Source organism: Cervus elaphus, chromosome 15 (genome assembly GCF_910594005.1).
Source record: "Cervus elaphus chromosome 15, mCerEla1.1, whole genome shotgun sequence".
Lineage (NCBI taxonomy): Eukaryota > Metazoa > Chordata > Mammalia > Artiodactyla > Cervidae > Cervus > Cervus elaphus.
This window is the reverse complement of record NC_057829.1, coordinates 25,509,604-25,581,323: the sequence shown is the minus strand read 5'-3', so window position 1 is coordinate 25,581,323 and position 71,720 is coordinate 25,509,604. Positions and strand designations below refer to the sequence as shown.

The following is a 71,720-nucleotide window of genomic DNA, read 5'->3' as shown; positions in this document are numbered from 1 at the left end:
AACCCTGCAAAATTACAGTACTATAGTCACCTAGAGAACATGTATTTTCTAAATATAAACACACACATCCATACCCACACACACACCTACCCACAAAACCCTGGCAGCAGAGACCCAGGTTGGACTCATTGAAAGATGCACATAGAATGCTCAGATAAGTAGGGAAAGAGTGGAGTCCTGAAAGCAAAGAAGTCTGAATACAAAAAGGAAGGGCTTTCAACACAGTCAAATGCCATAGGAGGTGAAAAATAGGGACTAGAAATGGGCATATGGCAAGGAAATACAGAGTGAACTCTTCTATTTTCTAAACGGTGTTCTTAAGTCAGCCACTAGCCTCAACATCTCCTAGAGTATTGAAATGCCCGACACCATGCAGAGTAACCAATTAGGAAGTGCTTTATCAATTTTGATTATTCTCTTTTCCTTCTCTAAGCTTCTTTGACTGCTTCAGCTGTGCAGATCACCCCATTCTTGAACCTCCCACTCTGCCTCCCTCCCCAGGTATCTCATTGACTGGAGAATCCTTTGAAGACTTGACTCAGACTTGCATTCCCTTGCTAACCTCCTCTCCTGCAGCATCCTGAAAGCAGGGGTGGCCCAAGGAGCAGGAGGGAGCGGGAAGCCGCCAAAGCCCACAGTGGTCCCTGCCGGGTCAGTGGTGAGTGGTGGGGCTTAATCTGAGCCGGCCCCCTAGTGAGCAGTGCTGCTTTCTCAGTTTGCTTTACTTTCCCCAAGCTTTGGAGTGGCTGTGAGAGTGAGGGATGGGAGTTGGTGTTGTCCCACCCTTGGGCCCAAGCTCCCCTGGGACCAAAGCTCCTCCTAAAAGCCTCCATTTGACAGAAGAAACAGGTGATGTCTGTGGTTTGAAAACAGGTGATGTCTCTGGCAGAGGGGTCTCTGTAATCCCAAGTACCGCCTCCCCACCCAGCCCAGGTCCCTGAGCCTCAGAAAGCTAATTTTCAGGCATCTGGGCCAGAGAGTTCAATTCCCTAGGGTAGTGAGAGTGGGGCCAGGAAGGAGCCACAAAGGGGCAAGCTGTGTGGCCTCGAGGCAGGCCAGCCTTTCAAGGCTGATTTGCTCTGGCTGGGCTGGAGGAAGCAAATGATAATTTCCTCCCAAAGGGGATCTGCGGCCCTTCCTGCCAAGTCCAAAGAGGAAAGCAGGAGAGTGGACTTTCTTGTTGCCTTGGGACCACCATCATCTTCCCCCTCCCCTAGGCCACTCACACTTTCAGGGACCCCAGTGGCCACCCCACAAAGCACAGAAAGCAGGTCTGTCCAGTAGTACAGTAGACTGCCACGTTGCCCCTAATCCCCACTAAGCAGTTGGGCAACCAAGGTTAAGGGCACCCAGACTGGTGTTGCCACGCCCGCCACTCTGGGGCCAGGGCTGGGAGGGCCTAGAGGAGAAGTGTTCCTTTTCAGTTCTCTTAATCCTCCTGGGTTAGAACTAGGAGAAATCAGTGTTTGTTGCAAACACTTGCTAACACCCCTCCCCTTTCCACTCCCACCCCACCCACTCCTCGATTATCTCAGCTTCCAGCCCCAAAGCCCTCAGTCACCCCAATACCTAGTTGAGGTTTAAAACATTGGTTATTGAATCATCTTTCATTTTAGAATTATCTTCTACTTTTCATATTTGCATTTAGGATAGAAACTTTTCTTTTTAAATCTAAACTTAAATAATACACTCTAAATAAATTTAAAGATAAAAGATTAATAGTTTAGCAGGATGTGGCGATGTGTGCATGAATTCCTGATGATTCAAGTCTGGGAAATCCCAGTCTGAGAGGGGTTCAGAGAGGCTGGGGCTTGCCTGGGGGGAGTTGCACCACCCTTGTGTCACCAAGGAAGGAGGTCCGTCGGCCCAAAGCTTCCAGGGACCTGGAGCTTCCCTGGCCTACCCTCTGGCCTAATGGAATGAATTAAAACCCCCAGTTCCACCTCTCCAGCCTTCAAGCCTATCTCCCATGCCCCCTAGGGCTTTGTTTCTCCTGGCTTGGGTGGGAGCCTACACAGACACAGACACACACACACACACACACACACCACACACACATGCACACACCCTCTCCCTTCCCTTCCCCTCCCTTTTTCTCTAAGCTGTGAGGCCCCTTGGGAGCTCCTTTGTAAGGTAATTGGATTTCTCCCCTTGTTAGTTTGCAATGAAAATGTCATCTATTCTGGGCCACCGCCAGGGAGGGGCACGCTCCCATTCAGCGAGCTGGCCCGGAGCTGTGAAGCTATTCAGGCCTCCCAGCCTCCAGCCGGGCAGCTGCGGTTCCCTGACAATGCACTCCTTCGCCTCTGCCCCACCTTCACGCCTAGCTCGGAAGTGGCCTTGACAGGGCCAGGGCTGGGGGGCTGGATTCTGAGGCTCCAAGATCACCACCACCCATCCCACAAGTAGGCACTGGCGGAATGTGATGTTAAGAGTACTCCCCATATTTTAAGGTGGCGGAGGGAAGTTCTAATAATACAAGTTCTAAGGCATTCAGTTCAGTCGCTCAGTCGTGTCCGACTCTTTGCGACCCCATGAACCGCAGCACGCCAGGCCTCCCTGTCCGTCATCAGCTCCCGGCGTTTACTCAAACTCAAGTCCATCGAGTCGGTGATGCCATCCAGCCATCTCATCTTCTGTCATCCCCTTCTCCTCCTGCCTCCAATCCCTCCCAGTATCAGGGTTTTCTCCAATGAGCCAACTCTTTGCATGAGGTGGCCAAGGTATTTAGGGCCCTTATAAAGCAGACCCTGGGTTGGGAAGACCCCCTGGAGGAGGAAATGGCAACCCATTCCAGTATTCTTGCCTGGAGAATCACATGGACAGAGGACCCTGACAGGCTATGGTCCACAGGGTCACAAAGAGTTGGACATGACTGAGCGACTAAGCAAGCAAGCAGGCAAAGCAGACTGAGAGAGACTGCGAAGGGCAGATGCTGACACACCAGGATGGAGACTTTGGCCTTCCCGAGATCACTGTAAGTGGTGGAGTCAATCAAACCGGAAGCCATGGTGGAGACTTGGAGCTACCCAACATCAGCTGGAACCACAGACAAGCACAAACTGCTTATCCTCAGAGTTCTCTAGCTAGAAAGATGAGATGGGGGAAATGGATCACAATGTACTCAGATATCTGGGTGAGTACTTCGGGGGGACCATGTGGGCAAAGTGAAAAAAGTACTGGATGCTGTTACTCACTCCCTTCACTGGGAATCTCTCCCTCTTCCTTTTTCTTCTGCTTCCTCAGGCTAGTTGGCCTCAAGTGTCTCACCGTGGCTCATTTTTCTTTCCCTCCCACTGGCACACTCCTCCTGGCGGGTTCATCTGTTGCTGAGGCCTTAACTCTCAGGGTGACCATTCCCTTCAGAAGTGGAGCCCCTTTCCTGCCAGCTGCCCGTGGAGCCTCTTTAGTGGCATCATCTGCGTCACCATAAAGATGATGACGATTGACACGGCTGAGTGCTTCCTGTGGGCCCTCTGCGTGGGCACTTGCCTCCATGGAATCTCCCACTCCTGTGACTGAGGTAGTGTCACTTCTCCCTGGGGCAGAGACGAGTTACAGGACCTGCCCAAGGTCACCAGAGCTGGTAAGTGGGGGAGTCGGGATTCACACCCAGCCAGTCTGTCTGCACAGCCTGGGGCCAAAACCACTCTCCAACTCCGAAACAGGCCTTCTGCTCCTCTCTTAGCCCTCTGCCTATCAGAAGGGCCACTGCTCACCCCCTCAGGAAAGCCGGGGTCATGGGAGTCATTCTCACTCCCCCCACCACCTCCTCCTCTTGCCCACATCCAGCCATCACCAACCCTGTCAAGCCCCTTGTCAGACTCTTTCCAGTCATTCTTGTTACGGACTGAATGTTCATGAGATGGTGAAGGACAGGGAAGCCTGGTGTACTATAGTCCATGGGGTCGAAAAGAGTCAGACACGACTTAGCAACGGAACAATAGCAACAAGAAAGTCCAGTAATTTTCTTATAGTATATTTTGGTACAGTTCATTCCGGGTTGATACCCTCAGATACATAGTGTGCTCTTTTCTTCACACATAGCTTCTAATCTTTATCTCAAGAATGTTTTCTTAAGTAATAATTTTAAGTATTCTGTACTCTTATTTTGGTTTTCTTCTTCAGGGATATGTTGGATCTTCTTTTTCCATTTTGATATCTGTCATTTTTGTTTCTCTTAATACTCTGTCTGTTGTGTTTATTCACTATGTTCCTTCTGTTTTATTCTTAATTTATGAAGTGATGTTTTTCCTTTTATTTCTAATTCTTTCCTGGAGTTCTGCCATCACATTTCAGATTTTTCTAATACTAATTTTAAGTTAACCTTTCATGTTTTATATCAATTTCTTAATGCATTTTTTTAAACCACTTTGAGATAAGAGGCTACAGTTGTATACTTTTTGGTGTAGGTTTTTCTTTCTGCTATGCTTTTGTTGAGGTAGCAGCAGTATTCAGATCCTTGTTCTCTTTTCTTTTTTCTTATAATATATTCGAGCAAGATTTGACCTCAATATTTTTATTGTTTATTTTTATGTAAACTTAGTTTTCCTGAACCTTATGAAGAAGGAATGGTTCAGAATGTTTTTTTATTACTACATAAATCTCTATTTTGTTGTTTTTATATAGTGTTAAAAATATAGTGTGTTGATTACTGAGATTTCCCAGTTCTGTCTCCCTTGCCCCATTTTTACTTGGATCAAGTCTTTACTTCATCTATATTATTCCTGTCCTGAACAATTTTTATTCCACTCCAAGCCTTTAGTGATAGTCTTTGCATTCCTGTGTTAGAGTTGTTATTAGGGATCACTATATATCAATAGTAGGAATTTATCAGTAGTATTTTTGGCTGTTATTGACCAAATTGTGTGATCTTTGTCTTTTAAATTATTCTTCACTTAATGTTGATAAATTTCCTAATTTTAAATTTTGTATACTCATAATTCTTGCATCTATATTCTTAAGTGCAATTGGTCTCTAGTTATTTGGTTCATATTCATCAAGTTTTGTTATTAAGATCATGCTTGCCTATAAAGTGGATTGGAGGCGTTTTCAATCTTTTAAAATAACCTGGAATAAATCTGAGTAACAATGGTTCAGTGTTTAAAAATTTAGTTAGAACTCAACATTTCTTCCACCTGGCCTACACTAAGCCACATTTCTCAGACTCTCTTACTGTTAGGGTACCAAGAGACTAAATTTGTGCTAATGGAATGGGGCAAAAGCAGACCCCTTCCAGTTCTGGGGCAGAAAAATCTCCAGGTTTCTATACTCCTTGCACTATCTTCTTTTGCAATGATCCCAGTAGCTATCCATTAAAGATGGTGGGGATGATGGATAGAAGAAACAGGGATTCCTGAATTACCATTGGGAAACAGCCAAACAACCAGGAACACCTGGTGTCTATGTGAGTAAAAGACAAACTTCTGTTGTGTTAAGCCCTAAGATTAAAGGAGGGAAGGTGAGCTAGTAATGCCTTATTAATACTAAAATCAACGTTAAGTCATCTAGACCTGATGCACTTGTAAGTCGTAGTTTTTTTTAACAGTTTTATTGAGATCTAATTCATTAGCATGTGAGTCATCCATTTAAAGTACATGATTCAGTGGGTTTTAGTATATTTACAGATGTGCAACCATGATCACAGTAACTTTAAAACATTTTGACACCTCAGAAAGAAACCCCGTACTCTTCAGCTATCACCCCTAACTCAAGTACCACTTATTCTTGGCAACCCCTTAACTACTTTCTGTCTCTGTAGATTTTCCTATTCTAGACATTCCATATTAATCAAACCACATAATTGTATGATCTTCTGGGGCTGGCTTCTTTCATCTAACATAATGTTTTAAAAGTTTATCCATGTTGCAGCATGTATCAGAATTTATTACTTTTTATGGCTAAACAGCATTCTGTTATATGGATATAATATGTTTTATCTATTCATCTATCAATGGACATTTGGGTTATTTCTACCTGTTGGCTATTATGAACAATGCTGCCATAAAAATTTTCATATATAAGTTATTGTGTTTCATTTCTCTTGGGTATATACCTAGGAGTAGAATTACAGGGTCATATGGTAACTCTGGGTTTCCCAGGTGGCACTAGTGGTAAAGAATCCACCTGTCAAGGCAGGAGACGTAAGAGACATGGGTTCAGTCCCTGGTTGGGAAGATCCCTGGAGAAGGAAATGGCAATCCACTCCAGTATTCTTACCTGGGAAATCCCATGGACAGAGGAGCCTCGTGGGCTACAGTCCTTGGGGTCACAAAGAGTCGGATACAACTGAAGCGACTTAGTACACAGACACACAGCAGTGAATCAGGGTTCCAATTTCTCCATATCCTCACCAACACTTGTTTTTAATATTATCTGACTTCTTGATTCTAGCCATCCTAGTGGGTATGAAGGTGGCCTCTCATTGCAGTTTGATTCGTACTTCCCTGATGACTAATGACATCGAGCATCTTTTCATATGCTTACTGGTTATTTACATACCTTCCTTGGAGAAATGTCTGTTCAGAATCTGCCGTTTTTAAATTGTGTTATTTGTCTTTTATTACTGAGTTGTACTAAGTCACAGACTTTCTGTAGTTCTTATTGTTTAGTTGCTAAGTTGTATCTGACTCTGCGGCCCCAAGGACTGCAGCATGCCAGGCTCCCCATCCTTCACTATCTCCGGGAGTTTGTTCAGATCCAGGTCCATTGAGTCAGTGATGTTATCTAACCATCTCATCCTCTGCCATCCCCTTCTTCTTTTGTCTTAAATCTTTTCCAGCATCAGAGTCTTTTCCAATGAATCAACTCTGCATCAGGTGGCCAAAGTATTGGAATTTCAGTTTCCAATGAATAACCAGGACAATTTCCTTTAAGAATGACTAGTTTGATATCCTTGCAATCCAAGGGACTCTCAAGAGTCTTATCCAGCACAATTCGAAAGCATCAATTCTTCGATGCTCAGCCTTCTTTATGGTCCAACTCTCACAACTGTACATGCGTACTGCAAAAACCATAGTTTTGGCTACACAGACCTCTGTCAGCAAAGTGATGTCTCTGCTTTTTAATACACTGTCTAGGTTTGTCATAGCTTTCCTTCCAAGCAGTGTCTTTTAATTTCATAGACTTTTAATCACACTTTAATCTTGCATATTGTTATGGATCTAGCCAAGTTTTCTTTTCTTTTTGAATGAGTATTGGTAATTTATACTCTTCTGAAAAATCATTAATTTCTCTTGTTCTTTAGATGTATTGCTATTCAGTTCAGTTCAGTCGCTCAGTCGTGTCTGACTCTTTGCATCCCCATGAGTTGCAGCATGCCAGGCTTCCCTGTTCGTCACCAACTCTCAGAGCTTACTCAAACTCATGTCCATTGAGCTGGTGATGCCATCCAACCATCTTATCCTCTGTCATCCCTTTCTCCTCCTGCCTTCAATCTTTCCCAGCATCAGAGTCTTTTCCAATGAGTCGATTCTTCACGTCAGGTGGCCAAAGTATTGGAGTTTCAGCTTCAGCATCAGTCCTCCCAATGAATATTCAGGACTGATTTCCCTTAGGATAAACTGGTGGGCTCTCCTTGCAGTCCAAGGGACTCTCAAGAGTCTTCTCCAACACCACAGTTCAAAAGCATCAATTCTTCAGTGCTCAGCTTTCTTTATGGTCCAACTCTCACATCTATACATGACTACTGGAAAAACCATAGCTTTGACTAGATGGACCTTTATTGGTAAAGTAATGTCTCTGCTTTTTAATATGCTGTCTAGGTTGGTCATAACTTTTCTTCTAAGGAGTAAGCATCTTTTAATTTCATAGTTGCAGTCACCATCTGCAGTGATTTTGGAGCCCCCAAAAATAAAGTTTGTCACTGTTTCCATTGTTTCCCCATATATTTGCCATGAAGTGATGGGACCAGATGCCATGACCTTAGTTTTCTGAATGTTCAGTTTTAAGCCAACTTTTTCACTCTCCTCTTTCACTTTCATCAAGAGGCTCTTTAGTTATTCTTCACTTTCTGCCATAAGGGTGGTGTCATCTGCATACCTGAGATTATTGATATTTCTCCTGCAATCTTGATTCCAGCTTGTGCTTCATCCAGTCCAGCATTTTTCATGATGTACTCTGCATATAAGTTAAATAAGCAGGATGACAATATACAGCCTTGACATACTCCTTTTCCTATTTGAAATCAGTCTGTTGTTCCATGTCCAGTTCTAACTGTTGCTTCCTGACCTGCATACAGATTTCTCAAGAGGCAGGTCAGGTGGCCTGGTATTTCCATCTCTTGAAGAATTTTCCACAGTTGGTTGTGATCCACACAGTCAAAGGCTTTGGCATAGTCAATAAAGCAGAAGTAGATGTTTTTCTGGAACTCTCTCACTATGGTTGCATATCATATTCATTTATAATTCTTTTCATCTCTTTCATATTTGTGGTTGTATCATATCTCTTGTTCTTAATATTGTACATTTCAACTTCTTCTCGTCTATTCTCCCAATCTTAGTCAGGCTTGTCAGAGGTCAACTCTTTTATAAAAGTTAAAATTGGTTTTTGTTAATATTTTTATAATTTTTTCTATGTATTTATTTTAACTTTTTACTTTTTAAAAATTCCCTATGCTGTCCTTTCTATCTTATTTCCTTTATTGTTCCCTATCTTAATTCAACGGTAAGTGAACCAAGAACTTCCTGGATTTAGAAAAGGCAGAGGTCTTGTTTTTGTATCCATTCAGCCAATCTTTGTCTTTTGGTTGGGGCATTCAACCCATTTACATTTAAGGTAATTACCACCTCAAAACAAGAGACACATACAGACTAAAAGTGAAGGGCTGGAAAAAAATATTTCACGCAAACGGAGACCAAAAGAAAGTAGAAAAGACAGAGGAACCAGAGATCAAATTGCCAACAAAATATGTTTGCTCTTGTGAAGAGTTTTAAATGTATCTGGTAAGTTTTATATAATTTGTTCCCCTTGTATTAATAATTTTAAATTTCAGTTTGATTTACTCTTTGAGGAGTTAGTTTTAAAGTATTTATTATTTTTTTAATTAGTTACACTTTTTTTAAAGTAATCTTTTCACCATTCAGCTATCATTCCAATAAATTAAGGTAAGTGAATATGGCCTAAAGAAACCTCTACTTTTTGAAACTTACTAAGGTTGTTTTTTGATAAAGTGAACAATAAACTTTTGTGAGTGTTTAATAAAGTTTTATATAAGACAAAATAATGTGAGATGCATATATATGTACATATAAGATGCATTTACACATATAAGATACATCTATATATGATCTTATTATTATAATTATTCAAATCCTCCACTCCCTTGCCTTTTTCTGTTTACTGAATTGTCAGATTCTAAAAGCTTTCTGTTTAGATCACCAACATGATTGTGAGGGGTTTTTTTTTTTAGTTCTTTATTTTTTAAGTTTTGTTTGTTATTTTAGAAGTTTTTGCTGCTGTAAAATCTGGCAAAAGTTTATGACTATTTTATGTTCTTCATAAGGAAGAAGTTTTTCTTTTAGAAATGGGTATTGGACTTGATCTATTGACACAATAGAACTAAATCTCCTAGTACTAAATCATCAAATAAGTCACCCTGATTTTGTTAATTTGTGGATAACTTTTATTTTCTGCTTATATTCTTAGAGATTTTTTTTTATGTCTTGTACTTAAAACATCCACCAGGCTGTGGATTTCCTTCTTAAATTTTTGCCTAGTACAGAGTAAATTCTGAGTTTGCCCATCAGCCTTGTGCCTTTTCTTTTGAAAATTTAAAAAGTACTGAAAAGTGACCCCACGTAGCCTATACAACCTTGAAAAAGAACAATGTTGAAGGACTCACACTTCTTGACTTCAAAGCTTACTACAAAGCTACCATAATCAAAACAGTGTAGTACTAGCAGAAGGACAGATGTACAACCCAAGCAAATAAAGTAGAGAACCTGGTAAAACCCTGTCACATATGGTCAATAGATTTTCCATAAGGCTGCAAGACTATTCAGTAAGGAAAGGACAATCTTTCAACTGTATACTTTGGGAAAATTGGATATCTACATGCAAAAGAATATCCTCCACACCATACACAAAAATGAACTCAAAATAGTTTAAACACCTAGATATAAAACATGACATCACAAAACTCCTAGAAGAGAACACAGGCAAAACATTCTCAGATATAATTCTTAGCAATATTTTCTTAGATCAGTCTCCCAAGGCAAAAGAAATAAAAGCAAAAATAAACAAGTGGGACCTGAAGTGAAGTTGCTCAGTTGTGTCCAACTCTCTGTGACCCCATTGACTGTAGCCCACCAGGCTCCTTGGTCCATGGGATTTTCCAGGCAAGAATACTGGAGTGGGCTGCCATTTCATTCTCCAGGGGATCTTCCCGACCCAGGGATCGAACCCAGGTCTCCTGCATTGCAGACAGACGCTTTACCGTCTGGGCCACACAGGAAGGACCTAATCAAACTTAAAAGCTTTTGCACAGCTTAGTAAGCCAGCAACAAAAAGAAAAGACAACCTAGAGAATGGCAGAAAGTATTTGCAAACAATGCAACCAACAAGGGGTTAATATCCAAAATATATGTACAATTCATACAACTCCATGTCAACAAAACACAAACAATTCAATCAAAAATGGGCAGAAGATATAAACAGACATTTCTTCAAAGATATACAGATAGCCAACAAGCACATGAAAAGATGCTCAACGTTGACATTGAAGAAAGTGTTAATCACTCTGTCGTGTCCGGCTCTTTGTGACCCCATGGACTGTAGCCCACCAGGCTGCTCTGTCCATGGAATTCTCCAGGCAAGAATACTGGAGTGGGTTGCCATACCCTTCTCCAAGGGATCTTCTGGACCCAGGGATCAAACCCAGGTCTCCTGCATTGCAGGCAGATTCTTTATGCTCTGAGCCACCAGGGAAGTCCAGATCAAGTATACTTCAACTGAAAAAAAAAAAAAACGACCAACCAGAAAAATACAGACAGCTACTGAGAATAACATAAATTTTCATCTATGGATATGCCAAATGGACAAATACTCACATTTGAACATTTTTCTTTCGAACTTTAAAGAAAATAAATAAGATGCACCGAAAAGGTTGAATTCTATTTGGTCCCCCTCAATTTCCTTTGCCCCTTACAGAGTCATGATTTTGACCTATCTCCATCCATTTCTCATTTTTATACTTTTACTTCTTATGTAGATATCCATAAGCAATCTATCACTTTTAAATCGATACAATGACATTGTATTCTATGTGTCATTATGCAGTTAACTTTTCCATTCAACACTGCATTCTTCAGCTCTAATGCATAGAGCTTTGGTTCCTTCATTTAAAGTGCTGTAAAAGAGTCCACTGCAAGGATATACCATCCACTAGGAATTCACTCCCTTTTGGTGAATACTTGAGTGGTTTCCCACTTTTTACTATTACAAACAGCACTTCATGGACATCCTTGTCACCATTCCTAGGGCACCTATGTGAGCGTCTAGGGCTCACCCATGTACCATGGGTGACCCACAGGCGGCTGATATTCTGGTCCCTGAAACCAGGGTCTAGGAGCCTTCTCTCTTTATCCAGAGAACTCATAAGTATTATCACATTCTCTATAAGCACTGGAGAAAGTGAAAGAAGTGCCAGAACTGCGCATTTTTACCTTTATTGTGTCTTTTTCTTTTTTCAATCAAGAGTTTACTTCTTTTATAGATTTTTTGCCTGTTTCCCGTAGTGTGTGCATGCGTGTGTGGTGCGGGGATGGGGGGAAGGCAGAGAATGTCTGTCCCTCAGTGAAGCTTCCGTGGTCCTCATCCTGCATGTTTTCACAGTGCTCTGTCCCTCAGTGAAGCTTCCGTGGTCCTCATCCTGCATATTTTCACAGTGCTCTGTCCTCACCCTTTACCTCTGCCTCCCGGGAACGCCTCTCCATCTGACCCTTTCTACCTCTCATTTGCTTTTTGCACTTTCAGGTCTACTATTTATTGCATCCAGTGCAAATTGTAACTCAGCTCCAGTATTTTTTGTTTACCAGGGTCTCTTCCCATGAATTGCCCTTATTAAATAGAAGCTGTATTCTCTTGTACATTATATAGAGCCCAAGTCCAAATATTCTAATTTTGCCAGTAAAATCCATGGCTGAGGAAGGTTATACTCTTGAGTCACATATTCACTTAACATATTATTGAGCAGAATCTGTGTGGGTCTTATGAGGTGCTAGAGCTACAGTTATTATAAGATGTAAGCCCTGCCTTCTCGTCCTCCTTTCTTTTTGGCTGTATATTTTTTCATAGGCCCACATTTTTCTCCTGGTGACTTCTCCTCTAATGAAGAGTTCTTTCTATGGTCCTTTGTTGAATGCATGGATTGTCCCAGTTCCCACTTAGGACCCCCAGACCCAGGCAGAATCTTCCTCACAGATCTAAGGTGGAAGATGTGGGGTTATGTGGTAACCAGCCAAGCTCTGGCCAATATTCTCCATGGGCTGTTTCCCCTTCTGGGTGTGAGACCCAGTTCTAGTTCTCCAGGCAGCATGGTGCAGGAGCCTGTGGGTGGCTCTTCTTCATGGAGCTGGTTTCTGAGACCCACCCTGGTTGCCAGCAGTGTCCAAATCATTTTGAAGGAATCTCCACTGCTAAAGGCTCCCCAGCATTGCCCATCAGCATCAGAAGGACAGCTAAGGCTAAATCATAAAAACCCCACCCAGGAGGCCCAGCCCCACCAGCTCTTGGCTAATGGTGTCTCAGTCTGGGTCCTTGCTAGAAGCTGCTACAAGATCTGCCTCAAGCCCAGGCTTAGTTTCTTAAATTTATGCAGACATATTTCTATTTGCATGGAGGTCTTCACTGGATATTGGAAGGGAGAAGGGAAGCCATAGCATGTCCACTTTGATAGATAGAGGAAAGGATACAGGAGAAGGAAGAGGGAGGAGGTAGCAAGCCATGACCAGTGACAGGTGACATGAAAGGTCATGCTTACCTCTGGCATAGCCATCCCCTGAGCCACCACACCTGAAAACCTTTAGATGCTCCTCCAGAGAGGAGAGAGAAGCCCTGAGAGGGACAAAGATGTGACCAGCCTGACAACCTGTACAACAGTGCAATGCGCCAAGCCTGGCCCTCTGGGGTTCACATGTGGCGGGGGGGTGGGGGGGTGTCCGCTGACTTCTAGAAGCCCCGCCGAGCACAGGTGCCCCATGCTCCAGGTCACTTATGATCCCTCGACCAACACCCACTCTCTGAGAAGCCACCGCGCATCAGGCACCTGATCTGAGCACTGGGCAGACAGCAGTGCACGATGCAGGCAAGACCCTGCCTGTCGGTGGGAGAGACTGCTGACAGCAAAAAAATCAGGGAAACAGATGGAACATGCGGTGGCCACAGTTAAGCCTGCTGCTTGTGAGTATGCCTGCTCAGGGCCAGGGGCAAGGGCTTGGGGTGGGGCTAGCTGCGGAGCCCTTGCAGAGCAGCAACTTGGCATGCGAGGCCTCCCCTTCACCTGGGCAGGAGCAATTATCATCCTTGCACAGGCAGAAACTGCCCTCCAGAGTCCTGCTGCCTCACGGCCCCTCTCTGGAGTATACGTGCCCGCCAGCCTCCCAAGGCCTCACCTGAGGCCCTTCTGCAGCCGCCTAAAGGCCGAGGCCTCCCTCTGGTGGTCACACGATGCTGGGGGCCGAGGCTGTGCAGGTGGAGCAGGGTCGCAGGACTTCACCTGGGGTCCCGGTTAAGCTGGGCGAGGAGGCGGCACTGGACCAACAGGTGATCCCAAGAGGATGCGGGCAGAGCGCTTCAAATCCTGCTTCTTCCCTCTATTACCACTAACTGACCTCAGCCCGTTTTCCTCACCTGCAAAATGAGAATAAAGAGCCTGCCTCCCTGCTGCAACGACTAAAGAGGATGAAGACTGGAGTGTACTCAGCACAGTGCACACCCCACCCATACGCACACACACATAGTGACCAAAGGACCGTCAATAATACAAACCTCTTGTTAGTATCCAGCCCCCGTTTCTCAGTTAACTATTATTTATTGAGAGTCCCTTGGACAGCAAGGAGATCAAACCAGTCAGTCGTAAAGCAAATCAACTCTGAATATTCATTGGAAGACTGATGCTGATGCTGAAGCTGCAATACTTTGGCCACCTGATGCACAGAGCCAACTCTGGAAAAGACCCTGATGCTGGGAAAGATTGAGGGCTGGAGGAGAAGGGGGCGACAGAGGATGAGATGGTTGCATGGCATCACCGACTCCATGGACATGAGTTTGAGCAAGCTCCAGGAGACAGTGAGGGACTGGGAAGCCTGCAGTGATGCAGTCCATGGGGTCGCAGAGTCGGACACGACTGAGCAACTGAACAACAACAACTATACGCAGATACCAGTATTTTAGACTCGCTCACCTTTAGGCCGCTTCTGGAGGTAGGGACTGAAAGGCACACTCCAGCAACGCCACAGCGCCGGCGCGGCTGTCCGGGGTGTGGAGCCAGAGCAGGGGTTTGCGTGCTGGGCTCCCAGGGGCGGGCCTGCAGCGCCACCTAGTGGCAATATGCGGCCTGCCAGGAGACGTGCTTTCTGCCTTCCTGGGCGCTCAGGATTGCAAATTAGTCTCTCTCCGAGGGCTCAGACTGTGGGAAACCAGGACCTGGGCACCAGAGCCATCAACCCCTTATTACTGCGCAGGTCCCAGGCTCCAGCGGGTGGTAGGCAGGGCAGGGGGCATGGAAGGAGCCAGGTTCTGGGGGTGCTGGTGAAGGCACTTTGTATACAATTTACTAGCCTGGCCTCAGTTTTCTCCGTCTGCAGAATAGGTAACCATAAAAATAAGTCTTTCCAGACACATGGCATCTGGTCCCATCACTTCATGGCAAATAGATGGGGAAACAATGGAAACAGTGACAGACTTTATTTTCTTGGGCTCCAAAATCACTGCAGATGGTAACAGCAGCCATGAAATTAAAAAGACACTTTGCTCCGTGGAAGAAAAGCTATGACCAACATAGACGGCATGTTAAAAAGCAGAGACACTACTTTGGCAACAAAGGTCCATCTAGTCAAAGCTATGATTTTTCCAGTAGTCATGTATGGATGTGAGAGTTGGGACTATAAAGAAAGCTGAGCGCCAAAAAACTGATGCTTTGAATTGTGGTGTTGGAGAAGACTCTTGAGAGTACCTTGGACTGCAAGGAGACCCAACCAGTCCATCCTAAATGAAATTAGTCCTGAATATTCATTGGAAGGACTGATGCTGAAGCTGAAACTCCAACACTTTGGTCGCCTGATGTGAAGAACTGACTCATTGGAAAAGCCCCTGATGCTGGGAAAGATTGAAGGCAAGAGGAGAGGGGTATGACAGAGGATGAGATGCTTGGATGGCATCACTGACTCTACGGACTTTAGTTTGAGTAAGCTTTGGGAGTTGGTGATGGACAGGGAAGCCTGGCGTGCTGCAGTCATGGGGTCGCAAAGAGTCAGACACGACTGAGTGATTGAACTGAACTGACCACACAGAATTGAAGTGAGACACTAAGAAAATGGGGAGAGGGAATATGGAAGGGTTGAGAGCTGGATCTTTCCGGTGAGTCCAGGGACCTGCTGATGGCAGCAAGGGTCAGGGATGAGGCCAGAATGGTAGGTAGGGTTTCCGATGCCAGGCTCACACGTGTTTTCAAATCCTGGCAGTGCCACTCACTAGATGGGGAACCCTAGACATGTTCCTCAACCCTTCTGACCCCAATCCCCCTTTCCATAGCGTGGTTATTATACACCTTTATTACAGGTGAAGAGATGAGCACAGACTGGTGAATAACAAACATGAAAAAGAGGCAGTTGTTACTTAACTGACACTGCGTAGAGGGAAGTCACCCAAAGAAGGAGTCATTTTCTCAAAGATGGGGGGTGGGGGAAGGAAGGATAAATTAGGAGGTTGGGATTAACATACACACACTATTATATATAAAACATTTAATCAACAAGGACCTATTGTATAGCACAGGAAACTCTACCCAATAATTTTTGTAATAAACTGTAAAGGGAAAGGATCTGAAAAACAATATATTTATATTGTACTATATTATCAGATATATATGTGTAACTGTGCTGTATGCCTGAAACTAACACAATATTGTAAACCAACTGTGCTTCAGTTTATACACATACAGACAGAAAAGGAAATGCAAAATAAGCCCACGATGATTTACCATCTCACATCCATGAGAATGACCAAAATTTAAAAGACTGGCCATACCAAATACTGGCAAGGAGGTAGAGGAACTGTGACTCTACACTGTGGTGGGGATATAAAATCAAGCAATCACTTTGGACAATATTTTGGCAGTTTCCTATAAACCTACACATACACTTACCATATGATCTAGCTATTCCCCTTTGAGATATTTACCCAAGGGAAATGAAAATATATATGTATATGAAGACAGGTACATGAATGGTTATAGCAGCTTTTATTTGTATTAACAACAGACAAAAACTGGAAACAATACCAATGTCCATCAGTAGATGAATGGATAAGCTATGGCATATCCACACAAAGAAATACTACTCAGCAATATAAAGGAATGGACTACCGATTTATGCCACAAAATGGATAAAACTCAAAATAATTATGCTGAGCAAAAATAAAAGCAGACAAAAAGAAGAGTCTGTGCTGTATGAATCCATTATATAAAGTTTTTGAAAATATAAAATAGTTTATAAAGACAGAAAGTTGATGCAAAGTCGCCTGGAGATGGGACAGGAGGTGGTAAGGAGGGCTATAAGGAAAGTATCACCAAGGGCAAGAGGAGATTTTTCAGCATGACAGGTTTGTTCATTATCTTGATTGTGGTGATGGTTTCATTAGTGATATATTTGTCACTTGAAACATGTGTGGTTTATTTTAGGTTGAATATACCTCAATACACTGTTAAAAATAAGTTTGGAGAATATTGTATTTGCAATTTTTATACAAACCAAATCTTCCTTAATGCATTTTATTGTTTTTTCTTATAAATATATTACAACAACAAAGTCAAAAATCAAAGCCTACAAATCTCCCCCAGCTTCACGGATATTGCAGGCTGCATTAAGATCGTCATTTTGTCTGTGTGCCATGGTGAAGGAAAAGGACTCATTCTGAAGGTCATTTTTCAATTCTTGTGTGATGAGAGGTCAGGATGATGTTACTGCTTTGGAAGCATGAAGGATGCAAATCAGGGGCACCCCAACCACAGGACTGAAAAAGTCCTCTCTGCGGCTTCTGTCTGCTTTCTGGAGACGTGAGTGGCTGAGGTTTGGAAGAAAAAGAAGAGCTAAGTGTCCACAGCAGCTCAGCCACCTGTGGGCACCAATCTGTGATCCCTGATCCACAGAAGCAACAGTGGGAGCTGGGGGTGTTGGTGAGCAGTGGTGAAAAGAGGGAGGATGAGGTAACCAGAAGTTTACAAGTACCAGGGTAACGTGACTTTGGATAAGCAGACTCTGTGCTGTCCCAACCTCCCCAGTGCCTCTGCCATCTTGCTGTCCCCGAGGCAGCTGCCACCCCCTCTGAGCACAAAGAGAATCCTCGGAGAACAGCCACGAGGCCTCCAACCACAGAGTTTGGCCTGGTCTTGTGTGCACTGGTCAAAATGGGGACCAGGCAGAGACTGCAGCAGTGTCTGCGATCACCACCCCCTGGAGACAGCTGTAGTAGCAACTGTCACTGGTTTCTCATGCCTGGTACCACGTGTCCACACGAGGCAATGCAGGCAGTGGAACAGGGCAGCTGAGTGCAAGGGAGATTCCACCCAGGCTTACGTCACAGCTTTGACACTTACCAGCGTGTGCCTTGGGCAAGTTACTTAACCACAACATGCCTCAGTTTCTCCATCAATAAAATGGAGATAACAAGAATTACCACATATAGCTGTAAGGGTGAAAGGAGTTGGTATCTGTGTTTAGACAAGTTTCTGAGACAGAGTGTGCTCACTGATGTGCTTGTTATTATTCTATCCTTTTAAAAAAACAGCCCTCTTCTGCCCTTTCCCACGTCAGACAATGCAGGCTTGTACATATGGCCACTATGTAAGTGCTGGGTGTGATGGGCAGTTCCCTTAACACTCTTAAACTGATTTCTTCAGGTTTGGGGCTCATGCTGTTTATTTCTATTGCTCTGGCTACTAAGAACCTCAGAGGAAATCTAGAACCCAGGTCTTGGGGCAGGAAGGCTTGGGCGGACGGATCCATGAAGGTCCTGCCGTCTCCAGCAGGGGGCGACCAGCACCCACCACCCTTTGCTAATGATGTGCAATGTCCAGCCCCACCCCAGGCCCTGGGAACAATGGGCTGTTTACAGCAGGAGAATCATTTTAGTTCCATAGCCCAGTGGCCACAGGCGGATTTGTGGGCACTGCTCCCTCCTGGACTCCTGACTTTCCTAGTTCCAATCTGTTCCACTTCCTGGAAGTGGAGACTCATGCCACGGTGGCCTGGCCTCAGTTTCCCAGTCTGTAAAACTGGTTGTCATCACTGCCTCTTTCCCTGAGGTCCCACAGTGAATTCTTAGCAGGAATGACAGGCAGGAGAGGCTCCATGCCCTGCCCACAAGCACAGCTGGGAAAAGCCATTTTCTGAAGCAGCAACACCAAAGGATGGGGGAAGTGTTTCCAAGCAGGGAGCAGGGGGCCTGGGTGATCCTCCCTCCTCCCAGCCTCAGTGTCTCCTACTGTCCCAAATCTTGGCCCCAGGATGGCCCCCCTTCAATCTTTGCACCAATGAGGGACTTCCAAGCCCAACCTGAGGTTTTCTTCACCCACCCTTGACCCAAACAGCACAAATGAAAAACCAGAAGAAAAAAAAAAAATCACATCTTTATTGTCTGATTAATGAACTGGCTTGGAGAGGGGAGACTGTAAGGGGGTGGGGAACATCCAGCTTTGATTAGTCGGAAAGTCCTATTAACTGTGTACAAAATGAATGTTACAAAAATCATGTAAAAAAACAGGTCAGCAAAGCAGCAGCCCTGGGGAGGGCTCAAGGCACCTGGGAGGCTGAGAAACAGGCCCACCTAGGCCTCAGGGGTGAGGCTGAAGGACAGGGGCCCGGGGACTGCACCCCTCCCCTCCTTCACCACGGGCACGTGTTTCTCCTCGCTCCCCGGTTACAAGTCAGTACAAAACTGCCTTCAAGGGCCCAAACCCCAAGGCCAAGGCACTACCAGAAATGAAGTGGGCCTGAAGCCCAGCACTGAGCTCCCCCTTCCCAGAGGCCAGAGCCTGGAGAAGGGGCGCCCGGTTCCCCACGTCCAGCAGGGTGGGCAGGCAGAGTCCCGCAGCTGGGGAGTGGCTCTGCCTCGCGACACGCAGCAGTCTGGGAGCCCTGAGCAGACACAGCCGGGGCTTTGGTCAGTGCTGAGAATGGAGAAGGAGCCACAGGCCTGTCCGGCCCCCCGCCCGCCCCCCGACGCGGCCTCAGCAGAGCCATCCTGTCGCAGTCCTTCTGGAGCTGATGCCCAGGCCGCGGCCCTAAATGGGGTAACACATGCAGCACCCTGTGCCTGCCGCCTCCACACCGGGCTTGACGCCGGGCCCCAGGAGCCCATCGGTGACAGAGTGCTCCGTGATGATGTCCTCCACCCGGGTGATGTACAGGAATGTCAGCAGTACTCCCAGGAACTGAGGAGAAGGCGCGGGGTGGGTGTCACTCACTGTCTGGCCATTCGCCCTCTTTCCAGCCCCCCGGCCCTCACCATCTGAGCCCAGCGTACCCAAGCCCTCTTCACCCTAGCTTTGTCCCTGCTCTGCACTCTGTAATCGCCAAGCCACGCACCATCCCGGCCCGCAGCCTGCCCAGCCCACCCCTGCTCCCCTCCCCGGTGGAGGGGGGACCAGCCCACCTGGGGGAGCAGGATGCCCAGCAGGAGGCCCGCCATGATGGTGTAGTTGTCCGTGAACCAGATGAGCACAGCGTTGGTGCAGCCCCGCACGTAGATGATGTTATGCACGCTCAGGCGCTGCGGGGAGGAGCCTGGCTGAGCAGCGGCCTGGCAGCCCCAGTCCCAACTCTTGCCGCTCATCACAGGCCCAGGCAAATCCCTCAGCCTCTCCGGGCCTCAGTTTCTCATATGCAACCTGAGAAGTTGACTCTAAACCACAGGGTCTCAACAGAAAGTGAAAGTCGCTCAGTCGTGTCCGACTCTTTGCGACCCACCCTGTCCATGGGGTTCTCCAGGCCACAATACTGGAGTGAGTAGCTGTCCCCTTTTCCAAGGGATCTTCCCAACCCAGGGATCGAACCCAGGTCTCCCGCATTGTGGGCTAATTCTTTACCAGCTGAGCTACCAGGGAAGCCTTTCAATAGGCAGTACTGTTCCCTAGAGAGCCTGCTGACATTGTGGTGGCCCTTACGCTTCTCACAGAGATGGGGCGGGGGCTGAAGGACTCCAGAGCTCAGGGCACTCCTTCTCGAGGGACAGCCACCCAGACTACCTGCCTCTTAGATGTCCCCCAGGCATCTGGATGGGTGATAGCTCATCCATAATTATCTGAGCCCAAAGCCTAACTCCAGGGACATAAAAACCAGTGTTCTCTGCTTGGCTTTACTATACATTGAATTCTACAGAAATAGGTAAACTAAGGAATAATTATATTCGATTTTGTTCAGAACTTTATCAAGAATTGTTCACCATTTTAGAACCATGTCCATGGCAAAAAAAATATGCCCATGCTATGCAAGTTGCCCACACAACACCCCTCCTAGGTAACAGAAGCCCCTGGCAGTGCAAACACCTGATCAACTTTGTTGTCTTCTGCTGTTTCTATCTAGGACCTAAGCGTGTACATGTTGAAATACAGTATATGGTTATAAATCATTTTATCTTATTTCTCCCTTTATCTCAAATCAGGGGCTTCCCTCATAGCTCAGTTGGTAAAGAATCCACCTGCAGTGCAGGAGACCCCAGTTCCATTCCTAGGTTGGGAAGATACACTAGAGAAGGGATAGGCTGCCCACTCCAGTATTTGTGGGCTTCCCTTGTGGCTCAGCCAGTAAAGAATCTGCCTGCAATGCGGGAGACCTGGGTTCGATCCCTGGGTTGGGAAGATCCCCTGGAGAAGGGAAAGGCTACCCACTTCCGTATTCTGGCCCAGAGAATTTCATGGACTGTATAGTGCATGGGGTCACAAAGAGTCGGAAAAGACTGAGCGACTTTCACTTTCACTTATCTCAAATCATTATGCCACTTGTTTTGGAATTAGGTGTATAGGTAGTAGGTAGGTTATATTACCTGTGAGTGTCATTTTGGAACAACAAATAACAATAGGGCATTGTGTATGCTAAGTCACCTCAGTGGTGCCTGACTCTGTGATCCCATGGACTGTAGCTCGCCAGGCTCCTCTGTCCATGGGATTCTCCAGGCAGGAATACTGGAGTGGGTTGCCATGCCCTCCTCCAGAGGATCTTCCTGACTCAGGGATCGAACTCGCATCTCTTACATCTCCTGAATTGGCAGGTGAGTTATTTATCACTAGTGCCACCTGGGAAGCCCAAATAGGGCATTACCAAGTGTTTATTATAAAAACTAGCCCTTGGGTCCCATGTTTGGAGAACCACTGCTGGTCTGTGGTTCAGCATCTCAGATATTTGTCAGAGTCACCCACTGGCCCCACCCCAAGAGTGCAGGTTTTTAACAAGCTCCTTGGGGCTGCTGTTGCTGCTGGTCTGGGAACCTCACTTTGAGAACCAATGGTCAGAGGCCATCTCAAGTCCTCATTATTTTTAGCTCCCTTCTCAGCACAACCCCATCTTCTCTCCAAGTCCAGGAGAAATGCCCAGGAAGCTGACCCAGGAGGCACCAGCCAAAGACTGTCTTCCGCCAGGGACTTCTGTGTCCCAGGCTGAGGGAGCCAGTGTGTATCTGCAAACTGGCAGCTCCAAGGGCAGAGGCAGGCTGGTGAACGCAGCTGGGCATGGGGACACACGGGGGCACTGACAAGGGCATGGTGGCCTCACACATTAGCTGCTCAATCAACTCTGGCAGCCCGCTTCTCCCAACCTGGGGGATTCCTGGCTCCCCAACTCCTTCTATGTCTGCTGCTGCTGCTGCTAAGTCGCTTCAGTCGTGTCCAACTCTGTGCGACCCCATAGACGGCAGCCCACCAGGCTCCCCCATCCCTGGGATTCTCCAGGCAAGAATACTGGATTGGGTTGCCATTTCCTTCTCCAATGCATGAAAGTGAAAAGTGAAAGTGAAGTCGCTCAGTCATGCCCGACTCTTAGCGACCCCATGGACTGCAGCCCACCAGGCTCCTCCGACCATGGGATTTCCCAGGCAAGAGTACCGGAGTGGGCTGCCTTCTGTGTCTAGATAGGGGCAAAAAACGTGGGCAGTCCCTGGCTCCTGTTCACAGCCAGGAATGTTGGGAGATCTCAACAGCCAGGAGCCTCATCCCTGGAAGCCCCTCTGATCACCCTGGGGATGGAACAGGAAGAGCAGCCTTTCTGGGGAAAAGAGATTTCAAAGATATTACCTCCTTGTCGATAGTTTTGTAGCCACACATGGTGTTGACAACTTCTGTCTGAAACAGAAATGTGTATTAGCTAACACTTAAATGGTGATTACTGCAGAAGACACTTATTTAGCAACCCCCCCACGCCCCCATTTTACAGATGAAAAAACTGAGGCATAGAGAGTTGCACCATCCAGTATGAATGGAGCTGAGATTCCCATCCCAGCTGCCTGGTTCAAGTCTGCATCTTCTTCTGGATCCAAGAAATGCCCAGAGAAAAAAGGTGGGAAGACCAGTTCTGTGGCTCTTGGGTGGGAGACCCACTGCTCCACCAGTGGCAGCCTAGGAGCCCAGAGGAAAGGGCACAGCCCCAGACTCTTCTGTTGCATTGCCAGAGCCTCACTTTGCTGAGATGGTCATGTGCTGAGGTCAGGACTGGGCTGCTCCCAGTCTGTTGGCTCTTGTGAAAGAAAATCCCAGACCACAGCCAGGCCCCTGGCTAGCTGGGGTTTACCTGAGGGCAAGGCCAGGCCTCTGACCACACTTCCTGGCCCCTGCAGACTGCCACCCGCCAGTAGGGCTGCTCAACCTCCTGCCCGGGAAGAGAGCTGCCTTCAGGAGCTTCCAGCTGCTGACTAATCTGGGCACAGTGGAAGTTGTGGTTGGCCCTGGGCTCATCAAATCTCTTCCCAGCTAACCTAGGTCACAGGGCTGGCAGGGGCCCTTCTCATCACAGCCTGAGCCCTTGTGGAGTCTCCTCTGCTTTCCAGAAGGTGAGAGAGAGCTCAGTGTCCCACCCGTCCACATCTAAATGACAGCTACTGTGGGATCAGAGTGCCACAGGAGCCAGCAGGGATGGAGGAGCGCTGGGTGGCCGGTGTGGGCTCTGGCATCACGTCACCCGGTCCAGGCCCTGCTCTGCCACCTCGGAGCTCTGTGACCAACCTGAGGTGTGGCGCTGAGGGGCAGGCACATGGAGGCACTCAATAAGGATTTGTTGAATGAATGAATGAATGGGTTCCCTGGACTCTTCAATAAAGCAGTCATAATCTCTGAATGTACCCCATGGGGATGTTTTGAATATAAAGTGAGATATATACATAAAATGATTGTCCAAGGGCAGGGCACGCTGGCTGGACTGACCTTGAACCCAGACCCTGGAAGGCAAGGAGGGCTGTTACTCTTTCTAAAAGCATGGGTTGAACCTCAGACATCATCTAGATCAGTCTAAATGTTAAGGTTTGATGTGTGGGCAAAATAACCTCCTTCAGTCTAGGCTGTCCCCCAGGAACCCTCAGACTCCAAAACACCCAGGATCCACCTCACGTCAGTCAGCATCAGTGGCCCCTCCAGGCCATGAACATGACCCCAGGGGAGAAGGTCCAGCCTGGGTAGTAGATGTATGAGGGCACGATGGGATCAGGTGCTTCCTGCCTTATTTGTTCACTCATTCAATCATTACTGAACAGATATTGAGCATCAGTTATGTACCATTCTCTGTTCTAGGTGTTGGGAATACAAAAGAACAAAATAAGATCCTTGCCTTCATGGAACTTTTATTCTAGGAAGGGAGATAGGCAATGAACATAATAAATAAGTAAACTGTATAATACATAAAAGGTGACAAGAATAACTTTACCCTTCATTGTGCTGCTTCCAGACCTGGAGGCAGAACCACAGCTCCTGCCCTTGGGGAACAGACATGCTATGGCAGAGGCCTCCCTTACACCTGGAGCCAAAAAACTCTTCTCTATGCCCCAGAGGTGGAGGGAAACTGACGTAGATATGTAGGCAAACATTATTCTGGGCATTTTTAAAAATGAAATTAACATTAAAATCAGTAGGCCGAGTAAAGCAGATCGCCCTCCCTAATGTGGGTGGGCCTCATCCAATCAGTTGAAGGCCTTAATAGAACAAAAAGGCTACCCTTCCCCCAAGTAAGGAAAAATTCTTCCTGTCTGATTTCAAACATGAACTGAAACATGAGCTCTTCCTGGGCCCTGAGGCTGCCAGCCTCAAACAGGAACTACATCATCAGCTCTCCTGGTTCTTAGGCCTGTGGACTCAGGCTGGAAGTAAACCATTGGCTTTCCTGGGGCTCTTGCTTGTTGACTAACTCTGCAGATCTTGGGACTTGCCTGTCTCCATAATTCTGTGAATCAATTTCTTATAATAAATCTCTTTACACACACACACACACACATCCTATTGATTCTGTTTTTCTGCTAAACAACTCAGCAAGTCCCTTCCTGGGTGAAACACTAAACTCATGTAATGCCTGCTGAATGTGGAGGTATGAAGGTCTGCCCATCTCACCCCAATATGGGACAACTCTGCAGGATCATCCCAGGACATGCCCGTGAATTCGGCTGAGGACCCCACTGAGACTGCATCATTGCTCAACCTCTCCCTCTGCCCAGCCCAGCTTCTATCCCCTCCCTTACAGGTGTCAATTCTGAGCACACCTCCTACTGAGCTTCCTGCTCACTAACCAGCATCTCAGAGCCCACTTTCCAGACAGCCTTGGCTGAGACACTGGGATCACTGCACTAGCCCCTAACCAGACTGCCCATGTCACCTCTGCCACCACAGCAGACAGGGTGGTGCTGGTGAAGCCTAAGGAAGATCTGCTACTCGTCCACTAAAGCCCTGTCACTTGACTTCTTGTCACTCAAGGGAACCAAAGGGTACCCATGACCTCTGACTTCATCTACAACTATCCTCCCCCAAGCTCACTCTGCTCCAGCCACACTGGAGCTGGTCTCTGTGCTGTTGCTTAAATTCACAAGGGCAGGTCCCACCTCAGGGCCTTTGCACTTGCTCTTCTCTCTGCCAGGAATTCCCATCCCCAGAGAGCATGGCTTACTCCCTCACTTCTTTCAGGGTTTTACTGAGAACCAACCTTCTCAGTATCTAAAATGCAACCAACCCTCCATGCCCCTGCTTTATTTTTCTCCTTAGAATTTATCATCTCTTAGAATATTATCTCTTTTACTTATTTATTTTGCTTATTAGTTTTCTCCACTAGAAAGAATGTCAGCTCCATGTGGGCAGAGAGTTCTCTGTGTGTTTCCTGTATCCTTAGAACATAGAACTGCATCTGGCTGGTCCTCAGTAAATACCTGTTGAATGAATGAATGAATGAACGAATGCACGTTGGGCTTTCACATCGCAACTTGGACATTTCAGGTGCCACTGCCTTGGATGACGAAGTTCAGGGTCACCCCGTCCCCCTCCTCAGGCCTCTCTGAAAACCCTGGGCTCCTCCTCAGCACTCCCCCTGCACAAAGAGCTACCCTAAAATGGCAGCTCCAACTTCCAAACAAACCTGCCCTCCTGGCCCAGCCTTTTTAGGGCTCATGCACTTGGCCCTGGCTCCCTGAGTCATGGGTGAGGCCCCCACCCCCACCAGCAGCTGCTCAGTTTACAGAATCCAACAGTGGGCACAGAGTGGTGGAGACGTCAGAAGAGAAATTTTCCATGACTCTTCAAGGCATGAGTAATTGCAAAACTCCCCGCCTCATTCCAAGCCAGAAACCAGGCAGCTTTTGGACACATTAGTCAAACACAGGACTGACCAAGCCTCTCATTTATTAGCAGTGACGGCTCGGGGCAGCCTCCCAAGTGGCCAAGCGGGTAACAGAGCTCAGAGGACCCCTCCGGGGAGAGGCAGAGGCTGGCATTTACATCACCAAGCCGCTTCCAAGCGCCTCATTGCTGATGGTCACCAGGACATCAAGCCCAAAGTCCACCAGCAACGTTCAAAGTGCAGGACCTGCCCTGGCCCCCAGCTATGGCTGCCAAGCCGGCCACCCTGCTCAGCCCCCCGGCCTGGACTCTCTCCCACTCTTCGCCTGGCGTGCACAGTAGTCCAGGGCTCGGCTCTGACAACAACTGCCTGAATTTCATCCTAGCTCTATCAACCTTGAGTCAAGAACCTCACCTTTTGGTGCCTCAGTTTTCTCATCTGTATAGTGGGTAAAACAACCATACCTACCTCACAGGGTTGTTGAAAGGACTTAATGAGTTAAAACAACTAAAGAACCTACAACAGGCCACCACGTGGTAAGTGCTCAATAGATATCAACAACCGTTACTAATAAGACAAGTCTTCCCCATCCCCTACCCCAGATTCACCCCATTCAGTAGCCCTTGAGGCTCAGGAAGCCTCGGCAAGGACCACCACCTCCTGCCTACCCCTCTACCCAGCCCCACCACCCCTGTCCTGAAAGGTGACAGAAGCGTTTGACCAGCCAGGAGGCCCCAGGAGCAGTGGGTACCGTGTTTCTGAAGCAGCAGGTGTAGGGCACCCCACAGGCCAGGGGTCCAGGGGCACTGCAGTCGTGGTACTGGTTTTTGCTCCAATCTCGGTAGTCTTCCCCGCCACAACACTTAAACTGAGGGAGGAAGCAAGTGGGGAAGAGAGCTGCTGTCACCACCAATGCCCCCGGGGCAGACAGCAGAGAGGGGCCCAGCCAGGGGATGACGTGATTTATGATGCGGATCACCCAGGTAGGGAGCATGATGGGGAGCCTGTGATGCATCGGTACAGGTCAGAGCTCAACAAAAGCAGAAGAGTGGCCCAGGAGGCAGTGAGCACCCCGTCACTGGGGAGGCATGCAAGCCAAGGCTGGGTAGCCTTTTGGTGGGATAGTGGGTGGTCCTTGCCAACCGGACTCCATCTTCACATCCCCAGTGCAGGTGCTCCCATCCCAGGACCTGGCCTTTAAAGCCCCAGAGACTAGGATTCTAGGGGAGCCCCTCAATCCAGGGGCCCCTGAACCACGCTGACCTCCTCACCACCCGCTCTGCCTGTCCCACCCTTAGCAAAGGGGCACACACACACACACACCCTGGCTGGGGCTCAGGACTGAAATGATGGCACAGCTGGAGTCATCTTCCCCTTGGCCGAGCTCCGCCCTGCATGGCCCCCCGTACAGATGCCAGTGCCCGGGGGAAGCAGTTACTCCCCTGGGCTCTGCTGTGTGCTGGGCATTGGTCTGTGTGCCCGAAAACCAAAGGGGAGGGAGAGCGCCCCAGCCCTGAGGGAGATGGAGAGGAAGCATCACGTGAAAAGGGCATGAGGTAGAGCTGGGTACCAGGGATACGGCAAGCGGGGAAAGGAGGCAGGAGGTCGGGAAAGGCCTGAGGAGATCTCATTTAATCGGAAATATGAACAACAGGGAAAAAACAGTCAAGACACGCCAAGACCCCACACGGAGATGAGTTCATTGTATCGATATTTCAGCAGCAGGCGTACCTGGAGCAGAGTGAGCAAGAGCAGATGGGTTGAGGTCAGACCATGAAAGCTTTGTCAGCCAGAATAAGCAGGGAACAGGGATAGTATCCTTAGTGACAGGAAGTTACTGAAGGGTTTAACCAAGGGAGTGATATGGTCAGAGGTTCTAGTAGAAACAAAGTAGATGCCCTTCCAGAGTCTCAATAGAGCCTTTCAGGCTATCAGTCTAGGGGACCAGGAAGTGCCTCTGTGGGGTGCAATGCAAAGAGCATTTACTTTGCCATCCAACAGGCCAGCGTTCAAATCCTCATACCACCACTCCATGCTGTGTGACTCTGGGCAAGTCAATCAGCCTCTCTGGGCGTCAGAGGCTCAACTATAAAGCAGGAAGAGCAATGCCAGCCTTGCACAGCTGAGCTGAGAAGGACAAAGATAAGCCAAGCGGGAAGCACTCCGCACAGGACCTGGCCCCAAGCAGGTGCCCAGTGTGCATGAGTCATCCCGTCATTCCACCCTGGGAGAAATGAAATTCACAAGCCAGCCGAAGGTTGGTTCCAATAAAAACATCTCGCCCCACCCGATGGCCAGAGCTGGCAGGCGCATCCCTGGCAGAGAACGGCCTCCCAGAGGCTGCACCTGTTATGACTACAGAGAAGGCCTGAGCCAAGGGAGTGGCCACTACGGATGGCCCCGGGTGCAGGGAGATGTTGGTCCCCCAATGAGGGCTATCACGGGGATCAGGTCAGCTGACGCCCCCAAGGTCATGTCCCAAGAGGCGCTGCCAGGGCTGAGGAGGCCCTCAGCTCTAAAACTCCACTCATCCTCACCTAGGACAGACAGACAATGATCACCCCAGCTGACGCTGACTGAGTCTCACCACATGCCTGGCCCTGCTCTAACCACCTCTGAAATAAATCCAGGCAAATCTCACAGCGACACTAAGCAGAAGGGACCATCAGTATCCCGCTGGGGCAGGAGTGGAACCTGAGGCTCAGGACTAAGTGAGATGGGTGTGTAGAAGCCCCCGAGGGCAGCAGCAGGCACTGCTATTTCTGTTACACCCGCAGACTTGGGTGGACCGTGGGAAGGAGGGATGACAATCATCACATTCAAAGAAGTGCCATCGGAGAAAAGGAGAAGACTTGCTCTGTTCCCCAGTGCAGGGGGAAATGGAACCCGGGAAGAGCTCTCTCCCCATCAGGGCTGTCCTTGATTTGGCAAGGGGGTGAGCTCCCTGTCCCTGAAGGGGCTCAGCAGAGGGAACTTTGAACTGGGTGGCTTGGAGGTCGCTCCCACCTCAAACAAGATTCTTTGCCCACTGAAGAGGGGCACCCTGAGACTCTGCCACGTGGTTTGTAGCTCCCTCTGACCTTGTTCTTTTTTTTTTTCCAGAAGGGGAGGGTTTGTGTAACTGGAAAGGAATAGGCAGGGCAAGTATATTCTGGGCCAGGCATGCCCTGGCATCCCCACCCTTGGTGGCTGTCCATGGCCCACCCTCAGCTCCCAGCTTGGCCAGCCACGTGGGGATGGATAAGCCACCTGACCCCTCACCCCCACCCTCTTGAGCAGGGTCCCAAGTTGGGGGGGCGGGCGGCAAGAGCAGAGCAAAGGACGTGGGAGGCCCAAGCACCTGACTCACCTCCTTCTGAACAAAATCCATGATGTTTTTGAAGTCCAGATCATCATAGTAGTTCTCAATTCCTCTTCGAATATTGTCATTCAGAAAGTCGATGGTCTATGTAGACAGAGAAATTATAAAGGAGGAAGAGCACACAACTCTAGGGTCCAACCCAAGATCTCCCAGAAGTCAGGATTGAACCAGAGAGTCCACCTGCCCAGGTAGCCTCCCCGCCACGACCTGCAGAACACCTCCATTCCCCCCACGACCTCCCTGCACAAGCACCCTCTCCATGTCCCCAGTGCCCATCAGAGGCAGGAATGACGCACTCCCTTCCTTTACAGATCAGACAACCCAGGCCCCAAGAGGGTGAGGCCCTGCCTGGGGGACACCGTTCCGAAGGAACCAGGCCAGGGCTGGGGCTTGGCTGCCCAGGTGCTCCTTCTACTGCTAAAGACAGGCCTGCACTGGAACCTCCCCTTTGCCCTCCAGCCCCCTCTCCACTCTTCTATCCTATATAAGCTTGTCTTTTACAGATGAGGCCCAGAGCGGGAGACTGACTCTTCCCGGGTCACCGAGCAGGGGTCAGCTCTGGTTGGGGCCCAGCCAGGACTGGAAACCCGGTGTCCTGACTTCCCTCCGGGTGTCTCTCTGTCACTGCAGTGCTCTGGCCCAGACGACAGGGCCCATCTCCCTCTCGGACTGGGACAATCCCCACTGGGAAGGGTGCTGGCAGGCCACCCTCTCCCAGTCACGCTGGGCCTTCGGGATCAACAGCCCGGCTGTTGTGCCGAGATCCAGGAGCACAAAAGGCCCCACAGCGGGAAGGGACGGGGCGGGAGTGTGGGCAGCCCGGCTCCACACTCACAGTGACAATCAGGGCTTTCAGAGCAGATCATCAGAGATTGTGCTGGCACAAAGGGTGTATTCTCAGCTCTGGAGCCAGACGATTCCCGGGGGAGGCGCCCTCAGGGTTCGTGGGGACAAGAGGGTCCTGAGTTCCAGGCCCCACCCTAGGACTGCAGGCCCCACCCTACCCCTCCACTCTCAGCTCCCCACTTGTGAATCAGTCATGCAGGATTCTGTCTTTAAGACACCTTCCAGCTCCAAAGATCAAAGACTAAGCTGCAAGGGGCTGTCAAGCCTCATGGTCAAGAATAGTCTTTGCACCCACACCTGCCTCAGGAACATCATTTAACTTCTGGGCCTCCAGTGGCTCAGACGGTAAAGGATATGCCTGCAATCCAGGAAACCTGGGTTTGAACCCTGGATCAGGAAGATCCCCTGGAGAAGGGAATGGAAACTCACTCCAGTATTCTTGCCTGGAGAATTCCATGGACAGAGGAGCCTGGCAGGCTACAGTTCATAGGGTTCCAAACAGTTGGACCTGACTGAGTGACTGACACTCTTCCTCCCCTACAGGGTGGGAGTGGGGATCCTCTGCCTTGGAGGAATTTGAGACTCAAACAAACTAGAGCAACGAAAGTGCTTAGCACGATGCCAGGCACATAGCAGGTGCTGGTACTGTATGATAGATTTTTCTCTTTTTCCAGGAGGTAGTATCACTTCATACCCATCATGTCATCAGTGGAAAATGGCTAATCCCAAAAGAAATCAAGACCCTAAGTCTTGTCCAAGAGCCACTCCTGATCTGGGACCCCTCCCAAACTCCCTGCAGCCCAAAGAGGTAATGTGACTTGTCTAAGGTCACCCCAATGATCACTGGCAGAGAGATGCTGGAATCAAGAGTCAAAATCGCAGCCTGATACACTTTAAGAAGCCAAGAACCCAAGGCTGAGTTCAGGGCCATCTCCCCAAACTATCTCCAGGATCAGGAAGAGAGGAACAAGGATGTGATAGCCACCTCCGTCCTGACATTCACACACTGCTCAAAGCCAAGGTGACAAAGCAGACTGGCTCAAGGAAACCAGTCTCCGTGGTCAGAAGGAAAACCCTCTGTTGATGATAACCAGCGCTTAGGAGCAGACCTGGGAGATGAGGAGGATCACACCAGCCTCGGGAGGCACCAGGTCAGCCCTCTTCCCCTGTAACAGGCTCTGCCATCACCAGCCGTCCGCCCTGCCCAGGTCTGGCTCTGGATCCTGGGGCAGGGGCTCAGTGGAAGAGCAGTGTGCTGGCCACCCGACCTGGGCAGAGCAGGGACCCGCCTGTTCTCAGGTCCACGCTTCCCAGAGGTCCCCAGGTCCTGCAGCCTCTCCAGTCTTGGGTGCCTGTTCCCTGGGGTGATGATGAAGGGAAAGGCCAGCCAGCTGGGGCATAGTTGGGGTGCCTAAGAAACAGGACACCAGGTGGATCAGTCTGTCCCCCAGGGAGTGAGCTCACAGGATGACATGGCATGCTGTAAGGGGCTCTTGGCAGGGGATGATGTCCAAGGTCAGGGATATGCCAAGGGCCACAGTCATGGCGGGCGAGGTGGCTTCCCTTCAGTCTCAAGGCACTGCAGGCCATCCTGGCCCTCCTATCCCAGCCCACTGGCCACCTCACAGTCCCTCTGCTGGCTCACCCCTCAGCCCTCCCACGGGGTCACACGCAGTTAGGAGCCCGGGTGGGGTGAGGGCAGGAGGCCCAGGGCAGGGAGGAAGACGAGCAGCAGAGCAGATACCCGGCAGCCCCACGGGGAAAAGCTCTCCCCCACTCTACAGCGAGCAGCCCTGACCTCTCTCCCTAGACCGTCTCAGTCTCTGGGTATTTTCCAAAGGCGCGGACTCTGAAAGAGGCCTTCTTTGTGCAAATCAGACCTTCCATCTGGTTAGCTGAGCTGGACCCTGCGGGGGAGGGAGGCCCTACTGGAGGCGTCTCTGGACGGACAGGAAGAAAAGATGGGCCCAGACTTCACGGGCAGCAGCTGCCCCCGTTCCCACCAGGGAGCTCTCTGGCTTGTGCTGGCTCTTACACGTGTGTGCTGCCCTTGGCACCACGTCTGTGTGTGTGTGGTTGCATGCGTCCACACCAGGGAGACGTGTAGAATGTCTGGGTGGTTCCTGCAGGGGTGGGGTTGTATGGTTCATTAATTAACGATAATCAACTGTAAAGTGCATTGCTATGTTCCACAGTGTCCTAAGGGACTGGGGGAGCCACTCAGAGGACATGTCCTGTGGGCGCGCGGTAGGGAAAAGTGAGTTCTGGCTTCCTCTGCTGCCTCAGGGGCCAACGCACCCAGGGCCACCCCCACCCGGCTCTAAACCAGGTCACGCAGTGGGGCAGCTCCAGCGAGGACCTGAAAACCACCTTTCATGAATGGCTGGCGTGGCCTCAGAGGCATGTGGCCCCAGCCAAATCAAACAAAGAGTAAGTAATCATCAAAACCATGGGATTTTCACAGCACATTGTTCAAGCTACCAGACTCGAGCCACTGAGCACTGCCCTTTCTAGGTCTGTCTTTCAATCTAGTTTTAAAGATACCCGAAGCCTCTGCATCACTCCCCTCAGTGGAGGCACTTGGGACAGTTTGTTGATGAATGAGGAAGATAGCTCGGGGATGGCAGATTTCTTCTCAAAGCCTCGAAAATGTTCTCAAATCAACAGTGGTCATGGCTGCACATGTATGAATGAACACTTCAAATGAGTGACCTGTATGGTGTTCATGCTCGGTCGCTCGGTCGTGTCTGACTCTTGGCAACACCATGGACTGTAGCTCACCAGGCTCCTCTGTCCATGGGATTCTCCCAGGAAGAATACTGGAGTGGGTTGCCATTTCCTCCTCCAGGGGATCTTTCCAACCCAGGGATCGAAACCTCATCTCTTGCATCTCCCGCATTGGCAGGTGCATTCTTTACCACTAGTGCCACCTGGGAAAACGGAATTGTATGGTATGTGAATTATGCATCAATAAAGCCTTTTATAAGCCTGAAAAACAAATAAATAAGGCATTGGAGGGGGTGGGGGGCATGGGTGGAAGCTCCCCAGGATGGGAGGCTGAGGAATAGAAAAGGAGGAGTGGAAGAGCCAGCAGCTGGAGCCTCCCACCAGACCTCTGGGGATGGAGCTGCCCTAGTTTCCTGCAGGCTTCCAGCCGGCCTCCATCGATTCATGTCAGCTTCTGGGGCCCACTCTGGGGAGGTCCAGTAGCCGGCAGCTCAGCCAGAACCATCGCCAGCTCAGCTTTCACAATGCAAAGGTGGGTGATCAGCCTCGGACTTCCTTCCTCCTTGAGCACCTAGGCTGAGCCAGCATCCCTGGGCTCCCTTCAGTGTCCCCCAGAAGGTAAAGACATCCTCATTGCCTCCCCTGGGGCCTCTGCTCCAGCCCTGAGATGGGCCCCATCAGACAACCGAGGGTGGAGAGGAACCCAAACAGTGAGAAAGAAAGAGGTGTGAACACTGCAAGGTTCTCAGAAATATCTGCCAGTCCCTTCCTCAGACCTGGCTGGACTGTGTGTTAGCCCCGAGGTTGGGTCCGACTCTTTGAAACCCCGTGAACTCCTCTGTCCATGGGGTTTTCCAGGCAAGAATATTGGAGTGGGTTGCCATTTCCTTTTCCATGAGATCATCTCGACTCAGGGATCGAACCCAGGTCTTCTGCATGGCAAGCAGATGCTTCACCATGAGCCACCACGAGCAGATGACCACTAGGGAAGCCTATCACATCTGGCTGGTAGTCTCAGGGTTAATCCTTATGGTGGGGGAGGGTTATGCTTTGGTTTCCCAGGTGTTTGGAGCCCAGCTTTCACTTCCAAACGGCTGTCCACAGTGGGATGCACCAGCTGCGGGAGTCCGTCTACATCACTAGAACTTTCTCTACTTGCTCCAGGTGGGAAGGATATATATGCTCAGGTACTCAGACAAGCAGCCCATGCCGTCTCCTTTCTCCCGGCCCTGACCTCACGGTCACGCGGAGAGCCAGCTGGTGACAGTGCCAAGATAAACAGGCTGGGTGCTGCCCATTGTTCCTTGGCTGATGTTGGGTGTGACCACGGCACCATCCAATCAAGGCCAGGAAAGAAGTCATTCCCCTACTTGTCCAGGAGGTAGAGGGAAGGAGGCCAGGGATGGATACAGACATACCAGCCACAGCCCAGTGTCTTCTGGGTGTCCCTGCTCAGCCCTGCCTCGCTGGGAACACATGGGCAGGAGCTGCCCACTTCCAACACCCCCAATATTCCTTCAGGGAGGCTCAGAACAAGCTGGGGTGATGTCAGGTCAAGAACAGTGAGACCCGGGGATTTCCCTGGCTGTCCAGTGCTTAAGACTCCATGCTTTCCTGATGCAGGTTTGATCCCTAGTCAGGGAAGTAAGATCCAGGCAAGAATACTGGAGTGGGTTGCCATCTCCTCCTCTAAGGGATCTTCCCAACCCAGGGATCGAACCCAGGTCTCCTGCACTGCAGACAGATTCTTTACCGTCTGAGCCACAGAGAAGCCCAAAGTGAAAGTGTTAGTCACTCAGTTGTGTCCGACTGTGACCCCAAGGCCTGTAGCCTGCCAGGCTCTGCCATCCACGGAATTATCCTGCCAAGAATACTGGAGTGGGTAGCCATTCCTTTCTCCAGGGGATCTTCCCGACCCAGGGATTGAACCTGGGTCTCCTGTATTGCAGGCAGATTCTTTACCAACTGAGCCATCAAGGAAGCCCTGCATGGCCAAAACATAAATTAATTAAAAAAAAATAAAGAGCAGTGAGACCCAGACACCTATGGAAGTCATCCAGGTTCTCCACCCACTGCTGGGTTCAGGGTGCTGCACTTCTCCTGCTTTTAATGCCCGGATCCTTGGGGCCACCAGCTCTGCACCAAGTTCCCCATCACACGGCCACTCCACCCTGCATAAGCAGAGAAGCTGCTTCAATCCAACTCCTGGGTCATGCCAGCAGCAGAAACTGTGCCCAGGGTCAGCAACTGATAGAGAATTTCTGCCTCACACCCGGCAGTTGTTTATCTTTCGCTGCCTGGAGGTGACCATGGTTGTACCTTCCTGAGAGCCCTGTGTGAAGTCATCAGCCTGATGATTTATCTTCGTCTGTCACCACAAGTGGATTCTTAGAGTTAAGAGGTAGCCTGCGGGGCTGGAGACTGAACTTGTTACACTGTGACTCAAAGAAATCTGACTTCCCCTCTTGGGGAAGGAAAACTGGGAACTCACCTGGAACCCGACCTTGACTGTGCCTCACCTCTTTCCCCACCATCAATGGCCAGGCTTCTCCTTTCCTATCCTCACCATTGGCCCATTTCTTGTTTTACGAAATCACATGGCATTACAGTTGGCAGGGACATTATTTTTCTTTATATGGTATTTTTCTTCTTGATTATAAAAAATGAAAAAGAAAATTTTGGAGCTAGGGAAAAAAAATATAAAGGAGGAAATAAAAATCACCCTAGTCCCATCCCTCAGGGAAAATATGAATTAATATGTTAATATTTCTATTTCCTTTCAGATTTTTCCAGGCCTATTTTTTTTTTTTTTTAATTGTGGAGATCTTACTGCACTTACAGGGCTTTTCTTTTTCTTTCTCTCTTTTTCTTTTTTTTAGGCCACACCGTGCAGTATGTGGGATCTTAGTTCTCCGGATTGAACCCATGTCCCCTGCATTGGGAGCACAGAGTCTTAACCATTGGACTGCCAGAGAAGTCCCTACACTCACAGTTTTGTATCTCATTTTTAAGTTTTTGAATTATATATCACTGTCATATGAGAGCACAGCCCATCATAAGCCTCCAAAGAGCTGAGAGCCCTGACGATGAGGGTCCTTCCTGGACTGACATGGTCCCATGAGGGGACACGGTACCCAAGGGGAGGGAACACACTTCACGCTGTGGTGCCCCCGTGTTTGGGGATAATGTAAGCTCTCAGCCCTGACCTCAAGCCTATGGCATCCTCAGCTGTGAGGACTAAAGGTCCCTGGAGGTTTTGCCTTTACTTAGCTCCTCCCTGGAAAGGAGTGGTGTCACGGCCCCTGTTGAGCTACAGGCAAGTAAAATAAATCATCAATCTTTGTGAAAGCACCCTGTAAATGAGAACTGCTATTCACTTAGGAGATTGTTTATTAAACCACTGATGCTGCTGACCGTGGCCTGGACTTGGGCTCTAGTTAATAAAGTACTAACTCATAATTCTGGAAAGCTGTGGGCAGCCAGGAGCCCTGCTGGCTGCACAGAAAGGCATCCCCATGGGCAAATGGAATAAACATCTCTCCCTCCTCAAGGCTGCTGAAAAATGAACCAGTACCCTGGATCTGCCAGCCCAGAGCAGATGGTCTGAAAAGCAGAAAAGAGGAAAAGGGAGGAACAAGTAGCAAAACTGAATTGGGAAGACAACCAATGGATCAAAGCAATCTATGGATTCAGTGCAATCCCCCTGTCAAAATTCAGATGGCATCTTTCAGAGATATAGGAAAAAATGCTCAAATTCATATGGAATCACACCAAACCCCAGTAGCCAAAGCAATCTTGAACAAGAGCAAAGCTGAAGGTATCACACTTCATGATTTCAATGTTACAAAGTTATGGTTTCCAAAACAGTATGGTTTTGACATAAAAATAGAAACATAGATCAATGGAACAGAAAAGGGAGTCTGGAAATAAACCCAACATAAATTCCCAACAAAGATGCCAACTCTCTTTAATAAATAGTGTTGAGAAAACTGGAAATCCACATGCTAAAGAATGAAATTGGATCCTTATCTTATACCATAGACAAAAATCAACTCAAAACGAGTCAAAGACTTAAATGAAAGACCTCAAGTAGTAGAACTAACTCCTAAAGGAAATATAGGAAAAAACTCCTTGACATTGGTCTTGGCAATGATTTCTTGGATCTGACATCAAATATATAGGCAATGTTCCTCACAGCAAAAAAAATAAGTGTGACTATGCCAAACTAAAGCATTTCTGCTAAAAAGTAAACTATGTAAAAAGTAAAAAGGTAAACTATAAAATGGGAGAAAATAATTGTAAACAATATATCTTATTCCAAAATATATATGGAACCCCTACAGTTGCAAAATAGCAAAAAAAAAAAAAAAAAAAAAAATACAGTTGACCTTTGAACAACGCAGGGATTAGGGATGCCAACCCCCAGCACAGTTGAGAATCTGCATGCTGCTATCTCTGCCTCCAAACAAAGGAACTGATAAATAACTCACTGAAGGGCAGGAAGTGAAAACAGCTTAAATCGAATCAGGACTCAAACCCTAGTCCTTTTGACTCCACATATTGTGATCTCTAACTGAACACAAACTTTTCTCACACTTAGTTGATTCAAAGATGAAATATAGGTACTATATTTATTGAAAACTATCTGTGTATAAGTGGATATACACTGTTCAAACCCATGTTGTTCAAGCATCAGCTGTAATCTGATTAAAAAATGGGCAGAGGACCTGAATAGATAGTTTTTCAAAGAAGACATGCAAATGACCAACAGGTATATGAAAAAATGCTCAACATCTCTAAACATCAGGGAAATGCAAACTAAAACCACAATGAGATATAATCTCACTCCTGTTAGAATGTCTATTATCAAAAAATAGGAGATAAATGTGGATGAGGCAAAAAGGGAACCTTTGCACACTGTTGCTGGGAGTGTAAAATTGGTACAATCACTATGGAAAACTGTATGATGCTTTCTCAAAAAATTAAAAATAGAACTACCATATGTGGTACAATCCCACTCATGGGTATATAACCAAAGGAAATGAAATTACGATCTCAGAGAGTCATGTGCCATGAAAAGAACTCTCATGTTCATCGCAACATTACTCACAATTGCCAAGATATGGGAACAACCTAAGTGTCTGTTGCCAGATGAATGGATCAAGATGTGAGATAGATACAGATATTCCATTGTTTGTGTATATAGAATGTATATATATAAAGTGGAATATTATTCAGCCATAAAAAAATTAGGAAAACCTGCCACTTACAGCAACATGGGTGAATCTTGAGGGTATTGTGCTAAGAGAACTAAGTCAGAGAGAGAAAGACAAACACTTCCTATATGGTACCACTTATATTTGAAATCTAAAAAAAAGTCAAACTCATAGAACCAGAGAGTAGAAAAGTCATTGTCAGGGATTAGGAGGTAGGGGAAACAGGAAGATGTTGGTCAATGGTATAAATTTTCAGTTACAAGATGAATAAGTTCTGAGGATCTAATGAACAGTATGGTGACTATAGTTAATAATACAGTATTATATATTTGAAATTTGCTTAGAGAATAGATCTTAAATATTAAGATCTTACCCCCTCCCCCAAAGTTAACTATTCAAGGTGATAGATGTATTATTAACTTGATTATGATAATCCTTTCACAATGTATGCATATATCAAATCATCACATTATAGAGTTTAAACATAATTTTATTTGTCAATTATTTCTCAGTAAAGCTGGGGCAGAGGAGGAAAAAAGAAATGAAAAGAAATTGGAAAGCATCCCTGAGCTGCCTCCCTCTTGCTATGTACACTTAGGAGGGCTTCGTAACCTCTCTGTGCCTCAATGAGTCCACCAATATGATGGGACTCTCACCTCCCCTCTCCTGGTACTCACAAAACAGGAAGAAGACCCTTGGATTCCAAGGGTAAGACACGCCTGTGGTTAAGGCTCACCCCAGCTAGTTTCCCTACTGTCCACTCTCCATTCAGCAGCAAGTAAAATGTGAATCAGATCACATCACTTCCCAGCATAAAACTCTCCACAGGCTCCCACTGCCTTTAAAAAGCTTTCAAGGCCTTATGTGATCTGCCCTGGCCAGTCCTTCCAGCCTCACCTTCTACCCACTTCCCATCACTCACCTTCAGCCAAGCAGCTTCCACACTGTGCACAAACCCACCAAGCTCCCTTCTGCCTCAGCGGTCCCCTCTGCCTGGACCTCTGTTCCCCCTGCGCCTCAGCAGGATGGCTCTTTCCGTCAGCATCCTCCCCACCTCCACCCCAGGCACTCTGCCATCGGCCTGTTTTGTTCTCTTGATTTCTGGTCTACCTGTCCAGTGCCTGTCTACCCAGCCCAATAGACACATGAGGGATTATCTGTTTTGTTCTCTTGATTTCTGGTCTACCTGTCCAGTGCCTGTCTCCCCAGCCCAAGAGACACATGAGGGATTATCCGCCCCACTCTCCACTGCACTCCCAGTTTGCAAGCCAGGGCGCACACACAGCGGGTGCCCAGCATACACATGACTGGTAAATGTGCCAGAGGCCCACCTGGTTCCGGAAGATCAAGGCCACCACGCCACCAATGAGCTCAATTATGAGGCAAATCCCAAGGATGTACATGAACTGAAAAACAAAGTTCCGTGAGTCACCAAGAGTGGAGGGGAAGCGCTGTCTGCTCCAAGGTCAAGCACAGTAAGAAAAATCCTCTTTGTCAGAGCTCTTAAGGGCTCCTGGGCCTTTCACCCCTTCCTCCTGTGAGGACACAGGATGTGGACAGACATTCCCGGGAAAGCCTGTCGCTGGAGCCTGGATCAGGAAGAGTGACTCAGTTGTCCCAGCCAGACTGTTATCGAGGTTTGTCCCAGGAGTCCTCAGTGGGGTCTGGGTGAACAAACACAACCCCCTCCCCCAACCCCACACCTTGAGCAGCCTCTGGTCCTCCCCTGGCTGACCCAGAGGGGACAGGCCTGTCTTGACAGGCAGGTTAGAGCAGCCTGCAAAGTGACTTCCCAGACCCCAAGGGCAGTTGAGGGGATGTCTCAGGCTGAGTGGATATACCGCCCTTTAGCACAGAAACAAGCATTGTCGAAACTAATGTCAACAACTTCCAGCCTCAGGGAGCATCACTGAGACCATGCTCATAGGGGCTTTTAGGGGCTTCCCGGGTGAGGGGAACAATGAGGTCAAACACACATGCGGGTACAGAGTAAATAGATCTCTTATCCAGCACCCCCTGTGTTGGGAAGCCATCCCTCACCCCACAGTAAGGGGGGCAGGGAGGCTGACCCTACCCCTGACCCCAGAGCAGGCACTTGGCCAAGCAGCCCCATCAAAGTCCTAGGATCTTGGCCAGAGTTACCAGGAAAGACTCCCCAGGACCCTGAGCTATAAGGACTGTTGGCCAAAGGCTGCTGGTGGCCATCGCAAAGAGAACCTGAGGACAACACCTGGCATCCAGCTGGGAGGTGGAAAGAGAGAGAGCCCAAGGGCGTCAGCTAAACCCCTGGACCTAGGGTGGGCTTGCTGGTTACATGAGCTAATGACCACCGACAACTTTTCTTGGTTTTACTTGCTCCCATCTGAGCATACCTTCTCCCACTCCCCACAGACAGTCCAGACCAACATGGGGTTTAAGAAGAACAGTCTTTGAATCAGCCTTTCTAAGCAGAAGTGGAGGATGAGCCCTCTTGGGCCAATATGACAGGCTGACCCACGAAACCCTCCAGGAGAGCTGCTTTGAGGCAAGGACTGATTAACTGGACTGCCCGAGGGCCTAGGGGTGGTCTCCCAGCTCTCCCAGGGACTCCAAGGATCACAGCCCCCTCCACCAGCTGACGGGTGCCTGGGGCTGACTCACCGCTTGAAGGAGACACAGGTTGTCGCGGAGGGAAGCCAGGACGCCGATGAAGGACACGATGAACATGACGACCCCCAGGAGGATGAGGATGATGGCCGGGGCCAGAAAGGCACTTTCCAGGGTTTTGTATTTCTGCCTCTCGACCTCTGCATAGATCCCCACAGACAGGACCAGGCCCCCGATCAGCTGCAGCAAGAAAAAAAGGAGTGAGAGAGGAGAAGGACTGCAGTCGCTTGATTCTCCTACGAAGGATTCAAGGGAGGGTTCTGGTACCTGCCGTTGGAGGGGTCATCCCAGGTCACCGGATGTGAGGCAACCTGTTATGGGCTGAACTGTGTTCCCCAAATTCACAAGCTGAAGTCCTAACTTCCAGAACCTCAGAATGGGACTGTACTTGGAAACTGAGGCTTAAAAGAGATAATGAAGTTAAAATGAGGTCTTATGACTAGGGCTGAATCTGCTATGAGTGTTGTCCTTCTAAGAGAAGATTAGGACACAGAGAGAAGGCCATGTGAAGACACACAGAGAAGACAGCCACTGGCAAAGCCAAAGAGAGGGGCCTCAGAGAAAACCAAATCTGCCCACACCGTCACCTTGGACATCCAGCCTCCAGAACTGAGAGACAGTAAATCCCTGTTGCTTAAGCCGCCCAGTCTGTGGTACTCTGTTATGGCAGTCCTAGTAAATTAATACAGACCCTATTTGGAAATGCTGCTTTGGTGGGAAGTACTGGTGAGTCAAGGGAAATGCCACTGGCTAGAGGATCAGAGAACGTGGACCGCAGTCCCAGCTCTGCCACTTGCTAACCCTGGGCTTTGGACAAGCATTGGACCACATGAGTCTATGTGCTCATCTGAAAAATGGGTATGAAGACTATCATTTCTGCCCTGTTCACCCAAGGGTTTTTGCAAGGCTTTAGTGAGATAAGGACAGTGGAAACACTACGAACCTGAAAGCATGGGGCCTTGGGGTGTGTATTACACAGGCAGAACACCAAAGGAAATTTCAGGCCTGCCCAGGGGGATGGGCATTGTACTCAGCACCATACACGTGGGATTTATCTTCAGAATGATCATCAGGAAGACTGAAAGTTGGAGCAGGAGGGATTTTGAAGAGATTTTTAAGTCAAATTCCTCATCATCAATTTTCCTAACAGTGGGAAGGTGACCACTGTAACTCCCCATCAGGAAAAATGAGGCAAAAAAGTTCTTGGAGGACCCCTTCCTGCTCTCAGCCGGAAAAGTCTCATACTAAATCTTCAGGGACCCCTATCAGCGGACGTCACCCCGAACCCTCAGACATGTCTGAGACTGCATTGCCCCATCACCCTGGGATTCACAATAGTGTTCTAACTGGCCGCCTTCAGCCTGTTCTTCCTACCAGAGTGACCAAGCAAAATTTAATCAGGATAAGCTGGTTCTCTGTGCCCTGAGAGTAAAAGCCACAACCCTAATCGCAGTCCACACAGCCTGTCTGAGCTCACTTCTCACTCCCCCCACTTACTCACTCTGCTTTAATTGCACTGGGCCCCTCACTGCCGGTCAAACACACGGAGTGTGCCAGCTCAGGGCCTTTGCACAGGCTGTTCCCACTGCCTGGAATGCTCTTTCTCCTGATCTCCAAGTGGCACTATGGCTCCCTTCCTCACCTCCTTCTCATCTTTGCTCACTTCTCACCTGCTCAGTGAGGCCTTTGGGGTCATCTTGTTTAAACACAGAAAATTCTCTCCCTGAAACTCTCAATCCCAATTTCCTGATTTATTTTTCCTTTGTACTGACAAGTATTAAACATACTACATTTTTTGTTTTCTTTTTTAACTGTTTGTCTTCCCCACAAGAACATGAGCTCCATTTCCTGGAGGAATTTTTCAACTGTTTAGGGCAGCCCCAGCACCAGAACAGCCTTGACATTTAGGAAGCATAACAGGCATTTACAATCAATGTCTGTTGAACAGATGCAAGCCAGGCTTCCCAATAGATCCCCGACTGGGTTTGAGTCCAACGCTGTCTACCCAGCATGCTGCCTGTCCAATGATTCTGGCATTCCAGGGCACATATTCCCAAGAGCAGATACACTGGACTTCACCACAGAGCGGGAGGCAGTGTGGGAGAGAAGTCAGAAGCCATGGTGCTGTCAGTGAAGGTCTGAGTAAAGGAAATGAGGGATAATACAGACAAGATATGGGCAAGATATGCCGTGGTGACTCCTCCAGTTACTCCTGGTCTACCTCCACCCTAAAATGGCTATTATACAATGTGGCCTCAAAGTAGATCTCAGTGGCCTTCTAAAGAGCGCCAAGACTGTTCTGGGTAAAGGGAAGTGTCTGCTTCCCCTAAGCTCTGCAAGTGGCAGGGATGCCAAAAGTCAAACAGACCAAGCTTCCTTGGAAACATCGGGTAACAGAGAGTTACCAGAAAGCCATCTCCTCCGGTCCAGGGCTCTGCTGTACGTCACTGCTAAGTGCCATTCCCCTTAGTTTGAAAGGGTAATCTGAGATTACTGATACCTACTCCCCAGGTCTAAAAGGAATGTCTTCCCAGCACACACAGGCCAAGAGGTGCTAAAGGCATTGACGCATTTGGCTGTGAACTGCTTATTAACAAGTTGGCCATGTTGGGAAAACCATGATTAAAATGATGTCATCCAAATCACTCAGTTGGGGAAATTTTTAAATTTAAAAAGTTAGGACACACACATACAAGGCCCTCTATAGGGAAATGAGGACCACAAGAAATAAAATCTACTTTTGATAGAAAAATATTAACCAAAGTTATTGGTTTGGTCAGTTCATGCTCCAAAACCCAGGACATGGTGAAATCATTGTTCAAGGCCAGCCTAAGCCCTGCGGGTCCTCTAAGAACAAGGGCAAGCAGTTTTAGAGAGCCAAGTCCTCCCCTTCCTTATTAGTGCACTTACAAGGAATTACTCAATTCTAGCCCTGAACCAGACACAGAACCCAGAGATCCTTCAGCCCTAGAGCCAGGGTTGACGATTAAAGAAGAACCCCACATCATCAGAGCCCAGGCAGGGTGAGGAATCAATATGCAAGGATGCGGTGTGCTTCAGGCAACAGAAGTGGCATTTTACCCTCTATCTTGGTGAAAACTGTAATTAGCATGTTGTTGCTGAACCAACAAGATAATACCTTAATATTTTCAAGATTGATTCCACATACTTTCAAGACTTCTGTGTTTCAGTTTTTTTGTTTGTTTGTTTAGATAAAAAAGCTCTTCTTGGGCAGGATGGACACAGAACCCGACATCTAACCACCATCCTAGGCTCTCCATGCCCCCCTCCTTCCCATCTGATGCTATGCTTCTGGGTTAAGGTACACTGCTTTGGAAACCATCCCCCAAACACCAAGCTGTTGTAGGCCTGCATTCTGAGCAGAATTGACCCCAGCCTTCTTCGTAAAGGCAGTCAGTGGCTTCTTCTATTTTTATAAGCTCCCCAGAGCCCCGGGACCCACTCCAGAACAGCCTTCCTGGCAGGAAATAAAACTTTCTTTGGTCTGATCTCCCTCCTGTTACAAAAGATCACATTTTCCTTGCTAGTCAGCCTTGCAACATTTCCAGACCACTAAAGCCATAGAAAGCTACTGCAGCAAATGCAGACCCCAACCTCTGGACTCCTGCACCACTGTGTACTGAGTCATCACAGGCTCATCTCTCCTGGTCCAGCCGGGGCTGCTGCCACCTCAGTTCTTCCAGAAGCCACTGGGTAACCCCTGAAGTCGCGCCACACACAGCACAAGCAGATCTAGGCTTCTTATTCAAGGGTTCCAGGAGCACCAGGCATGGGGAGAGGCTGACATACCCTTCCCAGGAACTTTGATTTCCAAATGATATTTACATCTCCGAGAACAGAAGTTTATGTTTCCCTGTGAGTATAAAATTAACTGTCAATGCTAGTGTGCAACCCCATCCCCTTTCTCTGCTAATTATAGTCTCTCTTTGGGCAGCCAGCCACTTAGCTCCAGCACAGGAAGCAAATGGCCCATTTGTCAAGCAGGACAGCTTCAGCTAAACTTGGCTGGGGGTGAGGGGCACAGGGCCATGCCCATTTGGGGCCAGAGAAGGAAAGAACATGCTGCTGGCAGCCCATGGGCCAGGCCCAGAGCCCCAGATTTTGCCACAAGCCACGCGGCATCTTCAATAGGCTGCCTGGGAGCCTGTCGCCCACTGTGAACCAGGCCTGAAGTCCCCTCTGAGCCCTGCAGCCTGGGGACCATCTTCCTCCTCTGCAAGCTGAGGCCCAGCTTCATGCTGCTGCTGGCAAGCATGTGAGGCATTCCAACACCTGCACTGCCTTCTCCTTCAGGAAGCATCTGGTTCCGGCTGGCTCACCCCCAGCTGGGGTAGGTCTGCACTCAGAGGGGACCCACAAGGCCTATTTTTACCCCCAAAGGCACATGCCAGGCACCTATTGTGTCCCAGACCCCGAGGGTCACAAGGGGTCACAAGACTATACATGGGCTAAGTCTGGGGGAAGACAGGTTGAAAGTCTTGAAAAGATCTCTATGGCCTGATGGATGGGATTCAGGGATCTCTGAACTGGGGATGGAGAAAAAAGTCAACCTTTACTATCATTATCCTTCAACTGAAATGTTCCTGGCACACAAAAAAAGAGGAAGAACCTCAGGTCTAGGGGAGGCATGCTGAATCTCTCCCATGGGGAAGACTCTGGGAATTTGAACAAAACTGAGGGGGTGAAAGGAAATGTCAGAAAATCAGGATGGGCTTCCTGGAGGAGCCAGTGTTTTCCTGAAATCTCCAATAACTGCTCCACATTGGAACCACCTAAGGGGCGCTCAAAGCCTGCAGGGCTCTATATGGCCCAAACAAAGCACTTTTCTGAGGTCTGAGCTTAAAAGGATAAACTCCAAGGCCTGAGAGAGATTTTAAATAAGGTGGGGCTAGCAGGGCCCTTGCATCCAGCCAGGAAGCCCTGGACCTCACCCCCACCAGCCCTTTAGTCCCAGACTGATCCTGCCTGGCCCAGAGCTGAGCCCCCCCTGCAGGAGTGTGCTCCTGCTCAGCACACTCTACCAGCTTCTCTCCTGCACAGATTGGGGCTGGATGGAGCAGCAGAGGTAAGAGAAGAGATGGGAGTTGGCATTCTGGGCCTTCATTTATTAGTTCGGCGCCTTTGGCCATGTCGCTTTGCCTCTCTGAGCCTCACTTTTCACTTGTAAAATAGTAATGCCCGCTGCCATGTACAGAGTGATTTCGCGGCACCAGCATCCTGCAAAGTGCCACACCAGCATCTCCCTGACCGCCACACACCCTGGCACGTCTAAGAAACAGCCAATTGCATTAAAGACCAGACTCGGTGAGGTTAAGTGACACAGAGCTTATAAGAGGCGGAGTCAGGATGCACAGCCAAAACCTGTCTGCCTGCCAGTAAATCTACCAGACGGGCCTTTCACTTTGATCTGGGAGAGAATGGGTCCGAAATGTCTCTGCAAAATACAAAGGTGCTGGTAGCAGAGCAGTGCTCCCAACAGAATCTTCTATGATGATGGTAACATCCAGCGTGGTTAGCCACTAGCCCTATGGAACTAGCAAGCTCTTGAAATGTGGCTTGTGTGCCTGGAAAGCTGAATTTTTCATTTTGTTGTTATTGTTTAGTTGCTAAGTCATGTCCAACTCTTTTGTGACCCTACAGACTGTAGCCTGCCAGGCTCCTCTGTCCATGAGATTTTTCAGGCAAGAATATTGCAGTGGGTTGCCATTTCCTTCTCCAGGAGATCTTCCCAACCCAGGGACTGAACCTGTGTCTCCTGCATTGGCAAGCAAATTCTTTACCACTGAGTCACCAGGGAAGCCTGAATTTTTCATTTTGCTTCATGTAAACTAGTTTAGATGTGACAGGGGTAGCTGGTGGTCACCGTACTGGACAGATCCAGAGCAGTTCTCCTTGGATGTTGCCCCTTACCATTCCCACCTTGCTCCTTTCTGATGGTAGAGACCATCCTTATCAAAGAGTCATGTGCCCTAATCATCCTACCACTAGCTAGAGGAAGCTTATATTCAAGACTTTCATCCAAGTGAAAGCAATCTCTTCTCTCACTTTCCCCAGGAAAGCTCAGCTCCTGCCATCCCACTTCTCTTGGCACTATGAAAAGCAGGACAGACCAGATCCAGAGCTCCCAACCCAAACTGATCTAAGGCTCATTCTGTCTCCCAAGAGGGTGCCAGACTCCAGAATGACAGGGACCCTGTCATTCTAAGCTCTGGGACCCTGGACTTGGTGCCATTGACCTGGCCCCAGCGCTAAGTTCAGGCAGCCTGTGCTGGAGGAATAGGGTTCCTCTCAAGCCCAAGACAAAGCCAGCCCTGGAGGAAGCAGCAGCAGACTGCATCCTACCGGCAGCAAAAGAGCCAGTCTCTGGTCTTTGTCACCGATACTCTGCAGTCAACTCTGCCTTGACCCTGAACTTCTTAAAAAACAAAACAAAAAAAACTTGACATCAATGCAGAGAACTTGGTTAACTGTAACCCTCGGTCCATGACATTCTCTGACAACCTGCTTTTGTTTAGAATGTAACAGGCACCACTTATTAACTAGTCCTTTTGTCCCCATGGATCTGCCAAAACCCTGATGTCACACACTGAGGTTCTACACATGCCTAGGTCTCTGGCTCCCAGTCTCTCCCATCAGTCAGTCTGTCTCTAAACAAACCTTCCTTGGGTAGTGACTACAGTTTTATAACACCATTGTGGCATCTGCAAGGCCACACCCCTCCTTCCTGCCTTCTTTGGAAGCGTCCTGGATATTCTTAGACCTTGACTCTTGTGTATGTATATTAGAATCATCTTATCAAGTTTCTTGAAAAAACCTGCTGAGGTTTGACTGGAATCACACTGAATCTACAGATCCCTTGGGAGAAAATCGACACGTTTACCAGGTTTTCCTGCCCATAGGCATGGTTTCTTCCTTTATTTACACCATGTTTATTATGACTTCTCTAATAACAGTGCTTTCCACCTCCCTCAAGCTTTCCCATGGCTGTCTATACAGATTCGGGGAGAAACTTCTGGAAGTATTTCCCAGGCTTGGCTCTCCAGCTCGGCCCGGGGTCGGAAACATGGCCTTCTCTCTAAGAAGCAAAGCGGACATAACACTCTGTTTTGCTACCCTTCTGTCACCAACAGTTACAAACGCTCATTCCTGCATGATAAATTAGGATCTGGGATTAACATATACACATTTGTGCATGTGTGCCCATGCCAAGTTACTTCAGTCATGTGCAACTCTGCAACTGTATGGATCGCAGCCCACCAGGCTCCTCTGTCCACGGGATTCTCCAGGCACTGGAGAATCTGGACACTGGAGTGGGCTGCCATGCCCTCCTTCAGGGGAGCTTCCTGACCCAGGAATCAAACCTGTGTCTCTCACGTCTCCTACACTGGCAGGAGGGTTCTTTACCAGAAGCGTCTGTGGGAAGCCTGCATATACATATTACTATACATAAAACAGATAATCACCATGGACCCACTATAGCACAGGGAACTCTATTCAATATTCTTAAATAACCTATAATGGAAAAGAATCTGAAAAAGAAATATCACCGAATCACTTTGTTGTACACCTGAAACTAACACAACACTGTAAATCAACTATACTCCGATATAAAATAAAAGTTAAATTAAAAAGATGAAAGACCCACACACATATCTGTTCTCTATATTGTGAAGTTTTTTTGGAGGTCTGCCTTGCCACTTTCTCTCTCTAAATGATCTTCCACATTCCTATAATAATAATAAGACTCCCACAAGCACGCAGCACATTCCAGGCTGTGAAAGAGCTATGCTGGGAGGTTTGCAAGCCCCAGCTACTCAACCCAGCAGGAGCAGAGTGGAATGTCTAATCACAAACAAATACAAACAAATGAAGCACTGGAGGCTAAGAACTGATGGAGCTCGGACTCTCTCTAAGAAGTGTTCAGGGGCAGGCAGATGGAGAATGGTATAACAAACAGCTGGGGAAAATATTCTGAAACAAGAGGCCTGGCAGTCTGTTCCCCCTGGGAAATCAGAGCAGGTCGATTGGATCTGAGCCTGCACAGGAGTTTGACTTCACACTACTGGACGCTCCACCAACACAGGGACCAGCCGACAAACCTATCGGGGGGATGAATCTGAGAAACGCTATTGCTTTAGATGCCTATAAACCCAAAGAAGAAACTAATGATCCCACTCCAGAGTACTCTGAGGCTTCAGGATAAAATGACTTACAGTCTTGAAAACTCGCATTAAAAATAGAACTGAGGTGCTCAGAAAGATAGGTGTCTTATGTTATCAAGCCCTGAGGCAGGTAAACCTAATTCATTACAGTGAATAAGAGGAGATTTCCCAGAGGAACCTCTATTTAAAAATAATACTAACAAGATGACTTATCTGGTTAATCTGAAAGCAGTAACAGCCAAGGGGCAAAGGAGAGCCAAGAACACATCACCTCTACCCAAGATAAACTTCTCCCTGGTTTTCTTTTTCCTTCCCTCTCTGGATCCCCCTCCTCTCCACCGTCCACAGGTCTGCACCAGGAAAGTCAGACCCCACCTCCCGGCACTGTATTACCATGGCACCTGGGTGATTATCTCCCCAGGTCTCAGCCCAGGTGCAGCGCCTCCTGCTGGGGTACACTCAGGAGTACCCTCTGCCAAACCACTGCTGGTCCCCATTCCTTTGTCCTCTGTCCCAGATGGCACAGGCTCCTCGCTTATAGCTGCAGGCCGCTGGCAGGAGTGTGTAAGATGGCCCAAGTTTCCCTTTCACTCAGACATTTTAAAAGCAGCCACAGGCTCACAGAGGTGACAAGTGGACTTTGTCCTCAACAATGGCCTCCAGTTCAGATCCCAGAGTCCACACCTGCCCACCAGGAACTGGGCCAGGCATTCCCCATTCTTCCCTGAGACAGCACAGGATTTACCCTTGGGGACCCAAAGGTCACCCACTCCAAAGGCTTATGACTTCAAAAAGGTCAAAGGGCAAAAGGGAAAAAGAGGCAGCATCATACATTACAAGGAGCGCTGAGGGTTGGGGGAGGGAGATGAGAGGGGAGCCCTGAAGTTTAATCCCAATTCTGTCACTAATTCCCACGTAACCTTGGGCAATTCCCTTCCCCTCTCTGGGCCTCAATTTCCCTGCTCAAAAAGGGAGATGTTTGGTCACAAGCCCTAGGATCCCTTCACTGCTCCGGGAGCCCATGAAAACCCATGCCCAGACAGCCCTCGCAAGAACCCCAGCCGTCAGCAGACCATGGTGGTCCAAAGTCTTTTCCACTACTGAGTCCTTCTCCATGGGTCTGCCCTTGCTTTCCCACCTGGCCAGGAGATGCCACACTTCGGCATGAGTAGGTCCTACAGGGAACAGAGATATCCTTCCCACTCCAGCCTGATCAAGGCACACGCCTCTGGCACTGCCTCCCACAGCAGCCTCGGAGAGGAGACCAGCTGTTTTTGGAAATAACAAAAATGAAAGGGGCTAACACCCATCCTCCAAAGTTCAGCTCAAAGACTCCTCCCCTGGGAAGACTTCCTGGATCACTCCAGCTATAGAGATCTCTCTCCACTTATGATCACATATGAAACCACCAATGGGAAGCCCTCACTGTACTGATATTTCCAGTACTAACTATGCCCATTGAACAGATTATTCCAGCTATTTACTACCTACTGCATACAGGGAGTGGTAGCAGGACCCAGCAACACACCTACCACATCATCTTTGACTTCAACAACCTCACAGTCTGCATATATAATGCAAATGCATTAGTTCCGGAAGTCCACAGGAAGTTCAGTTTAGCTCCCAGACCATGTTATCCCCACAGAAGCCATATGAAAAGTGATTAGAGCCCAAGCCAGTTTACAGTGGCCTAATGAACCACAGTGCCCCTGAAACAGGATACCATGCAAAAGTTCCCAGCACCCAGTAGGTGCTCAGTAAATGTTACTTCTGAGTAAAGATGAAGTACTGTTGTCACCCTGACATTTCAAGACTCGAATCAGATGCCAGAAACCATGCCCCCTTTAGAGGCAATTTGGTCCAAGGATAAATCAGAAGAAAGGGAGTCCCTATTCTCAATTCCAAGACACCACTCACTGATTCAACACATATTTTAGAAAGTGCCTAGTATGTACCAGGTACTGGCCATAAAAAGGTAAGATCTAGTTTCTGCCCTCAAGAAACTCAGTATGGTTAAGATATATATGTACACCAACAAATGCAGCAGAAATAGGGAACAGTGAGGGAGAGGTCACTGAGAGTGCAGAAGAGCTAGAAAGGAGGAGACACTAAATCATGGGCAATACCAGTGAGATCAGGAAGGTGTCCTGGGAGATGTGAGTTTGAGTTGAGTTCCATCTGATGCATGTAATGGACAAGCAAGAATTTCTGAAATGGACAAGGAATTTTAGAACCCGTGAAGGTGCCACAAGGAAAGCAGGTCAGCATAGTTAGAACCGAGAACAGGCAGACAGGGGATGGGAGGAGGCCAGGGAAGAGCTCAGAAGTCAGACCACCATGGCAAAGTCTCTCAGCCTAAACCAAAAAGTTCATTCATTTCTTTGATCTCTCTTTACTGAGAGGTTGTGTAAGCCAGTGGTTCTACAAGTTTTTGGTCTCAGGATTCATTTTCAATCTTAAAAACTTCTGAGGACCCTAGAGTTTTTGTTTTGGGGGATTATATCTACTGATTATTTACTATATAAGACATTAAAAGAGATATTTTAAATATTTATTAACTAATGTAGAAATAACAATAATAGATTTACATGTTAACATAAATAGCATATTTTTTTGTTAAAAACTTTTCCAAAAAATTGTGAGAGGAAGGGTGGCATGGGCTTTACAGTTTTGCAGATGTAAATATCTGGCTGATGAGAAGAGCTGGTAGATTCTTGAAGCTGCTCCTCACTCAATTTGCTGCCACATCACCATCACATGTCCCTGAAATTCCCCTGGGCAATCCTGAGAGGATGATAGCAGGAAAGCAAATAGCATCCTAGTATTACCAAGAAGATGATTTTGACTTCACAGAGCCCCTCAAAAGGCTCCACCCACCAAGGATCCCTGAAGCACCCTTTGGGAGCGGCTGCTAAGAGCAGGGTGCAGGGGGTTTCCCTGGTGGTCCAGTGGTTCAGACTTCACTTTCCAATGCAGGGGGTGTGGGCTCAAGCCCTGGATGAGGAGCTAAGGTCTCATATGCCTCTTGGCCAAAAAAACCAAAACACAAGACAGAAGCAATACTGTAACAAATTCAATAAGGACTTAAAAAATGCTCCACATTAGAAAAAAAAAAAAAGGAATGGGGTGCTGGATGGGGAGTTGGGCCCAGCTAGCAGTTAACCAACCAAATACAAAAGTCTCAGCTATGGGGGAGCTCACGTTCCAGTTGGGGAGAAACAAATAAATAAAAAAAGTATATGGTATGTCTTGGATATGAGGGCTATGAAGACAGAAACAGGAAAGGAGGCCAAGAAGGCTGATGGAGGGGGCTGGCAATTTCAATAGCACAGCCAGGGAGAGTGATTTTGGAGTGAAGACTTGAAGGGGTAGGGGGCTTTCTACCATCCACACGGATACACAAGACCTTGGAATGTGCCCATGCGTTCAGAGAATAGCTGCTACAGCCCCGATGGCAGGGAGAGCGGAGGGGAGGAGGTGAGAGGGCAGGGGCGTGGGCTGCAGAGCAGGCGGAACCTTTGAAGCTATTGAGAGGACTCTGACTTTTGCTCTGAGTGGGTGAGAGGCACTCCAAGTTTGCAGAGGAGTGATCTGATCTGACTTCGATTTTTAAATGAGTTACTCTGAAACTGCTGTGCTGAGAACTGGGGGATGGAGATATGGAATCGGAATGGTCAGGAATCTACTGCAGCAACCTAGATGCTAGGGGTGACGGTGGCCTGGACCAGGGTGGGCATGTGCAGGTAGCAAGAAGCAGGCAGACTGGATATATTCTGAAGTTGAAATTAGGAAAATCACTGACATAATTTAAGCAGGGAGTTCCATGCTCAGATTTGCTTTCAAAAGGTATTTGGTAGACAGAATATTCACACAGCCTCAGGTGTCACCCACAGCTTAGGCATTCATTATCACGGGGAAATGCACGCTTGCAATGGAGAGGGTCAAGCCTGGCATGGACAGCCGCCGAGTGGCCGAGCATCCCACCTCCTATTCCTCCCACAAACCCTGTGCAGCACTCAAACGGGAAATTTATGTTGTTGTTGTTCAGTCACTAAGTCATGTTCGACTCTTTGTGACCCCAGGGATTGCGGCACACCAGGCCTCCCTGTCCATCACCAACTCCTGGAGTTTACTCAAACTCATGTCCATTGAGTCAGTGATGCCATCCAACCATCTCATCTTCTGTTGCTCCTTTCCCCTCCTGCCCTCAGTCTTTCCCAGCATCAGGGTCTTTTCCACTGAGTCAGCTCTTCACATCAGGTGGCCAAAGTACTGGAGCTTCAGCTTCAGCATCAGTCCTTCCAAAGAATATTCAGGGTTGCTTTTCTTTAGGATTGACTGGTTTGATCTCCTTGCTACCCAGGGGACTCTCAAGAGTCTTCTCCAGCACCACAGTTCAAAATGTATGGCCTGAACCTAATTACCAGGAAATCATAAAGTAAATCCAGAAGGCTGATGTTCTACAGATCAAGGGCCTGGAGGCATCAAAGGAATCGAAAGCAATGAAGAGAGTCTAGGTTACGGGAGATGAAAGAGACACATCACAGCCGAAACATGTGGACCTAGATTGGGTAAAATATTCACTGCAAAAGACATTCGCAGAACAAGGAGGGAAATCTGGATACGGACGGCATAGATGTTCTATCTAATGGTAATTTGTTTTCAGATGGACAATGGCAGTATGTGAAAAAAATGCCCCTTTTGGAAAGCTGCTTGCTGGGGTATATAGGGGTGTGGTCACAAAAGCTGCAATCAAAAAAAAGTATTGAGAGAGAAGTGTTTGGAGGAAGAATGATAGGGAGAGATATTAAAACAAGACGCAAATAATAACATACAGGTATTCTTTTAATTCCTCTTTCAAATTTTCTGTGGGTTTAAAATTTTTTTTTCAATTTCATTTCCCTGTCATGGCTAATTAGGCACTATTGATTTAGTGCTTTCCATCTTACACAAGGAGCTTCTCCCACTCCACCCCAACCAGACCCCAAGCAGCCAAGCCAAGGAACAAAGAAGCTCCACCCCACACATCCATACATGCTGGTTATCTGCAAACAGAGCATCTATGGGGTGTCCCTGCAGACTGTGGGCAGCCGGACCCAGGTCTCATAGCTCTTCAGAACATCGTCCCACAGCACCAGGCACAGGGCCCAGCATGTTCCACCAGTGATTGGGGCAGGGGTGAGCGGGTGGGACTCGGAGTCTGGTGTCTTGGCTCCAGCCACTGAGCAGTTCTCCTTCCGACAGGAAGAGGCAAGAAGAGGGCTCATGCAGCCAGGGCCGGCAGACCCACATGGATATCCAGCCCCAGCATGCCTCTCCCTCTCCACTTTCTTTCTTTAAAAAAAAAATATTTATTTATTTTATTTGGCTGCACCGGGTCTTAGTTGCGGCACTCAGGATCATTGATCTTCATTGCGTCGGGCAGGATCTTTAGGTGTGGCATTCAAACTCAGTTGCAGCATGTGGGATCGAGTTTCTTGACCAGGGATTGAACCCAGGCTCCCTGCTTTGGGAACTCGGAGTCTTAGCCACCAGATCACCAGGGAGGCCCCTCGTTCTCCACTTTCTGAATTTCCCTAAGCAAGGCCCTAGTAGTTCTTGGTGGATTAGGCAAATATGGGGAAGTAACACATGATTATCTTCCCTGGGACTCCAGAATCTGTATCATCCACGGCCTCAGAGATCACCCCTTGTGTTTCAGATGCACTGGGACCTTTTTTGTCAAAATGAGATCCAATGTAATGCTGGATCCTGATTATTTTTTCTAATGCACTGTGAGAAACATCTTAAGGACAACTGGCGAAGTTTTCACACGGACTTATTTTTTTATTAGGCATGATGATGGTGTTGTGGCTATATCCAAGGACACTTTTTTTAAAAGGAGATGCATCCTGGATATCTGGGGTGAACTGTCTGCAACTTATTTTGACATGGCCACATGTTAAAATGATTGATTCTGGCTAGTGGGCATATACAGCTTCCCTATACCTCAGCTGGTAAAAAATCTGCCTGCAATGCAGAAGACCTGGGTTCAATCCCTGGGTCAGGAAGATCCCCTGGAGAGGGAAATGGAAATGGCAACCCACTCCAGTATTCTTGCCCAGAGAATCCCATGGACAGAGGAGCCTGGCGGGCTGGTCCACAGGGCCCCAAAGAATCGGACACGACTGCGTGACTAAGCACAGCACAGCAAAGTGAGCAGATGGGTATTCACTATCATTCTTTCACCTTTTTTATGTTTGAATTTTTTTTTTTTACAATAAAAATATTGAAGCAGCAAGCAAGGTCCAAGTTCCACTTCTTCTAAGAGAAGATCTGTTCACAGTCTGAGTCTCCCTTTGGCCTGGGAGGTCTCAGTGGTCACAGCCAGGGGCCGGCAGCCTCCTCTGGCCTGGAATTAATGCCCTCACCAGATGTTCCACTAACTGCCAACCAGGACTGAATACTGGCTGTGGCGGGAACCTGCTTATTACCCATCCAGCAAGAACCAGGAAAACAGCACCCGGGGCTGTGGGACACGCTCTGACCTAGGCTTGGGGGGAAGCCTGGAGGAAGGGACAGAGGGGGTCCCTCGTCACCTTCAACTGCATCCTTCTCTGCTTTAAGGAAGTTAGGAGCAGAGAAGATGCACCTGGGAAACCAACAATATGAAGTCAGCCGGTGCCAGCCATGGGAGGAGGTAAAGGCCATGTGAACTGTGCTCCCTGAGGCTGGGCTGGTGGGAATGGCAAAGAGCATGTGCCAGCTGAGCCCACTTAGGAGCTGTGTGACCTCGGATAGACCACTTTCCTCTTGGAGGGTCGGCTGACTCTGCTGCTAAATAGGAATGATGGGTGTGTGTGCACACGCTGTCGTGTCTGACTCTTTGTGACCCCATGGACTGCAGCCCCCAGGCTCCTCTGTCCATGGGGGTTCTTCAGGCAAGAATACTGGAGTGCATTGCCATGCCCTCCTCCAGGAGATCTTCCCAACCCAGGGGTCAAACCCAGGTCTCCCACATTACAGATGGATTCTTTACCATCTGAGCCGCCAGGGAAGCCCAGGAATACTGGAATGGGTAGCTTATCCCTTCTCCAGGGGACCTTCCCCACCCAGGAATTGAACCAGGGCCTCCTGCATTGCAGGCAGATTCTTTACCAGCTGAGCTACCAGGGAAGCCCTCTTTACCACTAGTGCCACCCAAAAAGGAATGATAACACCTGCCTGATGGTCACTCAAAGGACCCAGTGAGAAGGCGAAGTTCCTTTGTAAAGTGCTGTAACACATAATCAGAATCTCCATTCTTTAAGGCTCAGCAGATACAAAGAATAGTAAGTGCCTACACCTGACCAGGAAATGTCACAATTTTTCTTTAAATTGACTGACTTTTTTTACTAAGATAAATACAGTCCTGACCTAACCTAATCAACATCTATGAAATCATAAATCTGAGGTATTAATTATTTTCTTTAATACACATTACACCTAATACACATGTATTAAATTTTTAAATGCCCCCCTCCCCGCCCCCGGAAGCACCTAAAATCACCTTGGCCCACCAGCACTTAGGAGATGGTGCTGTTCCGGTCCCCTTCTCTTATCTGGCAGATGGGCATCTGAGGCCCAGAGAGAAGCAGTCACTCCCACAAGGTCACACAGCCCATTAGCCTTCGGTCAGCAGCTGTGACCCAGGCCTCCAGACTCCTAAGGCCAGTGCTTTCTCCACGGCAAGTTGCCTTCTCTCATTGGGAACAAAGAGTTCTCACGCCCTGGCACATCCTCTCCTAAAAGAAAAATAAAAAAACCTGCTTCTGAAGGACAGGGAGGCAGGCCCCATTTCTCCCTTCCTGTAGCTCCAGAGAGCCTACAGCCTCAAGGGCACTGGCCCAGGTGCCCTGCGCCACGTCAGGGCTGCCCCTACACTTTCCGCAGAGTGGGGCAGTCAGCTCATCTCCCTGAGGAGCCCAGGGTCCCTGCCCCAGAAAGTTGGTCCCCACTCCAGTGCCCTTGCTCCTCTAGCAGCACCTGAGGGAGAATCTGACGGCCCCTGTATGCCTGCATGCCTGTGTGCATGCTAAGTTGTCTCAGTCATGTCCGACTCTTTGCGACCCCATGGATTGTAGCCCACCAGGCTCCTCTGTCCATGGGATTCTCCAGGCAAGAATACTGGAATGGATTGCCATGCCTCCTCCAGGGGATCTTCCCGACCCAGGGGTCGAACCCACATCTCTTACACTGGCAGGCGGGTTTTTTACTACTAGCGGCACTTGAGAAGCCCCCAAGTATTTCCTGTATGCCTAGGAAATGTTAAATGAGTGACTAAAGCATAGAACCAAAGAACAAACAACTCATCCCCAAACAGCCCACCTCCCTTAAAAATGTTCTCCTCCCAAGGACAAATACCTGGGACAGGAAGGCATCGAGAAGTTTGCCAGAAGAGAGAGTAAGGCTTTGCATTTACTTGCAAGTTCCCTAACCTCTCTGAGCCTCTCTTTACCTCATTGTAGAATGGGGCAATAACCCTAAAACTGCTCTTAGGGTTGCTGGAGGATTAAAGGAGAGAATGTTTAGGAAACAACACAGTCTAGCTCACAGGAAGGGCTCATTCATTGTTAGCTTTAAAAAGACAAGAGTCTTCCCTGGCAATCCAGGGGTTAAGACTCCTCACTTCCACTGCAGGGGGCACGGGTTCAATCCCTGGTCACGGAACTTAAGATTCCACATGCCCAGTTAAAAGGTAAATTAATATTAGAAATGTAATTTACTATATGATAAATATAATTAACACTACTGTATGTCATACATGAAAGTTTTTAAAAAGTAAATCCTAAGCATTCTCATCACGGGGAAAAATTTTTCTTTTCTATTTCTTTAATTTTATACCTATTGATACATAAGATGATGGATGTTCACTAAAGTTACTGTGATAATCATTTCATGATTTAATTCAAACCATTATCAAATCATTATGTACACCTTAAACGTATACAGTCCTGTATGTCAATCATATCTCAATAAAGCTGGGAGAAAAATTAAAAAGAAAAAGAAGAGGATGCACAAGACACAACCAGGTCAGACAGAGGGCAGACAAGGGGTTTTCTAACTGCAAAGGGAAAGCTTAATTCTAAGTAAGGTGAGTATCAAAGGAGACTGCAGTGGAAAAGGAGGACAAAAACAGGGCCGCTCCTGTCTCAGGCCTGTGGGCCCCCGAACAACTCCTGTCCTCCTCTTCTTTCTGCTCTGATGCTAAGCCCACCTCCTCTCCAGGATGGAAAGAGTCAAGTGGCTGCTTCCGCCCAGAACCCAAGCCTCCACTGCTGACTAAGCCTCCCCATCATCCGGAGCCTCCTGGGAGCTGCTGACCGCCTCCACCCCAATCACAGAACGTCTGCCGCTGTCCTGAGCACACTGGTAGGACGCAGTGAGTGCCAGCCTCTCAAGGGACAGGGACACGACTGGATCATCTGTCCCCCGGCCCAGCATAGGGTCAGGCAAATACAGCTCCCTCGTCAAAGGCTGAAGAGAACCAGGTCAGAGGCATGTACCAGAGTTCCCGTTGCCTGAGTTCTTTCTGGCTCTGCAGAGAAGGCCAGTCTGTGACAGGTCACACATCAGGCCTCTGCAGCAGGTTCAGCAGCAGGCCCGTTTACAGGGGAGGACACCAATAATGCCAGCGAGAGAGGATGCCACTGGGGTGAAATCACTAAGCAGTTCCCATTGTCCCCCTGAATGGAGGTATTAGAACCAGAGGCACTTTCTGTGTGGTCTGGTCTCAGTTCCCTCTGCTCCGGAAGGAAGGTGTTGCTACACCAGATGCGCTCCATGGCCCTTCGAAGTTCGCCCAAACTGGAACTCCACCACATCCTAAATGCCCGAAAGGATGGGTGACACTCCTGTTCTGAGAGGTTGTAGGGGAATAGCAGATGTTTCACAGTCCCGCTCGGCAAGCAGCTTAGATTTAACTATTTTCACAATCGGGAAGTCCTTCCTGAGACCTAACTTGTACTCCCTTCCCAAGCTTTAACCTCTTTCTATCAGGCTTTCCTCATAGAGGAAAAACCCTTGAGAAATCAGTTGCAGAGCACAGCCTTCGGTCTGCGTGGGCAGAGGCTGGAACGGGGCGGGGCCTGCGTGGCGCCCGGCCGCTTGAGGGGCGGAGCTTCGTGAGGGGCGGGGCCCCAGTGAGGGTGGGACTATAAGGCTTCCACCAAGCCAGCCAGGCTCCTCCCCCCGCCCCACCCCTTCTCCTCCGCATTCAGCACCTGCTGAAGGGAAAGGAATTTTCAAGGCCTTGCTCTACTGGGCCCCTCCCTAGCCAGGCAACCAGGTGAAGCAGAAAGGGCTTGCATTGGTTCTCTGGTCTACCATAGCAAATTACCACAAAGGGCTTAGAACAACAGAAATAGTTCTCTCAAAATTCTGGAGGCCAGAAGCCTGAAACCAAGGTGTGGCAGGGCCATGCCTCCTCCAGGGGCCGCTGGGGAATGTCCTCCCTCACCTCTTCCAGCTTCTGTGGGTGACCCCAGGCATTCCTTGGCCTCTGCATTCACACGGCTTTCCCCGCAGCGTGTCCGTCTTTTCTGCCTCAAAGCTCCCTCTGCCTTTCTCTTACAAGGATGCTTGTCATTTCAGTTTAAGCCATGTTCAGTCAATCCAGGGCGACTTCATCACAAGATTCTGAACCCAATTATATCTGCAAAGACCCTTTTCCCAAACAAGGCCCCATTCACAAGTTCTGCGACATGAACATATCTTTTACGTTGTTGTTGGGGGTTGGTGGGGGGGGAACCATTCAACCCACTACACAACTCATGGTCAGAGTCAGAAGTCAAGTCCTCATCCTTCCACTAACTGGGCCATTACAGTGACCCTGAGCAGGTTCATCACACCCATCTGAAACTCTGCTTCCCCTCCTTGCCGCACCTCCCCTGTAGGGTCATTACTTTAGGTCACTGCTACTCGGTAGATCATAGTCAGCCTTCCAACACAATGCCGACAGATCAGCTGTTCTCAAACTGGAGACGTAATTGAAGGGGAGAAATGATCACAGCTCACCCTCTAAGTTCGTGAATCCCTGGCTCAAGAAACTTCAAGTCTGGTTCTATAGAAACATCTTCAAGTTACAAATTTAACTACAGAGAAGCATTGCCTTTAAAGCAGATAAAGGTATGTTGTAAAGATAACAAAAGGAAAACAGAATTCTAGAACAATGGATACCCACCCACAACCAGATACATCTAGATCCCCAGAGAAGCCCAGCCTCCACACAGTCACCCACATGCCAAGGCTGGTGGTCTCTACACACCTCCACCAGCCCCAACTGGGTGCTGCCAACACCCGCACACACACCCCCCACTTGTCCACGCCCACCTAGCATGCTTCCTCCACTTCCAGGATAGCTCCCTCCCAGCGAGCTTCCCCCAAACAGGCACACTGACTTCCCAGCCTACAGACACTGTTCAGATGGTCAGCAAGGTTGGGAAAACATTCAGCAAGTCAGTCAGGATTCAGCTAGTGAGAAAGTTGGCTTGGAAACCAGGCCACTCCATCAGAATTCCCTCACAGACACCACCATGAGCTGCAGTTTCTACTCCAGCAGCTCCTTAGAATCACCTGGGGAAGTTTAAACATTATAGCTGCCTGGGCCCCAACCCAGACCCATGGAATCAGCTGTGAAGATGGATCTTAGACAAATGTACTTGTGAAATCCACGAGACGGGCAGCCTCACAGATCCAATGGCCTAGAAGGTCCTGTCTTTTGACCTCAGGAAGTGACCCAGTCTCTAAATTCGTGCCAGCCTCAGAAGCCAGCACCCCACTCCACTCCAGCCGGGCACTTGGCCTGGGTCTGTGATGGGGCAGGCTGGAGACTGCCCTCCGCCCACCACCAAGCACAATGTGCCCTTCTCTGGGCCCAGTGCCCAGCTCTCAGTGGATGCAGAGGAACTGACCGCAGCCCCCTGCACCGAACCCAATTCAGCCCGTCTTCTGGTAGGGATGGCAAACAGCACAGGGAGCCCTGAGACTTGTCCAAGGGCCACGTGCCATCTGGGAGGGGCTCTCCCGCAGGACGGGGAGGGCTCTGAGAACGGCCAGGCCAAGGCTGTTCTCCTTCTACCCTCTGGGCAAATATTTACTTCCCAGCAGACTAAGATGCAAAGATCTCCATTAGTGAGAAAGTCTCCTTTGCAAAGAATTAAACAAAACACAACAGGTACAGTTTCCACAGTGAAACAGCTCTGGTCTCAGGGATGGAGGCAAACAGTGGGGTGTGTCAGTCATGTCTCCCTCCCTAGGCCTCAGTCCCCTCAGCTGTAAAAGGGGACGAGTGTCCAGCTTACAGGGTTGTTCTGAGAACCCAGAGAAGTGAAGTGCAAGTTCAGCGATGTAAGTGCAAAGTGGAGGCTCCTCCCACCCTCCAGCCTCTCTGCCAACACCCAGCAAGCTGCCACCTGGCTCCCACCCAGTGATGCCACTTCTCCTGGCATCCATGCTGATGCTTATTACACAAGACACCCTGCTAAGAGCTCTGGAGGCATTGCCCCACCCAAGCCTGGTTCTGTTCAAAGTACAAGGGTTACCTCATTCCCACAGATAAGAAACTGAGGCACAGAGGTGCTCGTGATTTGTCCACGGTCACTCAATCAGACCTGATCCCCACCCATCAAACACGAAGCGCTCATTCTCCTAACTAGTTGCCTAGTAGAGCTGGGCCTCCAGGCCTAGTTCCCCCAGTGGGTGTTTCTGACCTCAACAACCAGGCCCAAGAAACATCCCATTCTGCAGTGACCACCCTCCCCTCCCGAAGCTCATCTCCACTCCTTTCAGCCTGGCCTCTGCGCCCCTCCAGCCCAGCTCCCGCTTCCTGGAAGTCTCCCCAGGGCTCCTCTGCAGTCACAGCCAGTCAGGCAGAAAACCACACACCATCTCCAGCTGGCCACTGCTGCCTGATTTCAGTTTCCATCTCCCTCGTGGACTGACCTCTTCATCTCCTCTTCTCCCAATCTGCTCCTTGGTCTCTCCTCCTCCTGGCCTAGGCAAGAAGGCCCAGCCTGGAGCTGAATAGTGCCCCTATTGACATCATCTGTCTGACATTCTCTGGCAAGGGCAGACCCTGCTACTGGGCTCCCAGAAGTGCTTCTTCCATCCGCCTTCTCCCATCGGGTTGCTCTCAAAGCCTTCTAGTTAGGCTAGACTCGCACACCCAGCATGTGGTGCAGAGCCTCTACTGGTGCACCATTAAAGCCAGGAACTAAAGAGTGGGAAGGACCCAGCTCTGAGAAGAAGCCACATGTTCTCCCAAGGGGTCAGACTTTTCCACCCAAGGGCAAAGCCACAGCCATCTGCTCTAAGCAGGCAGAGCATCCCCAGGAGAAAGTAACCTGCTCTGATAAGACAAGTTCCAGAAGTTATCACATCTAATGTCCCAGTTCCCTTGAGCTCTGTGAGGCTCCCCAGGTAAGTCTCCATCCCTCCGTGGACCAGGCCTACAGTGAGCTGGGAGCTTCTGCATCTCTCATCTTGCAGGATCCTCCCCACAGTATCCATAGATGAGTCATCTAGCAGACTCAGGGAGTCCGCTCTTTACCCAGAGTCACAGCAAAACCAGCATTTGATCCATGTCTCCAGATGGCACTGCCATCGAGTCCTGACAACGAAACCTCCCCCCAGGTCACTCAGACCCCAGACTCCTCATATGACCAGACTCCCACCAGTCTCTCCTCCCATAATTTGGTCCTCTTAGGCATCCTCATGTGCTGCAACCATACTTGCCCACCTCAGGGCCTGTGCACTTACTGTTCCCTCCATCTGAGATGTTCTCTACAGGCCTTTTGTGTGGCTGGCTCCTTCTCAGTCTTTGCATGCATGGTCAGTTGCTCAGTCATGTCTGATTCTTTGCGACCCCATGGACTGTAGCCCGCCAGGCTCCTCTGTTCATGGGATTTTCCAGGCAAGAGTACTGGAGTGGGTTGCCATTTTCTCCTGCAGGGGATCTTCCCAGCTCATGGATCAAACCCATGTCTCCTGCATCTCCTGGGGATCTTCCCAGCTCATGGATCAAACCCATGTCTCCTGCATCTCCTGCACTGGCAGGCTGATTCTTTACCACTGAACCACCTGGGAAGCCTCTCAGTTTTTGAGCTCCTCATAAAGTCTTTCCGTGACCACCCCATTTAAAGTAGGAACTTCCACCTTTCCCCACTTCCTCCCTAATTTGCTTCTTAACACCTATCACAACTATGTGTATTTAGAGGTTTGTCTGTCTTCCAGACAAGTCTGTCTTGTCCACAGTTGTTTCCTGGTTAACTATCACTGTGCCTGTATACACAGTACGCATTAAATAGCTATTGAACTGTTGACTGAATAAGCAAACAAATGGTCCCCACCTTGGAGGGAATGTTGTGTCAAGACCGGACTCTCCTGCCTTCTGTGAAGATGTCGATTCCAATCCACTCACAGCCAGAGATGCTCTCTGGGAAAGGTCTGTCTTTTCAGTCCCCCACGCCCGGGCTTACCCAGAAGACATCTTTCCCCTGTATTTGGAGCCAGCTGGTCCAGAAATTTCATTCTCAGTGCCTAGTCTGGCTGACTCTGAGTTCTACCCCAGGTTGGCATTGTGAGCCACCCAGAGAGAAGAGGCACTGGGCAGGGGGAAGAAGGGCAGGTTGTTACTCCTGCTTCTCAAGAACAACCAACCAAAGGTAGCAATGAGGTCCCACCCAGCCCTACAGCACAAAACAACCCTTCACTTACAGGAAAAGGCGGGTTTACCCACAGAAGCCTCGACTAAGCACAAAGAAACTTTCTTGGGGCCTTATTTGCTCATCTGGAAAATGAGGGCATTAGAAAATTCTCCAAACCCCTTCAGGAGGTGCCTTCTGGATTCTCTGGATTGTAAAGGTCCTGTGGCCTGGCTTGGGGAGGGGAGGGACCTCCCTGGGCCTGAGGCCTGAGCCCAGCCCCAGGCCATCTCTGGGCCCAGGAGGCACGGTGACCACCTCCACTATGAAGGCTGCCTCCCTCACTTTCTGCTTGAGTTTCACTATTTTCTCTATGAAATGCTTGCCTAGAACAAGAAGCAATTAGAACTTCCCAATCAAACACAGTAAAAAAAAAAAATTAAATATCTACATATATGTATAAGGAACGGGCTTCCCAAGTGGTGCTAGTGGTAAAGATCCTGACTGCCAATGCAGGAGACATAAGAGATGTGGGTTCAATCCCTGGGTTGGGAAGATCCCCTGGAGGAGGGCATGGCAACCCACTCCAGTATTCTTGCCTGGAGAATCCCACGGACAGAGAAGTCTGGCAGGCTACAGTCCATGGGGTTGCAAAGAGTCAGACACAAGTGAAGTCACTTAGCATGCATGCACAAATGTGTAATGAGATGTTCAAATGAGTATTTACCCCAATAATGGGTCTTTTGGTGATAGAATCGAAAGTGACTTTTATTTTCATCTCTGTGCTTACCTGAATTGCTTGGAATTCTTTTTCAACTATGTGCCACATATTATTTTCACACAAACAAAGCTCTTTTCAAAACTTAAAAATTCCTGCTGTGCTCAAGAGGGAAGCTAGGTACCTCCTTCCAAAAATGCCGTTGTCCACTTACACCTGGAGCCCTGCCAAGTGGGGGGACCAACGGGGGAGGGGGGAGGGGGGTACCATTGCTGGTAAAGGTCACAGTGACCCCTTGAAGAAACTGAAGTCAGGCAGCTAAGTCCTGGTCTGGGTCTGTCACTAACTTGCTGTGGGTTCTCTGATCTTTGCCTCTCCTCTCCAGGCCTGTTTCCTTCTCAGTAAAATGAAAAGTTCACACCAGAGGTGCCTTCAAGGGGCCCTTCTAATTCTCAGTCTATGGCTCTTGAGCACCAAGAAGAATAGAAAGAAAGGCAGGGAAAGAATGGCTAACTCTTAAGTAGCTGGTATAGTGTTTATCATGTGGCAGGCATTGCTCTAAGCCCTTCCGATAACTGGTCTCAGCGACTCTCAGATAGGTTCTGGTATCACCCGTTTTTCAGATAAGACAACTGAGGCAGATGGAAGTTAACGCCTATGTCACTCTACCTGTAAGTGTCAGAGTCCGGATTTGAATCCAGATAGCTTGGTACAGAGTCCACACTCTTAACCATTAAACTTTGGGGAACTATAAAGCATCACAGGTCGAACTATGGTAATGAGGCCCATCCTTAAAGGGACAAGACTTAATATTGCCTCCAGAATTTATAACCTCCACCACCTATCCACACCCACTTCCTTCCCAATTATTCTTACCCAACCTAAAACCCTACCTCATTGTAAGGGGATAGGCTTGGTGCTTTCTAGACAGCCAGTGTCTCCATGATCAGTCCAGCCCACTTTGCAAATTCAAAGCATCAGCAAACTTGACCACTGCTGGCTACACACCCAGTTTGGCCTCTGATCCAGGCACCCATATCTCCAATCCCTGCTTCCGAGGTACAGGTCGGGACTCAGCCACCCCAATGCAACAAGCCTTTCCAGAGCACCTACTGTGTGCCCAGCCCTGAGACCAGTATCTGGAAGAGGATATGAAAGAGCTACTCCCCTGACCTCCAGGAGCCCACAGTCCAGCAAGGAAAAAGTCATGTAAACAGATCTCTAGGATACCCTGTGGTCGGTGCTATAATTAGAGGTGTGTCCCCAGTGGGCTGAGGGCACATGTGTCAGAATGATTCACCCATGCAGTGGGAAGAGGAGGCTCCAAGAGCCTGTGGATGAGCTCATTTCTCACTGAACTGGAAATGAGGACACCTGGAGGCTAGTGCCAGCCGTGCTGAGTGACCTTGAGACATGCCCTGTCTGAGCCCCAAGGTCACCCTCTTCCTCTAAAAAAAATGAGAGGGCCCCCAAGAGCGGCACAAGAGATCTCGTAAGTGGTTCAAGGTTATGTTCATATTGACTCACAGACTAAGTGAAGTTTTCGTTGCTCACTTCCCTTCTGATCCTTCCAATCTCATCAAGGAGTAAATCTTGGCTTTGGTGTCAGTTTGTCTTTACACCTCTCAGAACATCTGCCAACTTGCCTTTGGAACAACCCAGCCAAGCCTCAGGTTCGCAGCCTATAGCACCCACTGTGTCTAGCTGGGATTTAATAATGGTATTTTGTTTTCCCTGCACTGTATTTACTGTCACTGTTACCAGCAGTTTTTGATGAGGAATTTTGGTTCCCCATTGTGTGTATGTGTGTGTGCTCAGTCATATCTGACTCTTGTAACCCCATGGATTGTAGCCCATCAGGTTCCTCTGTCCATTGAATTTTCCGGGCAAGAATACTGGAGTGGGTTGCCATGTAGTCCTCCAAGGGATATTCCTGACTCAGGGCTCAAACCCGCGTCTCTTGTTTCTCCCGAATTGGCAGGCAGATTTTTCACCACTGCACCATTTAGGAAGCCTTCCCCATTGGAAGTAGTAACATAAAGCCTCCTTTTAAAAATAAATTAAAAAAAAATTTTTTTTTAAAATTTAAGTTTAGGGAATTCCCTGGCAACCCAGTGGTTAGAACTCCATGCTTTCACTGCCAAGGGCACAAGATCACTCCAGATGTTGGGGTACTAAGATCCTGCAAGTCACATGGGAAATAAATAAATTTAAGTTTAAAAAGTGAATCAGTTTAAAGTAATGTAATATTATACATAAATAATTTATAATACTTATAGCTTCTAGTATGGCTATTTTAACAACATTAATCAAAAACTTTAACGCACATAAAAAAGCAGGCAAAGCTGTTCTGTGCTATTAGACATCCCAATAGTGATTACTACTGGTGAGGAGTGGTAGCTACTGGCCAGTGGACACAAGGTAGGTTTCTGGCTCTGCTGACAGTTCTGTTGGTTGACCTGGGGGCTGATTATACAGTGATGTTCACTTTGTAAAAATTCATTAAGTTGTATACACTTAAGATGAGTGCATTCCCGTATGTATATCATGTATTCATATAGCCTTTAACCCAGCAATTCCACTTCTAGAAATCACCCTGCAGACATACACACACATGTGCAAAATGACACATTCAAAGATGCACTATTTGCAGTAACTAAAGATTGGAAACAACCTGAGTCCCCCAGCTGGAGACTGATGAAATATATTTTGGCATAGCCTACAGTGCAGTCTGGGCTTCCCAGACAGCGTTAGTGGTAAAGAACCTGTCTGCCAAAGCAGGAGACAAAAGAGATGCAGGTTCAATCCCTGGGTCAGGAAGATCCCCTGGAGAAGGGTATGGCAACCCGCTCCAGTATTCATGCCTGGAGAATCCCACGGACAGAGGAGCCTGGTGGTCTACAGTCCATGGGGTCACAAAGAGTCAGACACAAACTGAAGTGACTTAGCACTCACGCACAGTGAATTCTACATAGTCATCAAATAGAATGAGGCAGCCCCTATCAGAGCTCCAAAATTTACATGAAATTTACATTTCATTTAAATTTAAATGAAAAGGTAAGGGCAGAACTGTGTATAGCATGCTACTTTGTGTGTGTGTGTTCAGTCGTGTCTGACTCTTTGCAACCCCAAGGACTGTAGCCTGCCTAGCTCCTCTGTCCATGGGATTTCCCGGGCAAGAATACTGGAGTGGGTTGCCATTTCCTTCTCCTCAGGATCTTCCTGACCCAGGTATTGAACCCATGTCTATCAAGTCTCCTGCATTGGCAGTCAGATTCTTTACCACTAGTGTCACCTGGGAAGCCCCGAATGCCATTTTATGCAGGGGGAAAAAAAGAATATATAACACATCCACATGTTTGTGCCTAGGATAGTATTTCAGAAAAGAATCACAAGAAACTCCTAACAAAGACTTCCCTGGCAGTCCAGTGGTTAAGATTCCATGCTTCCAATCCAGGGGACATGATTTGATCTCTGGCTGGGGAAGAATAAAGAAACTCACAAAAGTTATGGACAGAGCATACCAGGAGAGAGGGATTGGAGGAATGCTTATAACTGATGATTACTCTTTCATACGTTTAAATTTTGTACAATGTCCTTGCATTTCCTATTTGATAATAAGTTTTAAAGCATAAAGTCCTACAGAAGATGCATAGCTATGGTAAAACTTTTAGCTCCTTAGACACTGAGATGAAAATGTTAGCACCTTTGGCTTACAAAGCAAGTAACCCTCGGCCCCACTCCTCCTCCCAAGGGATGGCACTGAGCTAATAAGCTTTCCTGTAATGGTTTCCAAATAACAACAAACCCAGTCTAGGACAAATTACTTAAACTGGGCCTCCACCCTGAAGTCAAATTCTGGCACCTGAAGTTGCCCTGGCAGGTGGCTGGGTTCTTGGCATGCGTAAGGAGATTATTAAGCACTACTACCTCCAGGGATGGGAAGTTAAAGATTTTTTAAGTCAGTCTCAGGTGGCTGAAAAGGGAGGATTCTGAGTTCTGAGTCCCACCCTGCTCCAGAAGAGACAGCGCAAGGGCCACAGAGTGGGATTTTCTTAAGGCTGCAGGGACAGTGGCAGGCAGGGCCTTGAAAATTCGAGTTTCGTTTTAACTGTGTGACTTTGTTTTTTATAGCACTTGGTTTGTCCACATGTCACTGTCTCCCCATATGGCTAACCCTAAAAACAATCCAGTGAGGTATAGGGCAGGATGTCAATTATCCATTTTGTAGATGGAAAAATGGAGATGCAAAGAAATTAGGAGACAAAGCTATGGTCTTTTCAGTAGTCACGTATGGATGTGAGAGTTGGACCATAAAGAAGGCTGAGTGACAAAGGATTGATGCTTTCGAATTGTGGTGCTGGAAAAGACTCTTGAGAGTCTCTTGGACATCAAGGAGATCAAACCAGTCAATCTTAAGGGAAATCAACCTTGAATATTCTTTGGAAGGACTGATGCTGAAGCTGAAGCTCCAGTACTTTGGTCACCTGATGCAAACAGCCAACTCATTGGAAGACCCTGATGCTGGGAAAGATTAACGACAAAAGGAGAAGAGGGCGGCAGAGGATGAGACAGTTGGATGGCATCACTGATTCAATGGACATGAAATTGAGTGAATTCCAGGAGATGGTGAGGGGCAGGGAGGCCTGGCGTGCTGCAGTCCATGGGATCAAAAAGAGTCGGATACAACTTAGTGACTGAACAATGACAACGTTGAGAGAAGCGGTGAAGCCAAAAAAGTAACCCCCACCTTCTGACTCCTGGTCTTCTCCTATTTCCCCATCTCCCCACCCATCAGCTTTAGCCTTCTCCCTGCCAGCTCTGAACTACAGGGAAGGAGCTTCTGAGGCCAAAGAAGGAGCAGGCAAAAAAAAAATCCCGAATCAAAATCAAGGGGCCCGTGAGACCATCTAGCTCAGCATTTTTTAACATTTATTATACACTTACCTGGAGAGATTAAATAAGTTTAAATAAATATGTATGCCAGGGCCCAGGCATCTAGAGTGTTTTTAAAATTCTGAGTTGATTCCAGTGTAACTTTGAGAGAGAACTGCTGAGTGACAGCTCAGATCATCCCCATCCCAGTTTCACATGAAACTTTCTGCCCCTGGGACTTCCCTGGTGGTCTAGTGGCTAAGACTTCACACTCCCAATGGTTTGATCCCTGATTGAGGAACTAGATCCCACATGCTGCAACTAAGAGTTTGTATGCCGCAACTAAAGTTCCTGAGTGCCACAACTAAGACCCAGCACAGCCAAAATAAAAAATAATAAATATTAAAAAACAAAACAAAACACTTCTGCCTCCCTGGACCATCCATCAGTGAATCTGTGCTACCTCCTCCAGCCCCCATACATACTGCTCATCACTCTTGCTCATTACATAGAGTCAGAGAAATGAACTGGGAGCTGGGTGAGTCAATTCACAGCTCTGAGGCCCCAAACAGGGAAGTGACTTGCCTAAAATCTCCCATTGAGTCAGTAACAGAGCAAATCGAGAATCTGGATCTGGACACCAGGTAAGGTCACATCCACAGAGGGGTCACAAGGAAAGCCTGATGGCAGATCTAGCGGTTCCCACCAGAAGAAAAGATTCAATGAAGGTTGAGAAAGAGACCAGAGTGTGCATGTGTTTGCAGGGGATGGGTGTCGGGTACCTGGGCAAGTCTGCCCTGTGGCATACTGGGGACAGGGGAACTATTCTAGAGTGGCAGGGCTGGCACTGGCCTGTAGAAAGAAGTCCTCATTTCTAGGAGGGGGCCCAGCCCAGTCTGAAATCTCCATAGCGAAACCCAGTCTATTGGGTCAGCTTACCAGGAGGGCCAGTTCCCCTGTCCATAATACTAACAATGGCTGAGACTTTTTGAGCTCTTTGCTGGTCCCTGTTCTAAGCAATGGACTTGACCTGTTTCAGTTAATCCCCACAGCCATTCTGAAAGTTGAGTATCATCACTGTTTCTATTGTGATGTTTCTGTTGGCAGAGGAGGAAACCATGGCCTCAGGAGATGAAGTAACTTCCCCAGGATCACTCAGCTGGAAAGTGGTAGTGGCAGGATTCGAAGCTGGTTCATGTCCAACCACAACCATCCTGTCCCCCAACAGGAGAGAAGAGAAGGTGAAGTGCAGGGGCTTTTTTAAGTTCCGAGCACCTAAAAGCAGCTGCAGACCTCCCCAGACACATCTGGTGGAATCCTCCTGACCACACCTCCCGCAAGACATCCTCTTTCCACCCAAGAGGAAACCGCGGCACAGTGGGGAGGTATCCTCGGGGGCGTCGGCTGGGACAGGATAAGGAGTCCAGGTCTCCCGACCCCAGAACGCAAAGCCTGACCACTACTCCACAGACTGATGGGGAGGCGAACTCAGTAACACCCGGCAGGCGGGGCGGGAGCGGCCAAACGCGGTAACCACAGCCTACCGCACCAGCGCAGGCTGGTGGACCCGGAGAACCAAACTGCTGGTCAGGTGCACACAGGTGAGCCACGCGGAGTCCTTTCGTCGTAGCCCTTGCCAACGAGCTCTAAGGCTCCCCACCCGGAGGCTGAAATTCAGGCTGAGCTCGAGCAGCCAGAATTCCCTGGTTCCCAAACAAAGTGGGACGAGAACCCAGTTGTGCGCTTCTGTCCGCTCCCTGGAGCAGACAAGTGGGCACCCAACCCAACCCCCATCCTCCCACCCCCGGCTCGTCGTGCGGGCGGACAAGGGAGTGCGTTCTCCCCCTCCCATCCCGGGGCCCGACTGGGGTCACTCACCCAGAACACTGTGGAGTAGATGACGAGCGAGAACTTGAGCCAGAGGTAGGAGAAGCGCGCGCAGTAGCGCACCTGCTCCGAGTCCCCGCGGGGCATCCTGGGGGGCTCCCGGGCTGGGTCCCTCGCTGCCAGTAGCCCCACCTGCGGCTGCCGGACCGGCTCCCGGCCCCGCCACCGGCGCTCGCTCGGGGACTGACACCGGCGAGCCGCAATCACAGCTCCGGCCCGGGACCAGCCAGCCCCAGCGGCCAATGGGCGCTCGGGGAGGGGGCGGGCCTGGGGCGGGGCGGAGGCCCTGGACCCAGAGGAGGCCAAGGCAGGGGCGGGGGCGAGGGTTGTGCAAACCAGGTCGCGGGCAAATCTGAAAGCGCCCGTGCTAAGGCGCGTTGGGGGGCGTGGAAGAGTGTGTGCAGAGGGTCGCTACGGATAGAGCTGGTGTGCTTCATTCGGGGCACATTAGAATGCCCGCTTTCTATTGCGGTCAAGAGGGAAGACCATAGGGAAAGAGCAGGAATTTATGGCTAAGGCGTTAAAAAGTGTGCAATTAAGTGTGCAAGGCATGAATGGAATAAGGAAATTCAGTCTAAGCGGGGCGGGAGGG

The 71,720-nt window shown here is 48.6% G+C and overlaps 1 protein-coding gene across 1 annotated transcript; it reads right to left on the bottom strand.

Annotated features, from left to right (window-relative positions):
• Positions 1-18,824: 18,824 nt before the first annotated feature.
• Positions 18,825-71,326, bottom strand: TSPAN15 (tetraspanin 15). The gene is made up of 8 exons (XM_043926157.1): positions 71,120-71,326; positions 40,800-40,985; positions 39,491-39,565; positions 29,359-29,454; positions 26,761-26,877; positions 22,502-22,549; positions 19,870-19,986; positions 18,825-19,648 (listed from the first exon to the last, which is right to left on the bottom strand). The coding sequence occupies exons 1-8, from the start codon at positions 71,213-71,215 to the stop codon at positions 19,499-19,501; spliced, it is 885 nt and encodes a 294-aa protein (XP_043782092.1). The 5' UTR covers positions 71,216-71,326; the 3' UTR covers positions 18,825-19,498.
• Between the last annotated feature and the right edge of the window lie 394 nt (positions 71,327-71,720).

What these genes read in the sequence shown, in the direction of transcription:
- TSPAN15 (XM_043926157.1), bottom strand. Translation starts at nt 71,215, where the DNA reads ATGCCCCGCGGGGACTCGGAGCAGGTGCGCTACTGCGCGCGCTTCTCC. An exon ending in TCTACTCCACAGTGTTCTGG is followed by an intron (nt 40,986 to 71,119) that starts GTGAGTGACCCC and finishes TTCTTGCTGCAG; the next exon opens with CTGATCGGGGGCCTGGTCCT. An exon ending in CCTGCTGCTTCAGAAACACG is followed by an intron (nt 22,550 to 26,760) that starts GTACCCACTGCT and finishes TTTCTGTTTCAG; the next exon opens with ACAGAAGTTGTCAACACCAT.